Source organism: Arctopsyche grandis, chromosome 9 (genome assembly GCF_051622035.1).
Source record: "Arctopsyche grandis isolate Sample6627 chromosome 9, ASM5162203v2, whole genome shotgun sequence".
NCBI lineage: Eukaryota > Metazoa > Arthropoda > Insecta > Trichoptera > Hydropsychidae > Arctopsyche > Arctopsyche grandis.
The window spans coordinates 19,708,919-19,781,007 of record NC_135363.1 but is presented as its reverse complement, the minus strand read 5'-3'; the positions used below and the strand labels follow the sequence as shown (position 1 = coordinate 19,781,007).

The following is a 72,089-nucleotide window of genomic DNA, read 5'->3' as shown; positions in this document are numbered from 1 at the left end:
AATCTACGGCGATCTCTTTTCGAAAACGATCCACCGGGAAATTCTCGAATTTCTCGTTATATATTTCGTCCCGAGGGCTATATAAATACATACAATGTACGACACGTATAGGTTATTTATTACGATGTCAGCATACATACATACATATTTAGATTGGTGAACAAAGTGACATATGTATGCATATACGTACATGTATATATATGTATGTATTATGTGTGTACGAATTTGTACCGGTGTACCGCAGAATTATTCATACATCGCGGAATTAATTAATAAATTCACATGTATAATTGATTCGGAGGGACTACATATTTCTCTGTCTCTCTCGCGGCCTACATTTGTACATACACATATAATATTACATTCGCTTTGAATTACACACGTGTGTGTGTGTAACCATCTGTAAAAATGCGAAATGTGGCCGGGCGAGTGGAGCGTGTTGAAATTTTAACGCGTCATCCCGGGAGTGTGTGTCGCGGCCGCGCCGTATATAACACGAAAGTACCGTCCGGGGACGCGCGATTCTTTCGACTTTTACTACAATGGAGGGGTGTGAGGGGGTGGACGGTAGGGTAGGTCAAAAGTGCCCTCTCTTTTAGAATTTAAATTGCTTATAATGTGGGGAATATCTCGTCGCGCGCTAACGCGTGCGCGTTGTCCCCGGACCGTTAGCAAACGAGGACCGCTTGCGAAATTACTCAATTTAAAGAGTTGTTTATGTTATCATATGCACTGGAGTGCTCGTGGTGACTGTCGAGAAAGTGGAGGTAATTAAAACGAAAAATGTGGTTAAATTCGGTGGTGTGGGAGATGTTGCATGCATTATACATATGTCCGTATAAGTACATAAGTGATGCAACGAGTGTTAAAGCCTGTTGTGGCAGTATTTTGTCTGAGCGTTTTACCTTTAGGAATCAATGCTGAATTTTATGCAGTGCTTTTACATTTTCTATTGATCTAATGATTAGGTCACTGTGTAAAAAATTCAGAAATGTACAAGTATTTATTTTTTTCAGAATTAATATTAAGCCATAGTGACTTTTAATACTATGGTCGGACATATGAATATAAAATACAATATTAAAACAAATGAAAATAGTAAAAATAATATGAGATGGAGAGCAAGTCGCCATTGATTGCTCTCTAATTGAGAATTGATACTGGTTTAAAAATAAAAGTTTTTGATTAATTTTTTTAGCTTTGCACATATAATCCAGCTCTCCTCGGGGTCATATTCGAATAATAATAAAATCTGCTCATCGGTTGTCGAATAAATTTGAATTGCAACGAAAGTTAAATTACGAATTATCATTTGGGTGATTTCTTGTGGAGAATCGTTTCTCTTATCGAGCGTTTTAAGATTTGAAAAAAAAATTAACAAAGTTTCCTCTTAAAGATGTACATATGTACATACATTGTACGTGATAAATATTGGGTCTGTTTATCGTTTCCGAAGCATTTTTTTTTATAACAATGCGACCGTTTTTCCATTAAATACATATATTCTGATATGTGTATGTATGTATCAACATCATTATCATCATCTTCAGTCACTTGCCATCCACTGATGGATAAGGGCCTCTTCAATACTCTACCACTCTTCTCTGTTTTGTTCAACTCTCATCCATCGCACCTTGCACATTTTTTCATCTTTCAACATTACATCTTTCTTTCTTTCACCCTTTTATATTTTCGCGGGTACCATTCTAGCACTTTCTTTGTCCACCGCTCGTCCATTCTTCTAGCTGTGATGTGACCCGCTCATTGCCGTTTAAATTTCTTCCCTTTCTTCTTCTTTGAATGCATCGGACTTTGTGCAGAATTTTGGTCTTCAATGTCCAAGTTTCACAACCATACATCATCACTGGCAAAACACATTGGTCGAAAGTCTTTTTTTTCAGGTAAAGTGGCTTTTTTGATATAAAAACGGCAACTCATTCGTACAAATGCACTCCATCCTAATTTCATACGTCTCTTCATTTCTTCTTCTCTACCCGGACATGTTTATGATTTGTTCTGATTATAAATAATAACTGACTATATCTACTGTTGATATACATACATACATACGTATATTGTACAATACTTACATATACATATATGAATGTACATACATTTAGGTCAGTATGTCTGAAATATTGATGTGAATTTATAAAATGAAAAAATAGCCGCGGTGTGAAAAAATGCTTCGGGATTTCCAGAAGATTTATGATGCAACTTGCAGCTTAATATTGTGGACGGACGGAAACGAACCTGTATTCTGTGGACCATTAGAAGTGATTGTGTACATTATAAAAAAAATAGTCATACAGAATATCGAGTAAAATTTTAATGTGTTGAATTTTAGTATCTGCCGTTGTATGTCGACAAGGTAATTTAAGTTAAATTGTAGATGACTTTTTTTGTTTCGCTTGTTATTTTGGCAATTACATTGATTAGAGTCCTTGCTCATTTGCTAACGGCTATTAAAGAATCGTCGGATGATCCAGAATTCTAATTAATTATACATAATTGAAAGAGAAATTGCGTTATTTTTTTTGTTATTAAAAAATAATTTCTATAATTATTCGTAGGTAAAAGATTTTTTCCGCCGCCAGTACCAACAATTTTATATATCCCACTGTAAAGGTACCATTTACTTGATTTCGTACGTACAATTAGAGTATTTTTTTTGCGCCAGAGACACGTTTTTATTCCGAACATACGATACGGACAACTGCCCCAAGGCGCTTCGAATTTAATTAATACACATATTTATATGAGATGACTGCGAGTGTTTTCGAATTGGTTTTTTATTATTACCATTGATGTGTACAATGTTATATTTTAATTAATATTATAAATTGCCAAATTTTGGGCAAAAAGAATTTTAATTAATTGTCACTGAAATATTTATATATGAATTGAGTAATTTATTTAATTGGTGGTATATAAATGCACGAATTGATTAATATAGTATAATCGTACATATATGTATGTATGTATGTATGCATGTGTATCTGGGTTGTGCGTGATTTCATCTGAATAAATTCAGTAGTAGAGTGTCAGGACTAAGGTCAGAAGTGTATTTACATTTCATCCCGAGCTGATAAGGAGGTCCTGATGAAAATGACTGCTGATTAAGGTCAAGTGTGATGTTGAGCAGACGAGGCTGTGGTCTACTCCGGAGGTGATTTGATCCTCTTCCCGTCCTCCGTTCCGCGGAGCATCACCCCGGGTCCCCTTGTGAATGAATAATAAAGCTCCACTAAGAGTCACTATGAGCCTCGGCGTTGAGGGCTCACGCTCTCAATAATGTAATCTGAGGAGGAGGTGAACCGTCGACGCCCGAGCTCACGCGTTTTAATTAAACTCGAGTGATTCCGGCTCGATACGGCAGTTTTTCATTATAAAGCCGGCTTAGCAGATCCGTTCGTGCCGAAATGAATATTTGAAAGAGTCAAAAATCAAAAAAATAAGGTGGGGATCGCCTGCTGTGTTGAAACGCAGAATTATGAACCACCAAGCTTGGCATTTCTTTCGGAAATGAAAAAGTTAAAAAAAAAAAACAAGAGATTCGTTTCATTATTGTCACCTTATTTCCTAATTTAGCTTTGTTTTTACCAGAGAAATGTAATAATAATAGAAGGGCCCTTACGAATAAATAATTGTTGTCAATATTACGCGGTACGTCTCTATAAATACGCTACAACGCACGCAATACAATCGGATCAATTCACTTAAAAAAAAATTCCCATGTTGTTTTTGAATGCATTGTGCAATTTTTAACGATGCACTTGCCCATCTTGCGAGTAATATAAACAAACACAGAAGTTTTTATCGGACATATGTACTGTCACGTTCCAGGGAAATATTTATTTAAATTTTAATTACTACTTGGTTAACCAACCAAGTTTCTTTATTGTTATTAAAATGTTACAATTATCTTATATTATAGATATATTCGAAAACCGATAGATAATGGAACTATGATTTTTATAATAGGAGACACGTAGAACTATTTCACTATAACTTTCGTTCACTTTATTCTGCTGCTGTGCTGATCGTTAATTGTGGACGCGTTCTCGGAGTATTTATGATGACGACTGTCACTCTCTCGGAGTCGATGGCGATGACTGTCCGTCACTGCGGAGTCGATGTTGATGACTGCTCTCTCGGAGTCGATGGTGAAGACTGACTGTCACTGCGGAGTCGATGTTGATGACTGACTAATGCGATCGAATCGCGATCTATATAAATGATTTGTTATCTTATGGGCTGGGCACATTCGTATGTTATCTGAATATCCTATTACAGGAATTTTTATCGTTTTGTTATTCACGTATATGAGCGTGTGAAAAGTACATTTGATATTGTGGGAACTAGAGTGATAAGCTGGGTACATAACAGTACATACGTCGAGCACCAAGCATCAAATACGACTGATGCTAAAATTATTTAGGATTGTCTGTGGACAATCGTCACTTAACATAAAAATATGATGCCTAAAGCCACTTCTATTAATATAACATTTCTCAGGTTTTTACATACACCATTGAAATTAGCAGTAGTTCCGTTTACTACGAAACTTCATACAAATTTTAGTAGATTTTTTGCATTACTTTGACGCAATGCTGTACGTTGCCAGGCCCACTTTTATTATTGTCACTTTTTTTTTTCATAGCTATCGTCAATATAAATATGTATGCAATGTGCTTCCCCATGACTGATGAGAAGAGGGGGGAGGATAAAAATTTCCGGGGCCAGTGCTATTAAAAGGGTCCCAATATCGGAGAAAATTATAAAAAGAATATATAAAAAATAAATATTTAAAAACTAGCCGCAAATAATAAATGTACTCTCACCGAGTATCGCACATAAAAATCTATTCAATTCAAAAAAGGTTTTTTTAATAAAAATTAAATGTTATTTAAAAATTTTTGCCTGCAGCGACATTTAAAGCTATTTAAATAATGTTGATTTTAACATTTAAAAATTTGTACAATAAGAGTATACAAAAAAAAAACATTTTGTTTGTACCATATGCTTTTTCTTACATTATTATTTGGCAAGTTGAAAACAGGGATTTTTTCTAGAAATTCTTAAATAAGTCATAAAAAATGTCTTGAATTATTATTCTTTTCCCAGGGTTCGGGTTCGCTCTCGACTGCCCTGTGTACCTTCAAAAATAGTGTCAAAATAATTAAAATTCAATTGAGCGGATTATTAATCGTTTACATTTATCTGTAGGATTGAATTATCTATTGAAAACTAGCTTTATCTCAATGTACTAGCGTCACTAGTTATGGCTCTAATGTATGATCTCAATGATGTTGTATATTGGGTGTGAATATTTATTTTCTATTATATGTACATATGTATATATTTAAAATATTTGCAGGATCTAGCAAAACGCTTCCGTTGTGTACATATACATATTATATAACATTTATGGGAATTATGCAAACGAACTGACGTTAAGATTTATATGTATAAAGATAGATCTTCGTTTGACGTATCACAATAAAAATGTATTTGCATATGCATATATTCCAAAAACCAAATGATCGCAATCAGATCAGAGAGCGGAGTAATAATTAGGAATAGAGAAGAAATCATAGACAGAGTTTACACGTTCTATGCAAAACTATACGAGAACGACAACGGCCAATTCCCCGCTCTGGAATCGACACACGGCCAAAGGGTTCCTGCAGTATTGCCTAGCGAAGTAGAGGCCGCGCTAAAAACTGCAAAGAACGGTAAATCCCCAGGGGAAGATAATATTCCCATTGACTTACTAAAATGTGGCGGCCCCCCCCTAATTAATATCTTAGCTAGGCTTTTCAGCAAATGCATCCAGAACCAAGCTATACCAGAAGGATGGAATAACGCAACTATCATTTTAATACACAAAAAAGGCGACAAAAGCGATATCAAGAACTACCGACCCATTAGTCTACTTTCAGCGGTCTACAAGCTCTTCACGAAGGTTATTACAGAAAGGCTGAAGAATATCCTCGACGAGAACCAACCTGTAGAGCAGGCAGGGTTTAGGGCAAATTTCAGCACAATGGACCACCTCCAAGTAGTTGGCGAACTAATCGAGCGCGCCAACGAATATCAACGGCCATTGTGCCTAGGTTTCGTCGATTATGAGAAAGCCTTCGATACAGTTAGTCATAATGCAGTACTTAACGCTCTAAAAACACAGGGAGTGCCGGAACCCTATGTGGGACTGTTAGCTGCAATATATAAGAATGCCACAGCTTCGGTTAAAATTTTTTCAGGTACAGATAGATTTAGCATAGGAAAAGGAGTAAGACAAGGAGATACAATCTCGCCCAAGTTATTCAATGCGGTGCTTGAGGGAGTTTTCAGGAAATTGGATTGGGATACAGCCGGAGTAAGCATCAATGGTCGCTTTTTGAGTCACCTTCGGTTCGCAGACGATATAGTTTTAGTAGCTCGTGATTCAGCTGACCTACTTATCAGACTAACACAGCTGGACAGGGAAAGTAGAAAAGTAGGATTAAAAATTAACGTAGATAAGACTAAACTAATGTTCAATAGTTATTGCATGCCTGATAGCATCCCCTTAGATGATAAACCAGTAGAAGTAGTAAATAATTATTTATATTTAGGTCAAATAATTGACATGTCTGGTAGTAAAAATGAAGAGATAAAGAGACGTATGAAATTAGGGTGGAGTGCATTTGGACGGATGAATGCTGTTTTTAAATCAAAAATGCCACTCTGCCTGAAGAAAAGGATCTTTGATCAATGCGTTTTGCCAGTGATGACGTATGGATGTGAAACTTGGACACTGAACGCCAAGATGCAAAATAAAATCCAATGCACTCAAAGAAGTATGGAACGCTGTATGCTTGGCATAACGAGGAAAGACAGGAAGCGGAACACGTGGGTGAGAAATATGACAAGGGTAGTGGACATAGTGGATAGAGTGAAGAGATTGAAATGGCAATGGGCGGGTCACGTAGCTAGGAGGATGGACGAAAGGTGGACAAAAGAAGTGCTTGAATGGTACCCGAGAGAAGGCAAAAGAGTAAAAGGAAGACCGCAAGGAAGATGGGTGAACGAAATTAGGAAAATGTGCGGAATGAGATGGATGAGTGTTGCGCAAAACAGAGACGAGTGGAAGCGTGTTGGAGAGGCCTTCATCCAGCAGTGGATGGCGAATGGCTGTAAATGATGATGATGATATTATAAGCGCGTAATAAAATGTGTGTGTGTTGTATCGTATAAATTTTCCTATATAGCATTGCCAAATTTCGATACTATGTCCGATTGTTGTACAACCCGCTCGTAATTCATGCATATATACAGTGGGTTGAAATTGTTGGACGTATTCGTCGCTACTGTTTCGTCAGACATATGAATTATTCCTCTTGCAGGACGAAACTTCCCAAAAAAAAAAAGATTTTCCACTCATCGAGTGCAATCGTCGGGAAAACTTTTCACTTGAACATTATACATACATATGTATGTATAGTATTAGATATACTAATATCTTAGCTACGTACGGAATGATTTATTTGTTATAAATTTTCATTTGTTCAATGTGTTTTACTTATATTATTTTTATTTCATTATTCATTTGATAGCGTATGTAGATTCGTTCTATTTACTATTTAATTTTTAATTTATACCATGAAAGCGTAACAGGTAACCCCAATGCGCTTTCCTGGCCTAGAAACATTGTATATTTGTTACAAGTATTATTAGTATAATATAATATCATTTTATAATATAATGTTTTTACTATACATTAATTAATCATGCAAACTCGTCTAACAGATTGTTACAAAGCGACTAGTGTGGTAAAAATATTAAGAATAGATTTAAAAAAAAATATATATTAAAAGAATGGAAACAGATTATACATAACAATTAACATACATACACAGAGGTATATATGGTCTGATTTGTAAATTTGTAGCATTTTTAAGCAATTACGCGAAATTCACTAAATACATACCAATTAACATCCACATATATGTACATTTATGGTCAAATTTGTACATTTGCAGTACTTTATAAAATTCAGAGTTTGAGAATTGATAATATTATTAAAATAGAAAATGAACAGTAGATCAGTAGCTATTAAAATAGATATAAGATTTATTGTGAAAATAATTTAGTAATAATAAAAAGCATTTAAAAATACAAAAAAAAATCGGGGAAATTTGGGAAAACTCGAGAGTTGCGAGAAAATCGGTAAGGGGCCATTTTGTTGGAATCGTTTCAATGAAAATCATATAAATTGGCAAACTCTGATAGGAAACGTTCGACCTGGAGTCACCAATCCAAGGTCTAACCAGCAGAAACCAGTGGGATTTGAGCCCGTGTCCACTCTGTTCTAAGCATTATATGCTTACCACTAGTCTATTCTGCTGGTTTTTATTTAGATATTTTTGACATAGTAAGTAGGATGATTTTTGGCAATTTGATGGAGGAATCGTTTCACCAATGAAATCAGATAAATTGGCACACTCTGATAGGGAAACGATTGACTTGGAGACAAATATTCAAGTCAATTACTAAAATACTTCCGAATAAACTCTTTTAATTGAGGTCAACCCAGGGCTTAACCCGGAAACCTTTCGGAGTCACCAATCCAATCCAAGGTCTGGCCAGTAGAAACTAGTGAGAGATGAACCCGTGACCACTTTGTTCAAAACATTATATACTAACCACTAGTCTATTCTGCTGCTCAATGTATTGTATATTGGTATCGTATAAATTGGAAGTGGGTTGTATTGTTGGACATTAAATATTTGCCTGTATATTTTTCAATTGAGAAGCGTTGCTTCTCCTAATGAAACGTTGAAAATCTGTAGATATCGCCGGGAAAACAAACAAAATTCCGCTTTATTTATTCACGTCATTCGCTGTCGGGGAAATTTCAGCAAAAAGGGAGAGCATGCATTCCTGGCGTTTCCCGCTCCCATTCAAATTACACGTGAATGATGGATCGATACCGTCGGTTTATCTGGCCGTCCGTCCGTCCGTCTGGACGTTCGTTTCACAAGAAGACGCCGCGGCCACTTTTGTGAGTATTAAATAAGATCCTTCAAGGACCTACGTCAGGGATGATTGATACGGTAAACCTTTTTCCTGCGAGTGGGCCGCTATCAGATCAACCGGCCGGTTTGTAACAAATGCGTGCTATGTGTGAACGTATGTAAGTATGTATGTATGTATATATTGTGTGTGTATGTGTGTATTTTGTAAAATGAGAAAGGTTTAGAACTTCTGAGATGGGGGTGGATTGTTTGTTCTTTATACATAATGCAGAGTTTAACGATACCGTTCAAATTCGGAAAGTGTATCTATTTACCTACTAACAGCACAGAGGTGTCTATATAAGTAACGCATATACATACATATGTATGTATGTATGTTCATATATACATATACATATACTGATTTCATTAATTTATATATGTATGTATATATTTATATTTACATTTTTGAATATATCGGGATTTGACTATAGGTTTATTTATGATGCAGGGAATAAATTGGTGTATTTAATTTTTATTGATTGACGAATTGACGAAACTTTGTTGATTGTAAACATCAATGATTCGGTTTATTTTTATTTTAAGTGTTGTTTTTAGGGACTGTTTAAATTTGCAATTTACATATCAAATGTACATAAACAAGAATATAGCGAAATACACACACATATACATCGTGTATTTCGCTATATTTAATCTTTTTTCTGTACGCTTACATGTATGTATGACGAGAAAAACCTTAATGCGAGGTTCTTTTGCATTATGTATGATGGGATGATACAGGAAATTATTTTTTTTCACATCGGAGATTTTCATTTATCTTTTAGAGAAAGTTTGATGAAATTTGGACTAGTAAATTTGGCGTACTCGTTCAAATTCAAATTGCTAATGTATTGAATACATTTTATAGAGATTTCGTTCATATTAGGAAGATGTTTATTACTTTTAAATCATTATGTAGAAGAATTTTATATATACCTAATATTGTAATGAATTGATATATCCTTGTATGATTCATTTTGTGTTGTGATAATTTTTATTGAAACGCATAACTATATGCAACTAAGTACGAATGAATGCGAACATAAAATAATAAAATGTACATTCCGCGCGGTTATTAATTAAAATTAAATTGGCAAAATTTTAATACGGCAATATACATGTATTAGGTATATTATACACAATAATTAATTTGAACGTGCCATATTTGATTATCGTTGCAAATTTTATGAAGGTTTTTAAAATCGGGCAATTAATGTCAACATCAGTTGCACGATTTGTACTGAAAAAACGGCCCCGAGCGCAGTAAAAATAATAAAAATTATACGATTCACAACATGATATTTTTATTATATATTACTTAAATAATGGCGTAATTTTCGCACGACTTTTCCTCTTATTTCGAACGGCCTAGTCCCGGTCGAGCTTGGATTTTTCTTTGAATAAATCACGGTTCTTTTGTACGGGTGCCATATTAGCGAGTGTCCCTGATCCCGATCGTTTCAATGGGTCGTTCCGAGCAACAGGTGACCCTCATGCGACGGGTCACAACCCCTCTATGACCATAAATAGCCTCGCGTGTCCAGAGCTTCATCCATCAATCGCTAACCCTTGCACGCCCTCCCCCCCCCGCCGATGTGGGTGTGTATCTGCTTGCATTGTAATCTATTTACCTTGCTGACCCGCGGTAAAGGGCTCGAGGTTATTATGCGGAGTGGCTTGGCCCTTTCGGCCACAAAAGGTATCGCGTGGAGGAGCTTCTTCAGGTGAACTGGGTCATCGGTGCTTACCTTAACAGGGATCGTGTGTTGTGGGAATCCGCTGCGTGAATTTTCATGTCTGAAGAAGCCTTCGGTGTGAATGGATAGAAGATGGGGGGGGCACTTCACCTTTTGAAATGCAGCTGAGATGTCGAAATCCCCCTCGTATCTATTATTTATTGATATTTAGCGGCAGATTACGGCAGCGAAGCCCTTGTGGGTCCTCGAGAGAGTTATACGGAAAGCGTGTTTTGAAGGTACATATGTATGTATGTACGTACATATGTGGACGATGATGTTAATGATTTGTGAGCAAATATATGCATGAATTGAGCGAAAGTAGCTTATTTTTTATGTAAAGCTAAGTTAAGTTGCGTAAATTACAGAATAGAGCCATGAGGAGTATCTTAGATCTAAATAGATATACTAGTATAACATCAATGTTAAAGGATTTAAATTGAATGAATGTTAGTGATACTTTGAAAATTAGATAAGAAAATGTTACTGATGAAATATAAGTAAGTAAAGAAATATAAGCAATACTGATACATTTCTGGTAGCTGTAATGCTGTATGAATGTGGAAATAGCTATTTTTATTTCTTGTGCGTGTACGTGAATATTTGTATGTATATGCATGCATGTGTATATGTATATATTAATATATTATTATTTGTATGATTGAATATAATTAGCTAATTAGCTACATCTTACATAAATAAATAATTAAATTGAGCTTCTGAAATACTTGTTATACTTAAGAAGCTTTTGTTTCTTGAATACTTGAATACTGGTGGTATACTTCGACGTTTATTTCTCGGCAATGAAATATTTCTACTGAGCGGTCTATTGTTATTTGAAAATAATTCATAGAGATTAAGACTGTCTAAGACTACCTCGTTCTTACCATGCGATCTGTGGAAAACAGAGACGAATGGAAGCGTGTTTAAGACGCCACCCAGCAGTGGATGGTGAATGGGTACAATTCAACCCAATTATGCTACATACATATTTATTTATTTATTTATAATAATAATAACAATAAAATGACCAGTGTGACCTGACAGGTTGCCCCTAAGTGTCACACCAGTTTTACAAAACAAAAGAAAGGAAAATAACAAAATAAAAACAATAAAAATTTCAATCATTCATCTCATTCAAATAGTCTCGTGTTGAGTCTCAAGAAACTAACCAGCTCATCAACATGACAATTGAACAGGTCCAAATGCCCATCAATCACATTAAGGAACCGGATAGCCTTTGCAAGAGACGAGTTATTGAAAGCAGAAGTTTTCGCAGGAATAGGTTGGACAAGTAAATGATGACGCAAAGCTCTACCGCATTCAGGCGCCGAAAATTTAAATTCCAATAAAATCGAAGGGTTGTCGATTCTTCCCTTTAATACTCCAAAGAAATATTTGGAAATGGCAATAATTCTTCTCAAAGATAGTGATTCAAAGCCTAGCATACCTTGTAAAAAGGCAGTGGGAAATAAATAGGGGTAATATTTATATTTCTTCCTATAAAGGCATCTAAGAAATCTTTTTTGAACTCTTTCTATCAAGAGAGAGAATTTAATTTCAATGGGACTCCAAATTACAGACCCAAACTCCAATATGCTCCGGACAAGCGAACAATAAAGTAACACCATTATACTTGGATCTTGGAAGTAGTGAGAATTACATATACATATGTTTTATGATGTATTCCAATTGAATTTTGAGTTAATGTATAATAATATAGGAGGAAAGTATAGAATATAATTTATATATCTATATTAAAGTTTCGCAACTGATAATAGCAAGTGCTATAATATGGATTATAGCGAATACCAGCAGGTACACAATAAACACACACACGATAATAATAATTAATTAGTACGTCAAATGGAACATATGGGAGAATTGCATATAAAAATCGCAATCGCGCAATAAAGCGTACGTTTCAGACATCATCACCCAACATTCTTTCTTCAATCATCGCGAGTGAGTGTATCTTTAATTTTTTTATTGCGTTCATCCCCGAGTAACGACTCGACATACTCCCTCTCACTCGCGGTTGACGGCTTTACATCTCTCGCATTAAAATTTATACCGCACTTTAATTTTACGATATGCATTTTCGTCGCATTATATACTCTTTTTTTTTTTCCACCGCCCACACATCACACTGGGGCACGTATTGTACCACCGAGACGCATAAATACGTTCGCGGCTATGTGTGTATAGTGCGGGTGTACATAGTAACGCGAAATGGAGAAGAAGCGGGGTGAAAATGAAAAAAAAAACGTAAATTATTCTCCTTTTCCTTTGCGACGACTCTAACGCGAGGGGAGAAGGGGTTGTGGGTCTCTTCGATTTCCTTTTCCGCGTTTCTGATTAATACGGGTCGAACGTACCCTTTCGTACTCGTATATACAGAAAACGATCGAAGCAGGGCTTCATTTCAAGGAATTTAAAAATAGCTGATGAAATCTTATTTCTTGATGAGATTCATTAAAATAATTCGTCTGTTTATTCCCTTATTTCCGTAGTCAATATATTATGTAAATATTTTTTAAACAGTTCTAAAGATTTTTTTTTTTATTTGGAAAATTCGTTTCGCTTCTTATGTAAATTCGACAGCAGGTATGAACATAATATATATAAAATATACATATATTATGATACAGTCTTGTACTTAATGTATATTTGCGCTATTCCTAAGGGATGTTATATTCGATATTTTGGAAACGTCTCAAGTAATGAATGAATCGGCTCACATTCCGTCGGACATTTCCTTTTGGATTTGATTCGATTTCAATATACATATGTATGTACATATGTACATGCATACATACCAAAAAGGTCGAGATAATTTTTTTATGGAAATGAAGATTTTTTTTATTATTTAATAAAAAGGCTCAGTTCGCGTAATTGAGATTTTTGAGATCTTTAATTTTAATTGTGATAAAGTATGTCGGGGAAAAATTGCTTACGCGGAAAACCTTCCCTTAAATACTACATTATTCATTAGAGACACCAAAATTTGTATATTAAATATTGTTAATTGAAAAAGCAATTATATTTTTACCATTTTGTCTGAATGGAATTTGATGTATTATGTAATTAAATTTGTTTTGAAAATTATTTCAAAGGAAAATTATTTTAAAGGAAAAAAACAAAAATGTAAATTAATATTTTATTATTACTTATTAAATTGTGATACAAGAATCTCACTTTTATTGCTTAAACATTATAACGAAACCAAATACTAAAGCAAATAGATCACAGCTGAACCATAATTTATTTGAAAGCCACTTCGTTTCCTTTGTTGAATATAAATATTGAATCGTTGCAGAGTTCTCCGTTGTGTAACTTAAGAATTATAGTAATTTTTAGTCGAGAATGTACGGCAAAATAGGGACTAAGGTTGTGTAGTTAATTTTGTGCAGTTAGTTAAGACGCGACAGTCAATGCATTTGCCAGGAAAAGTGCAATCGGGTGCATTATGGTCGTGCTGGGTATGCTATACCATTTTCCGATACGAAACTAAATGTACGAGGCATTGACATACTAAACTTAGTATCGTAAACTGGTCTCATAGTCCAAAGTGAACTTTTGAACCAAGTCCAACTTTACAACTGTAGATACCACAAGAAAACTAACGTTCGCACACGCGGGACTTTGCCTCTTGGAATAGATATACAAAAAATTTATATAATTTATTTTAACAAGTGAATGCATTTTATACATTTATTTGAATATTTAGTAAGTGCGGTATTAATAATATGCCAGTTTTTGCAATATTAAAATAATCCACACTGCCTGTGAACAAAAAACGAAAGAAAAATCCAATTATCTTCCACTTTCAGAGTTTTCTTCGAGCTCATGTTTTATTTTTCTGGCCACGCGGAACAAATCTCTCAGGCATACTCCAGCGGTAATTTGGATTAAAGCGCGTAATAACCTTAAAATATGAATCCGCATCAAGTTCAAATCGCAATAATTTCCCGCTAAACAAAAAGAAAACACTCGTTAAAAGTGAAAGAGGAAAAACGCGCTTGAAATTAAAGCGTCCTTAAAACGGCCAAATCGCCTCTTCATTGTTGTTTATTTGAAACCTTGTTAGAATGGAACCGTACTACATATATATGTATGTATGTATATACATATATGTACATACAGACGTATACAAACACTGGATAAAATGAAAGCTCTACTAAAATTTTGGCTTAAAATCGTAGAATACTTCAAAAGGTGATTTGAAATTTCAAATTCAATAACAATTTTTTTTGTTATTTTCATTTATTATTACGTCTGATTTAATAAATATTGGAAGAAACACAAAGGGCAAAGGAATCGAGACCTCTTTGAAAATATACGAAAAAATTTGCTATGGGTAATATGTATTTGTATGTATTTCAATATTTGTTCTTGTTAGGCTTTGTATTGTACTCATAGCCAGCTCAAGGTTTGATTCTCTGTACATACAATATTGCTTAAGTGCGATTTTTATCATTAAAATAAATAGCAATTTAATAATATTTTACATAAATATGTATTGTATAAATATGAACATTTCTATGTTCTTAATTTTTTGTCATTTATAAACCGCATATTATTGTTTTCATTACTTTTTGAAATTGTTTTGTTTTCTTTTATCGTTATTTTTTTATAATACATGATTTACTTAAATGGGTTTTTTCCTGTACAAGAAAATACATTAATGTATTCCCAAGGTGAAATCATTTCAAGGTGAAGAATTTTTTTTAACAAAAGAACAGGTACATAATGTTGTTGACAATAAAATATGAATATACACGTGTTATTCGAGATAAAAATAGCAAAAAAAAAAAAATAATAAAAAAGTAGAAAATATAAATCTCTGTTGAAAAGCGTATTTCATATCTGATGATATTTATTTGTTTCATACAACTTAGGCAATTGCTATTGTACCATATGGTCAATGCTTGCGCATTAGTAGTAATACCATAATTTTAGAACATTGGTTTAGGGGATGAATTCAGAAGAAGATGAGGCAGTCTGAAATTTTCATTGGTAAATAGAGATTTCAATGGAAATATTTCGGAATGACCTAGATAAATCTACGTAGGTGTATTAGCTTAGATTGCAAACTTTTTACGATGTGTAATAAAGTAAGTTTTAGAACATACTTGGTTCAATTTCAGAGTCCTGTGTTTTGGGGCCGCGAACAGGGGAAGAGTGTTTTCAACCAGAGATGGCAATAAGCGAGATATAATTACTGTGGCCATTTGAATAGTTGCGACGAAAGCTTAATCACATCCCAGTAAACTGGAAGTAATTTAAAGTTTTAATAGTTGGCCACAATCACCGTGGAGACGGCATTTGTTACGCATTAGGGGTAACTTTTGATGACAATAAACTAAAAGTGCTATGAGCAGTTCAAACTGGCTAGAGCGAGAGGTTTAATTCAACCGACGTGTTCAACTCGAATTGCGATGAATCAAATTTAAATAGATTAATTTCGTTCGTTGCAAGTGTCAATTACGAGTTTCCATTCTCAAATATATGTATTATATATATGTATAATACATACATATGTATATATTTTATTCGTGTGGTTTTGATGTATGTATTATACATATTTTGTATTTGTATCGTGTGCCGCACCGTCTCGCTTACTTTTGAACAGTCGACGTCTTTGTTCACTAGAAGGCATCTCAGCTATTATTTTCTTTTTCCATCCCCGGTCGTAATTCTATTTTGGAAATTCTCTAAATTCTTCGTGCATCTCAGAAGTGGTAAAGTTGACAAAAAATTTATTATAATATACGTCGAGACATAAATATCTTCTATATACGAGCGTAAGTTCCGTGAAATTCTAGGTTTGGCTCAAAAGATGCCGAAAGTCGAAAAAACAAACATGGTTATAAACACGAGCGACCCGACCCATATACGCTATAACTCATATTTAATACAATTTTGTTAATAGAATAAAAATGTCCATCGTCTTATATTCAAATTAGGAAGTAGTCAATAATTATTTATATTTAGGGTAAACAATAGACGTCCACAAATAATAGATGGATAAATGGAAGATTAAATAAAGAGACGCGTGAAATTAGGATGGCGTGCATTTGAACGAATCAGTGCCGTTTTTAAATAAAAAATGCCACTTTTCCTGAAAGAAAAGATCTTTGATCAATGTGTTATGCCAGTGATGACGTATGGATGTGAAATTTGGACAATGAACGCCAATATGCTACACAACTTCTAATGCAATCAAAGAATTATGGAACGTTGTATGTAAGACAGGTATTGGAATACATGGGTGAGAAGTATGACAAGGATATTGGATATAGCGGATAGGTGGGTGACGAGACTAGAAGAATGGATGAAAGGTGGACCAAAGAAGTGCTAGAATGGTACCGGAGAGAATAGAAAATGGTAGAAGGAAGACCGCGGGGATGGGCAGACGAAATAAGGAAAATTTGTGCGATGGATGGATGAGAGTTGCGCAAAATATAGAAGAGTGGAAGCGTGTTGGAGATGCCTTCGACTTGCACTGGATGGTGACTGGCTGTAGGTGATGACGATGGTGATTAAAATTAGAAATTGTCTTGTTTTTTCGGAATCATCTTCTTCAGAATCGCATTACCATTGAAGGATATCAATACTTAAATATTCTTTATCACTGTTTTGCCCGTTGAAATTCAACGGATGGTAATGAGTAATAATATATGATATAAACCAGTAATGCATAATATATGATATATGATTACTGGTTTATATTATATGTACATAATATATGATATAAACCAGTAAATATAAAAAAACCCGGAAAATAAAATTGTATATTATATAAAAATTCGTTATTTATCGCTCAATTTTCTAACTATTGAATTAGCGCTCAAAATCTACACTAGTTTCTGAAATATGAATTCCAATAAACCGGACAAATGTACGTATACCTATGTACATATGAGAAGGTGAAATCATTAGTCAATAGGTCATGCTCATGAGACAATGCTTGAAATTATGCTATGTATGTACATATGATAAGTACATATTTACTCATAAACGTGATACTTTGAAATAAATATTATACAGTTATCAATCGGTCACAAAGTGAAAGTGAATGAAAAACTAATTAGAGTGAAGATTGCATTTTAAGTGATGAGTTTTTTGAAAAAAAAATTCTTCTTAATATGTACATAGGTATAGAAATATAAAATATTTTGGAATCCTTGCCACATAATGGCACAACAATAGCAAGCGTTACCGAATTTCAAACGACAAACTGGTACTACGTATCTAAAAATGAAGGTCGTTCTCATATTAAATGCCGAGCACGCACATTCGCGTTCGTAACGACTTTCGTGAAACTCGAATGCGGACAAGACATTCAATACTGGGCAATATAAAATGAATCAACCCGAACTTTAAGCGCATTTCCCGCCGTCGCTTTTTCACCACCCCACCCCCTCTTTCCCCACCGGAAAAGGGCTTCCGGACCACGGCAGCGGAATATTAACGAGTCAATCTGCAATTCGCCGTGACAACAACAACAGTGTATGGGCGCCTTTCGCGAGGGTACCATATTAAATTTTATCGCCTCGAGAACCTTTAATGATTGAGCGCCATCGAAGATCTATTTGACTTTGAATGATGGGTCTTGCGTCTTCTTTTTTCGGTGTTTTTCAGTGTGTGTGTGTGTGTCGGCGGCTGGGTTTTGAGAGTGTACAAAGGCAGGCCGCCGGGACAAAGGAGGTGGCCGATTCGGGTCCAGGAGACCCACATAAATAAAGACCTTATTTCCAGCGAAACTATTCACGACTGTTTATCTTGCGGAGCATCCACTCCGCATGGGGCGTGCCCGCCGCCCTAGAGCAGGTGCCTTGGCTCGTAATATATACAGACTGCTACGAAATGATTAGCCGGCGAATTCTGTGATGTATAGTTGATGTCAAATGTGCTGGACAGGATTTAATAAGCGGAAACGAGCGAGGCTCCCACCTCCAGCGAAAGCTGGTGTTTGGAACGATATAGGATTATTTTCATATATATTTTTTTAATAATTGACAAGTTGTAATCTTAAACAATGTTATATATATGTATTATTTTTATTCTTGGATTCTTTTGAAAGGGTCTCTTGGACTGTATTCGTTGGGGGGGGGGGGGGGTGGCCTCATGTTCAGGGCTTTAAAGGTCAAATTTCTTGACCTTTAAAGCGGGCTTAGACTAGTTGGAATATATTCCAAATAACCTGATACCAACTACCGTTATAGTTGAAGTCTGTTTTAAGTTGTAATATATTTTGATTAGTTGGAATATATTCCGTTTAACCCACGTAAGTTGATTCATAAAGCGAATTGTGTATATTCCAATTAGTCAAAATATATTACAACTGAAAATACAATTCAACTATGTATAACTTGGTAGGAGGTAAGAGGGAGAAGTTTGGATTTCGTGAAAACGTCATTTGACTGGTAAATTGAGTTGGAAAATCATATTTTTGTTTTGAACACAATCTTAGTATTATTGGTATATCAGTAGCAGTAATCATTACCTTTATTCGTAATATCTAGCATATATCAACGCATTATTCAATTCTAAAGCATTTGTAAAAACATCAGAATTGTTATATTACAATGGGCGCACATTGTTGAAAGTGTATTTGCGCTTGTATCAATATCAATATGATACGAATATGAGTTATTATGTTGAAGGTTGTGAATAATATATAAAATATTTAAAAGACAAAGATATGTCAAATAGTATAAAATAGAGTTTTTTCGAAATGCTTAAATAAAAATTATGGTAACACCGGCTGTGATATTTGAACTAATCATGATTTGTTAATAATTCAACTATTGCTGAAAAATTGGCTAAATTAGGATTTGTAATTGTGATTTGTAACTTCTAAATTAGGAATGTAAATACTTAATCATTTTATGAATATTTTATATTTGCCATGTAAGTAGTTAGCTTTTCTTGGAAAGAGATTTTTTCCAAGAGATTGAAATGGAAAGTGCTGACAATGAGTGGGTGAGATGGATTTTTTTTTGGTACTAGGTTTTTGAATTTGTATAAATAATAAATATATTAGGTACATAGGTTTAAAAAAATATATTTCTTTATACAAAATATATTTAGCTTTTTTATATGTATATGTACATATGTATGTATGTGTAAATATATGTACATATATATACAAAATGTCATCATTTGGAGTATTCAATTAGATTTTTTATAGATTTTTTTTCCTAAATGAATAAATGGCAAAAGTAATGTGTAGTAGTTTATTCAAGGTTCAAATATTCAATTAGATGTAATGTATGTACCTATAGGGAAATATGTACATATGTACATACATACATAGTTGCAATATAAATACCAATAGTATGATGAAATTTAAGTCAACAATGTGAAATTAAATACATACTTTACAAAATTATACCTGTTTTTATTAAATAAATATGATTTTGAAAATTAATATGCTTCGGAATTCTTGTTTAAAATTTCGTTTTTTCTATACCGAAAATAATAATAAATAATTTAATATGATCTTGTTATATTATAATATATCTCAAACGGGCGGTATAATCAAAGCATGTAAATATTTCGATATGTGGGTAGTGGGTATAACTACCTTTGGAGCGATAATATTACATATTTTGCATATTTATTTAAGGCTCTTTTGATGTGGCCGAGAGCCCGCGTATCATTATGGCGTCAATATATCAAACCTCAATTATGTTGTCTTCGTAACGATCGACTGTCATAAATCATAAGAATCAATTGGAGGAAGAGCCAGCTATGTAATTTTGAGGTTGGAAAAAAAATTTAAAACACACAACAACCAACCCTTTGATCGAGAGCGCGAGCACACCCATATCCTGAATAAGGAGACTTTCCGCACGGCGAAACTTCGTCGGTGGTCTCTCATGGTCGAATTCCCGGAATCGTTTACCTGCCAAGAATGTCGAGGAGCCTTGATCGAGATCACTCAATTGTTGAAAACACTCGAATATTTGAATTTCTCAGGCGGAGCGATTGATCGGAATCCGGCGTCCGAAGTTGGTGAGAATAAATATTGGTTTTTCGCGAAGGCGGATTGAGTTTTGTTTGAGAATTGTCTTAAATACGACATCGTTAAAGCCTCACGATGACGACGGAGAACTTATTATGTTGTAGATAAGTTTGTGTACAACTTTGTACGCGCTTTCGCTAGCAAAACAATGAACCAAAACACAAGTTTATATGTATCGTACACAAGTGGTACTTTTGTGTACATATGTATATTGTTACCAATTTTGAATATTAGAATGTTATTTAAAGAATTACGTTTCTTAAAGATGATAAAACGCCATTTCTTATTAATATATTATATAAACGAAACATGATTGTGCAAATTTTAGCTCTCAATAGGCAAACTATGTAGATGAATTTATCCGTATGGATTGTTTGACTAGAAAATGTATAGTAAATTGAGCTAAATTTATAAGATAATTGTCGATTACGTGCGAACTGAAGATTCTATAAGTCAATTTAATTACACAGGGACTATTAATGTACACATAAAGCCCTTTTCATTTACTTTGACAGCAGGTAATATTTGGATTTCAATTATATTTATGTATAGCATATACTAATATTTAAATATGCCTATTAGTTAGAATATCTTGAATGACTGATAAAAATAGTGTATTGAGAGAATATGCTTATTGTCAAGTTAATTGAATTGAGGTGTTATACACACATCATCATCAGCATCATCTACAGCCATGCGCCATCCATTTATTATTTATGTTAATTTGGGTTTGTTTATTATTTTTTATTTTATTTTCATCGTATTGTATACTTTTTACCGGGTTTATATTAGTTTTTTTTTTTTTTTTAGTCATAGTGGCGACTTGGAGCTACTTTGTAATGTCACTATGGCGAAATTGTAATAAATAAATAAACACATATGTATAAACAATACGACGTAGGAATTTTAAGTATGATCTTTATATTATCTAAATAAATTACTACACTTAGAATAAAATACGTAAAATAATTCTTTATTGATTCGTAAAGTTTGAATGAACGTAAAATTGTCTAAATTAAATCGTCTGCAGTGTTTATATTGAGATTTTTTTAATGTAGCTATAAAAGCACTTTTATGTAGGCATCAATCAGTTCCTAGTTGTTACGAAATTCAGTTAAAGCCACGTCACGGTGGAAAAATTTGATACCTCTGACTATTCCGGAAATATTAGTGCGGTGGAAGTTTAGAGCGCTGATAAGGCGTTTTTGAATACAGTTTAATTGTCGCAAATCCGTCATGCCGTAAAATCCGAATCTCGTTTATTGCTCTGAAGAAGGCTCGAGGACAGGGTGGGAGCTTTTGTAATTAGGGAGAGGAACGTTAGTCATGGGGTGGTGGGAAGGGGCTGGTTTAGAGTCGGTGCCAACCGAGTCAAAGTTTGGACAATAAACGAGTTGCGCGTTTTGTTTACTCGGCGCGACAGCAACTTTTGAAAGCTCAAAAATACCCGAGGAGAGGCCTCTCGGCTCGCACTCTACCTCTAGGACAGCAGTTAATGCGGTGAAGTCGAGGACCAAACTTGAAGGCTTTCAAGTGTTGGGTTGCGGAGTAACTTGAAATTTACCCAGAAGACCAAGCGAACCATTAAAAAGCTCAGCCAGATTAAATTCAACCATTTTTTTTCTCTTTTTGAATGAAAATTGTTGGATATGAGATTTATCGCCTTAAATCTTATCGATTCCTTATTTTTATTTTATTTTTATTTTTATTTTTTATTTAATTTACACCAAGAAGGCCTAACAGGTAAACCCAATGCGCCTTCCTGGCAAAGACAATTATATAAACATATATGTACACCATCCATATATACACAAATACTTACACGTATACACAAAAACACATACATACATACATAAATATAAAAATACACATATATACATATACATACATACACACCTACACATATATATATATTCACATATACATACATATACATATGCACATACACATACATTACATACATCCATAAACATACAAACATTATACATGCATATACACATAAACACATAAATACACATAAATAAAGATAAATTACTCATATATATAAAAATAAAAAAATAGCATACAAATAAATAAAGATAAAACCAACATACATACACATTATGCTAAATAATAAAATTACAAAATGAAAACAACATGTGTAAATATGTATGTAGCTAGAAGTCATTTAAAATATGCTGCCTGACAGAACTGTATGATGAAGTAAAAACATCAAGGCTCCCAGAAAGCAGGTTAAATAGTCGAATGGCTCTTATAAAATGAAAACACTAATGAAATTATTAAATATTGCAAAATACAGTCAAATTACGAATTTATATTTAATTCTACTAAATTTCAGGTAAACCTTTAACTTTTTTTGCCAAGTGATTTTGTCTTCAAAATTGACTTGTTGGCATAATTTTCTCATATATACATACATATGTACATATGTACCAGTAGCATGCCGTAATCAGAGTTAGTACGAGGCACTAAGTTAGTCTACTTATGTAAATAAAAAAAAATATGTTTCAACAATTCAACGACAATAAATTAAAATAGCTGTCCATATTCATATTATGCACTCGGAATAGCAAAGTTCAAAAACTGGAATCCACTACCTTTTCTGTGGATTGTTATTGTATAGTCCTCCGCGTCATTCGCTTGCACGGATTCGCCATCAGAATTCTTTTCCTTTCACGGTAGTGGCGAATTTTTATTGTATAGGCGTTCTTTCAAAGACAATACATTTTTTAGTTTATTAATTTCTTCAAGAATTTATGGAAATTTCAATAAGAATATTCTGATTTGTGTGTATAAAACGTTGTTTTGAAATACATATTTTTAAAATTAAAATAACACATATTATCACATAAAGTTTACAAGAGTACAAATATGGCAAGAGACCCGGCTCGCGAAACGACTCCTTCAGAACATATCATATCTTGCATTCTCAATTGATTGTTCAACAAATCATTCAGAAGATTAAGTTTTGAGGACCAACGAGATATTATTAAGTAATATAGGCAGGCTACTTAGGATATTTCTGTTAGAACAAAATTGAAAAATTATACACATCACTTCATGACAGATTATTATAATCTAAAATTCATTTTTGTCCATTCCTAGTACCTTATTTTAAAGTCACGGCACTCCACTGGTACGAACAATGGCTTGTTTTTATTTAAATAGGGAATATTTACACAACAAATTGTTCATTTTCTTGACATTAATCGTTCTGCCACGCTCTGCATGAATTAGAGTGGTCCTTATTTTTTGATATATTTTTATTGTTTCAATAAATTTAATATATGTCTATAAGTTTCTCGGAGAAAACTTCATAGTCCATGTACATATACATAAATTTTAAAATATCCCTATATATGTATTGTATATATATTACTAGTTGTTTTACCCGGCTTCGGTCAGTATTTGTAATATAAACAGCTTAAACATGGCGAATCTAATAGTAAATATTAATTTGTTTTTTATTGAATTTATTTTAATCGAAAAAGGAAATAATACTCAACTATATCGAATCGTCCTTATAGAAACTTTGATTTGTTTTTCGATTACCAACAAACTTTACATACATACATACAAAGTCTCTTTCAAAATGATATATTAGATGAATAGGGATATTTTAAAATATCATTCCAAAATAAATTGTTTTATGTAGTGAGTGGAGGAATCAAATTATTCCTCCGCGATGTGGTTTTATTTTAATTTCGTAAAACTTATATGTAGGAGGTGCTTTTATGGCGACACTAAATAAAATTTTCTTAGTGTGATCTCACCAGCAAAACTGAAGACGGCTTAATTAAGTTACATAGTTTAGTTTTACGGTCTGTGGAATTTTACGATATCAAATTTTAATGTTCATATAACAAGAGTTCGAACGAACGGCGGATATATGTATGTATGTATTCTACGATTTTTATTTCCAGTCTAGTAATATTCCTTTTACATGAAGTTCGTGCTTAAAATTTCATCTCAAATGTGACCGATCCGCATTCTACTTTTTAAGCTGACTTCTAAAGTTCACTTCATTTTAATGAAATGAAAACTTCAACCTATCGGAATAATAACGAATAGAACAAAAAAAAAAAAGAATCAAAGTCTTGTGAGTGACTTTGAGCAATTAAAACTTTACAGCCTCAAAAGAACAAAGACGAAATTTAATATTAATTTGAGTATTAGACGATAAAAAAAATATAAAGCCTTGACAAGTGACTTTTGTGTATGTATCCTGCATAGTTATGTGTAAATACTCGGGGTCGATAAATCACATTTTTCGGTGTACGCGCGGCTTTGGGAAGCCAGGTGCGTCAAACCCGTGTTTGCGATCCGCGTGTCATAATAAAGCGCAAAAGCGAAACTATTCCCTGATTTATGAACCCCGATAATTCGCATAGGCCGGCGGAGAGCGGTCAAACAAACCCACATGATTTATGAACGCCTACAACGAATGATCATCGGTCGGGGATCGTCAACCGGATGCGCGATCGCTATCGGAAAATTCAATCGCGATTGCGTCAAAATATTCGCATAGATCAACCGAAGCTAAGGACCATTTACAAATTTAAATAATATCGCGTAAAAATAAAATGATTCATTTTTCCACATATACAATTCAGAATTTTTGATTAATTTATATGGTAGTTGAGTAAAAGTATACAATTTTACAACATTGCTACCACATATTTCATTTAAAGATTATGTAAATAAGTTTTTTTTTAGGTGACTCAAATTTTGATAGCCTATTATATTGTTAAAAATTGATTATTTGAATCTTTATCCGTATATGTATGTGCATACAACCAGCTTAAAATATATAGTAGCCAGCAGTACGGCTCGGTGGTTGCGTTTATGTTTAGTACCGAGAGATTATTGGGTTCGATCCCGTGCTAATTTTTAATACTGCTGGGCAGACTTAAATATTTGTGAATCCAAGTTGATCGTTTCTTATCAGAGTTTGCAAATTTATCTGATTTCATTGTTGAAACGGTTCCTCCATCGAATTGGCAAAAACCATCCTACCTGCTATGACACAAATATCTGAATTTGATTTATGTAAAAAAAGTAAAAAATTGTGTGCAAGTCTAAATCCATTAATGTCTCTATGGATAATTAATTAATTCATTAATTGTTAGTTTCGTGGTCTTCAGCCTTTCGAAATACAGTGATTTATGTAATAAAAATGCTGCAATATTTGTAATTAATTGTCTAGGAAGGCGCATTGGGGTCTTCCTGGTATATATTTATGTAAAATAAAATAAATATAATAAAATAAAATACATACATATGAATCTACCTTTTTGCTGCTTCCTTCAGTAGTTTTAGTTTATCCGATAAAATAAAATATTAGATGATCTTGAATGTTTATATTTGAGCGGCGTATAAAATATTGGGAGTAAGAAAAAAAAGTTAAGGTGATTTATATGAGATGAAAAGATAAGTGTAGGTTTTTTTTTAACAAATATCGTGAAGAATATGCTGAATTTAGATCTAATCGGTATTGCTCGAGTGGGTGATAGTTGTAAAAATTCAATTTAAAGAACTCTGATCTATTTTAAAATCAGTGTATATATATGTAGAGTAGATAGTACATATGTAGGTATATACAATTTTAAATTAATAATATAGTAGAAATATAATAATAAATTATATGGAGCCTTATAAAATTAAGACATGCTAATATGGCAAATAAAAGTGAATTATTTAATCTTAAATGTAATTCAATTTAAATATTTACAAGCACTGGTATGTCAGTCGATTCCGAGTGAATGTGTGCGCTTTCAAGCGTCAAAAATCTGTACGCCTCGATTCGATCAGAAATCAACATGGCATTATGGTAATTTTCCAGGAAAACTCGAGACGTATCTGTATACATACGTACATATGTACATATATTAGGATATATGTATGTACGTATTATAAATTACCAAACGGCAATGGATCGTAATTCAATTGAGGTCGGAATATGTGTGGATCGGTTTCGCGTACACCCTACGACCGCAATTGTATCGCGAGAAAAACTTTTCAGGGGAATTTTCCGCACCACCTGAGGTTTCATTGTTCAAATTTTCCTATTTTTCCTCTCGTTCTCTCGATTTGATCAGTATTCCCCACCGAGGCGGATGCGCGCTTCTTTCGTTTTGTACGTATTTTTGTTTGACCGACAATACGTTTTGTGTCTTGTAAGCGCTTTTCCTTTGTACGAATGCGGAAGTAAGAAATGCAAAATATGATAGACGAACTAAAAGTCGACGAATCTTCTATAGGAAATTGTATATATGTTTGCTTTTATTTAATTCTAAGTGTGTAAATATTGGTGGACGAAATCCTTTACAAAATGTAACTAAAATATGCCTATTTTATTGTATTGATTTTTACCTAGATAGAATATACGACTACGTAGATAGTTCGGGTTTAAAATTTATTATATGCCTTAAAAAATATGTGACATTTCTCTCTTTTTGAAAAATCTTAATCCACTTATGTATCATATGTTCCTAACGTCTCGGCGATATATTAGAAAAATCATTAGTTTTCTAATATATATCGCCGAGATATATCACACTTCATTTTTCAAATGAAGTGTGAAAAAATTTGTTACGATCAAAACGTGTCTCATTTTATTTGTAATAAATTTACATTAATGAAACAGCAGTATAAGAACGTATTTTTAATGTAAAAAAAATATTTTAAAAGCAAAATCCATACATATGTAAAATGTATGAGTAGATCGCCTAAAGCTTTTAGCAATGCATTTCGTACTTTGTGTTTATTTTTTCTGTTAAAAATACTGCCTCCTCTCATCTTCCATACTTGATTACCTATGTAAGTATAGTCAACACTTCTATAACGCTGTAGATCGGCTCAGCCAAAAAAAAGGTAAGAAAGGAAAAAAAAAATGTAAGAAAACACGTTATCTTGTATCACGTTTTTTTTACATTTTCATTTTTTTCTTTTCTTTTCATTTTTTCCACTTAGTTACGGATCCGATCTACCGCATTATGTACATACATATGTATAAGGAGGTTGACTGTACTACAAAATAAAACTGGCGATGAAAGAAACACATTTGAGTAACGTCTGGAAATTCAATTGATCACAAAACAAAAACTGAAAGCATCACGGTGAGACGATTTTCAGACAAAAATGATTCATTTGATGTTTTTTAACACAGAACATTCTTATACTAGATGTATTTAAATGACGCCGTGTGCGCGTAAATGTTCACGCATCGCACAAAAGTCTACATCTAGCAAATTGAGGACCATTGTTGAGGACGTGCACGATTTTGTCAGTCTTCGTCCACAGGATTCCTTTTCCACGTCTCTCATATTAATAATATTCCTTTGATACATGTATATAAAGGCACCGGCATACAATGGAAACATGCGAACGGGCTGTGAGAGGGTTTATTGTTGCCTTCGCGACAGCATCTCGCACACACATGGGAAATAAATACTAGAGCGTATCGTTTACTCACAAATGAACACTATTCCTTTCGGCAAATTGGCCTTTTTCAACGTGTATTTCTTTAGCTCTTAAGAAGACTCGCGAAGCCAGGTATTTACAAGTGTAATCAGCTTAAATTATAAGCCATCCTTATTATACATACATATACATACATATGTCGTAGCATTAATCAAAAGACGTATCGATGTTTTGGGGAAATTTGTATGAAATCTATTTATGTGCTATTACTATGTGCATATGCATATTAATATATTATTTATTTATTTATTTATTTTAAACAGACCATTGTGGCATAACAGGAATTCCTAAAGCGCCACAATGGTCAAAAAATATAACACAAAAAAGAAAAAAAACAAAATAACAATTAAACATAAACATAAATACATCCATACATACATAAAAAATAGCATTTATAATAACAGATAAAGTAAAAATATCAAATAAAATATAGCATAAGGAATGCCTTGCACCTACAGCCAGTTTCAATAAATATGTAAGAAACAACTACAAATACAAAACATCCCTGTAAGGCCCAAATGGAAGAGAGTTAATCAAAATTTCACTCATAAATCACAATCAATCATGAAAACAATGATGAGCGCAGACTACCAGATAAATGGGTTAGAGTAATTTCCGACAATTTACGCTCACTAAGGTGGAAAATATCACATTCAGTCTCGGCAGCAACGATTTCATTAAGAAGTCGGATAGCTCTTGGAATAGGAGCCATTCGAAAAAGGACTGTGCGGGCAGGAGGTACAGCCAGCAAATGATGATGTCTACCACGCACATAGTGAATAGGGACATAAAGCCCCAACTGCTCCAGCAACAACGGGCATGACGTATTACCACGTAAGAGCAGGAGAACGAAACGAATTAATGAGAAGTTTCTCCGAAGTTCTAGGGAATTATACCCAAGCATGCCCAAAAGGAAAGGAGTGGGGTAGAGATATGGGTAATACCCATATTCTTTCCTATATAGGAAACGAAGAAATGCTTTTTGCACTTTCTCAATCATCAGAGAGTAATTTGCTTCATGCGGATTCCACACAATCGCATTATACTCTAGCTTACTTCTCACAAGCGAATTGAAAAGCAAGCGAGAAGACAAAGGATTGGAGAATAATCTTGCATATCTCAAAACAAATCCAAGTCGACGAAAGGAAACGTCAGCGACTTTTTTGATATGGTTGTGAAAGGTGAGCTGAGGATCAAAAGTGATACCCAAATCGACAATAGATTCCACACGCTTCAACAAGACGGATCTAATGGAATATCCGTGACAATAGAGTGAATGTGCACGTCCATAGCTCATAATTGCACATTTGTTTAAATTAAGTTCAAGGCCTAAACTAGAACTGAACTCCAAGACAGCGTTAATATCAGCTTGAAGGAGAGAGGCTTGCCTCTCATCCTTGACAGCAAAAAATAATTTAACGTCGTCAGCAAACAAGAGACATGATGCATTACATAAAACTCTAGGGAGGTTATTAATAAGAATTGTAAATAGTAATGGGCCTAAAGTGGACCCCTGAGTAACACCAGATCGAGTAAAAAATGAAGGAGATTCATAACGACCATATCTAACAAATTGCTTCCTATCACTAAGATAAGAAGCAAAGAGTTTAAGAAGACGCGTTGAAAAACCCACTTCAGCTAACCTGATCAAAAGAGCGTCATTATTGACTTGATCAAAGGCTTTACGAAAGTCAAAGTAGGCTACATCAACTTGCTGACCAACGTCAACTTTAGACATGATCAAATGTGTGAAGCAGGCGAGATTAGTGGTAGTGGAACGACAGGGTGTAAAACCATGTTGCTCATCACACAATAATCTTTTAAACTGCGCAAGAATCAAACGGTGAAGGATGATGTCAAAAATTTTGGGAGTCAAAAATTAATAAAGCTCTTTATGTACATACATACTCGTATGTCCACTTTTCTTCATTTTGAGAAATATTTCGCAAAACATTCAGTATAACAATAGATATTTAAATATACTGATGGTCTGTAATTCGTTAAATACCAACGTATATGTAGGTGTTTTTCTAATAACTCTGATGGATTTTTCGCGTATTAAAAATATACCAATAAAATTTTTTTTTAGTTTGCCATAGGGCCTGGAATGAAATTTTCCCAGGGTCCGAGATTCCTCTCGGCGGCCCTGGTTATATGTACATACTTAACTTTACTTTTCCTGTACTTGTTACTACATATGTACATACACACATATACTTAATAAAACTTCTCTGCAATAATATTGTTTTCACTTTTTAAAAATGTATTACTAAGAAAAATTTAATTCATAAGACGCTCAGTGAATTTATTTTATTTTCTTCATTGATTTCATGATCATAGTTTGGATACACTCTAGATTTAGACAACATTATTTGCTTGGAAAGCTATCTTTTAGAAGCCACGTAGCATGCCTTTTTGTTTTTCTACCCTTATTCACTTCAACGATTTATGATTTTAACTTTATTATTTACGTACTTCCTGAATTAAGGCCTCTCCAACACGTTTCCATTCTTCCTTAACTGGACTAAATTAATTTATTTTACGTCACACATTATTCTTACTTTGTTAGCTTAGCGAATTTTTGACGAAGCATACAGCTTAATTCTACATGTTCACAGGTAACATTCTAATACCTCTTCGTCAATCTTCTATTCCAAATTTAAACCACACAATCCGTTCACTGCCATCTCCACTCTCTCCAATTCTTCTTACACATATTGCGTTATACTTCTTACTCGTCTCGTTATACTGAGCATAGTATGCTTAAGTGAACTGTAATTGGATTTCGTGATGTAAAATTTGAAAGCTACTTCGAATAGTTCATTAAGCTATTGTAACGTGAGAAAATAAAAAAGTATCCACTAGTGCATCAGACGGTGGACGGTAGACGGTTCCATCTAGTGGGTGAACAATAGAGACCCCCGGATTAAGCTAACGGGACTCAGTAAGTGCCCTAACAAAGAGTTCGCTGGAGTGATTGTCCTTTTAAGGAGGTACACATAGTAGATCGATTATTTTGGAGTGAACGGTGATCTCGTGTGGACCTCCTGAATCGTTGAATTAATGCTGTGAAGCGATTTTGGCCTTTCATTTGGATCCTGAACCCACCCGACCGCAACATTATCATATTTTTATTTTTATTTTATTTTATTTTACAAATATACCAGGAAGGCTTAACAGGTAAACCCCAAATGCGCCTTCCTGGTCCACACAATTATTACATAGATACATGTAAATCTAAATGTGAGCAATATGGCAAAACCTAAGATATAACAATAACTAAAGGTTCGCAACAGAAAATTGGGAAGGAAACGCCAATTTTACAGGAATCGTTTCAATGAAAATCAGAAAAATTGGCAAATTCTGATAAGAAACGATCGACCTAGACAAATCAAGGTCTGGCCAACAGCGAGACTTCGACAGCGGGGAATCGAACTTGTAACATCAAGTACGAAATAATTCAACATTCACCACTAGACCACGCTACTGGTTAATATATTGTGTTATTTGATTGAAAAATTATTTGATTATTAGAAACTTCGCATCCTTGTGTGTCTCGCTCACACGTACACAATTAAAACCAAGAAAGAAAGAGAGAAAGACCGCTACCTGTTTCGTATATATCGCATGTTGTAAGGATACATCGATGTCTAAAAATAGATTATTGAAAAAAATAAAGCGTCGGAAAACAATCGTCAAAACTTATTTAGTGTATATATGTAGGTATCTCTTTCGCACGCACGCATGTAAAAGCAAGACAGAAAGAGAGAGCACGAGTCCACAACTGCTTCTTAAAAATGTATATAAAGTATTATAAAAATTACGAGCGTTCGGCGAAGTAAGCATGTAAAAAAAAAATATAATATTTTTTTTTTTCAAAATAATTACAAATGTTAGCATTTTTCGCTTGGACATTGAAAAACCTCGTAGCAGCTAAAGGATTAATTTCATTACAAAACCACCAATTGAAATGTCAAAATACTAGTTGAAAATAAATGGTAAAGGAAAATACAATTGTAAGACAGGTAATTTGTTTTGGTGGGTTTAGTAGACAGTAGATTTGTTTTGTTTGGAGTTGTATTATATGTAGTATGTGTATATGAGCGCATATGTATGTATGTATGTATGTATAGGTACTAGCATATTAACATGCATAGGTACAATCGAGGCCGATTTCAGAATTGAAAAAATACGAGCATGTCACATGAGAGTATCAGTCGAAAGCCTTCGGGGCACGTACATCCATATATGAAATTCAAATATTGTGCGTTTCATGTACGAAATTAGTTCTGGGAGCTTTTCGCGTGCCTCTGCGACACGAGCCGGTCTTGTTTACCCGGGCTTTCGGCGAGCTTTTACGAATTGAAGACTCCGCTCGGGAGCTTACGACAAGATTAAGTATGAAAGACTGTTATGAGACCCGGACCGCAACTGGGCTTACTTACAGCCAATAAAAATGTTTGAGCACGAACCAGTTTGTGGCCGTTCGACTCTATTTGTTCGCCAAAGCGACGCACGCCCGGGAAAATGCACTGAATTTTCCGCCCGAATAAACATAAATACATTCAAATATGCGCCACCCGTAATAGACTCCCCTTTTTCGGGGGCTCGGTCGGAAAAAAACTATTATTTCAACCGGGGGTGGGCTTCGTCGTGACTTCGTCGTACGCCCACTACATGGCGAATAACTCGCTATTTTTTATCTCGTTTGAAATGTAAACAATTTCTCGAGGATAATCTGCTGAGTGGCCTCCGAGGATTCCTGCGACCCTCCAACCTCCCATCACTTCGGCGTAGGGGTTTAGGGTATAGCAATCGTATCCTCTTCAGCTCCGATTGTCTTCATATTGATTGTGTGTTTCCTCGCGGGCCCAATATGTAGTTTTGGTGAAGGGATTCGAAGCACGTTTTCGGATTAGATTCCGATTTTTATTACCGAATATACCAGTGCAGATATCCACAAATTTGCACCTCAGATTGTGAGCCGTAAAAACGGACCAAGTCCGAACAAACAGGTACGCTCAAATATTCGTATAATAAATTTTGATTCATTATAAGCATTTACATACATACAGAATATCGATATTTTTATTTTATTTTTACATAGATATTATATAATATATACTAGGAAAGCCTAACAGGTGATAACAAATCCGCCTTCATAGACAATTAATTACAAACATTGCAGCATTTTTATTATAAAAATCGCTGTATTTCGGGAGGATGAAGAACATGAAATTAACAATTAATTAATTGATTTATTAATCCATAGAGACATATATGGATTAAGACTTGTCCATACATTTTTACATATTGTACATAAATCAAATTCATATATTTGTGTCATAGCGGGTAGGATACTTTTTGACAATTTGATGGAGGAACCGTTTCAACAATGAAATCAGATGAATTGGTAAACTTTGATAGGAAACGATTGACTTGGAATCACAAATATCTAAGTCTCACCAGCAGTATTAAAGATTAGCACGGGTTCGAACCCGATAACCTTTCGGTGCTAAACATAAACGCAACCACCGATCCATACTGCTGGCTAATAGATTTTGATTTCCTAGATATGCAGATTTTGAAATTATTTAGACTGTATAAATATATGTAAATACATATGTACTTTAAATTTTTTTATGTCATTCAGTCTCCATGGAATCGATATTTCATTTATAATTTTAATAAAAATATTAGTACAATATGTACATGCATATACATATATTCGTATAATTCATCTCTATTACGGATAATATATATATTATATCAAATTAATACATATTAGTTAATAAATTTCCTTCTTTCACATTATTCTCAATATCTAAGGTACATACATATGTATGTAAATTCATTTCCTGGAATTTATTAGTGTTCCTTTTATTAGCAAACATAATTATCTGTTTTTGTCCCAGCAGTCTCTATACAATTTTATTTGAATGAAGAGGAAAGCCATTTATCACGTGTCCATTCTAGCAAACTTTTATTTTTGTCGAAGAACATCAATAAATTTATGGAAGGTTTTGTATTTATTTATCGTTACGGTTTTTGTTGCATTTTTATTGCAAAGTTTTTAGTGAATGTTTGTTGAACGGAATTGATGCGTTTCCTTCAATGTACGTCATGCTATATTCGTGTGAATTTATCGTCAGCTTTCCAATATCTCAAATACATATATGTATATTATAGTCAAATTTAACCACCTACGCTATGAAGTTAAATATGTATAGAATAGTTTTATTCGTATAATAGAAGTTTTTACGGAGCTTATCTGTGTATGTAAATACATATATTGAAACATATTTGAATCTAGCGAGATAGATATAAATTTAAAGGCATTTGCAAAATTGAATATAAAATTAGATGCTTTTTTGTAAGGAATAAAATCACTTTATAGACAGAAACGATATATATCTACTCTACATAAATATATTATTTTATACATATAATAAATGTACATATGTACATACCAGCGCATACATACGAATTTTCACGGTCTCTTGAAGTTCCAGCTTTGCGGAGTTTCATTGTAATAAATAAATAAATAAATTGTATTTGAGTTTCATATCACATATGTATGTACTATAATAAGTATATTTATGTTTTTATGTACCTAGTACATATTCAAATCGAACCTTTGCTTGTTTACAACATATACTAAATAACGGTTTTGTGCAAATATACATTAATATTTTGTATTCTTAATTTTAATTTTAAATCATGCAATCCCCATGAGGTCCTCACTGCACATGTTAAGCTAAATATTCCTGTTTTCCAACGAGTTTATGTATATTTATTTTCAATGAATGATATATTATGCAATAACAAAGGCTAGGCTTTGCATTTTTGATAGTCAAAAGCTCAATTTTTTCAAAGAGTGTGTCATTCGACTTCGTTTGTTTTCGCGTCGCGCTTCGTAAATCGTAAAATTCGATTGAGTTTGATTATTAATGGCGGGTGGCAAAACTGCCGACGAGAGGGAGGTTGTTTGACACATATCAGGGGTGTCGACGAAAGGGTGGTTACATAAATTGGACACCCCTGATTGCAATCTTGTGCAACACAAATTGGGTAGTATGGCCGTGCATGCCCATACAAACAATGCATTTACGTATCGGTGCGTCGTTGTGGCGGTTCGTCGGTTCAGTTCCCAAAATTTTAATTATTACTATAAATCGACCGAATAATTTATACTTTGGTTGCATAGGTGGACCTAGGGTGACCATGTGAGTGTGCGAGGAAGTATAAAGTCATTTCGAATAGGAAAATGTAAATATGTATGTTAAAATCTGCATATGCAATATTATATTTAGAAATTTTCATCACTTATCAATAAAAAGACGAATGAAATTTAGATGGATTTCAGTTAAATGAATCAATGTTGATTTTAAATTAAAAATACCGTTTTCCATGACGAAATAAGCTTTATTTTATTTTTTTTTATTTTTATTTTATTTTATTTTATTTTATTAATTGAAAAATCAACAGACAGGATGTACAGAGATAGTTATAAAAAACACAAAAAGTAAATAAATAATATATGTAACACCCGAGTCCAATAATAGATTTTTACAAAAATGAAAAAGATAAATATAAGGAAAACAAATTAAAAAGTAAAGAATAAAGGCATGACAAAATATGTAGTACATTGCATAATTAAACTATAGTATTAAAATATTTGGAAAAGGTTATAAGATAGAATATAAGAAGAAATTGAAATTTACAAATATAAAAAACAAATGAAAAAGGTAAATACAAAATAAACAAATGAAAAGGAAAGGAATGAAAGCTATAATATGATTAAATAGCACATTACATAACTAAACTAAAGTATAAAAATAATGGAAATATTGGAAAAATAGAATAGAAGAAAAAATGAATCAATCGGTCAAGATTCTCTTGATGTTAGACCTGAATTGATGTAGGGAAATACCAAACAGATCAACCTCATTCAGCTCTCCGTTAAACATACGATAAACGCGCTGCAGATAAAAATATTTTTGGGAATTAGTATTGAAAGGATCAAGTGAAAAGAGTGCAACGCGTCTAGGGTATCGAACTGGGATTCTGAAATTAACCTTATTCAGTAAATCAGAACAATCAAGGAAACCATTTATGAGCTTAAAGAAGAATATAGCATCAGAATGTCGTCGCCTGACAGAAAGATTGTTAAAAGAAAGGATTTTTAAAATGTCGGAAACAGTAGAATGGGTATAGGTAGGAAAAAGGTAGCGTAAGGATTTAATAAATTTAAGTTGAACTTTCTCAATACAATTAATATGGGATAAATAAAAAGGTGACCAGATAATTGAGGCAAATTCAAGGTGAGACCTTACAAAGGAAAAATAAAGTAATTTTAGTACATAAGGATCATTAAAGGGTTTTGTTGAGCGGAGTAGGAATCCAAGAGATTTAAATGCTTTGTTGGTAATAAAAGAAATATGTTCAGAGAAATCTAGTTTATTATTGAGTATTACACCAAGATCCTTAATAGAAGATGACGTGTTAAGGATTGAATGATTTAATTGATATTGATTAGTAATAATTGACTTATTTCTAGTGAAATTTAAAATAGAGCATTTTTCTAGATTAATAAAAAGATCATTATTGAAACAATATATAGAGAATCTATCTAGATCTTCTTGTATCTTATGACAATCGTCTATGGTGTATATAGGTTTGTAAATTTTTAAATCATCAGCGTAAAGAAGTATAAAGGAATGTTTGAAGATGTATGAGATATCATTAATATAGAGTAAAAAGAATAAGGGACCTAAATGCGACCCTTGTGGGACACCGGAAGGAATATGTCTAAGTGATGATCTAAAACCATTGAGAATTATGATTTGGTGACGATTTAGTATATACGAAGAGATCCAACGAAATAAATTTCCTCGGATTCCGAGGGACCAAAGTTTAATGAGTAAAAGGTTGTGATTGATTTTATCAAAAGCTTTAGAGAAATCCGTATAAACGACGTCTATTTGGATTCGTTTGTCCATATAAGATGTGAGAGTACTAGTGAAATTAAGCAGGTTAGTCTCTACCGATCTCCCCTTAAAAAAACCATGTTGTTCAGGTATAATGTAGTTTTTGAAATTGGAGAAAAGGAAATTATAGATAATTTTTTCAAAGATTTTACTAATGACAGATAGTTTAGATATAGGACGGTAATTCTCAATAAGATTCTTATCACCTTTTTTAAAAATAGGGGTGATGTAAGATAATTTCCAATAGTCAGGAAATTTACCGTTCGACATAGAAAGATTGAAAAGGATTGTTATGGGAAGAGATAATGGGACAGCACATTTAACAAGGAAAAAAGAAGGCAAACCATCACAACCCGCACCAAGATTAACATTGAGAGAGTTGATGTGACTGAGTACAGTAGATAAGTCAAAATGAAAAGTAGATAAGTTACAAGAAGAAGTATCTGTATTAGAGATAGAAAGGTTAATGGTAGAATCACGATTGAAAGTGGAGTCAAAATAGTCAGCAAAAATGGTACAGATTTCAGAACCATGTGAAGCCGACTTATTTCCATAATACATTACGGAAGGATATGAAGAGGAGGTATTTTTTTTTGAATTTATATATGACCAAAATGATTTAGGATTAGTTTTAATATTATTTTGAATAAGAGAAATATAATTTCTAAAGCAGATTAAAGAATATTTTTTAATTCGAGCTCTTAATAGTGAAAAACTTTGATAATCTAAGGGATTTGAATAAATTTTAAATTTTTTATGGAATTTGTTTTTTTCTTTTATTATTTTAATAAGAGACGATGTAAACCAAGGGGGATATTTGGTACGTTTAGATTTAAGAGTAAAAGGGACGTGGCATTCAATAATATTTTGTAAGGTATCGTAAAATTTTTTACAAGCTAAATCAATATTTAAATTGGACAAAAGTGAATTCCAATTGATATCGCTTAAAATTGGAATAATTGTAGCATAGTCAGCTTTTCTAAAGAGGAAAGTTTTATTATAATTATAATTCAAGGGTGAAGATTTGTTGTAAATTATTGAGATGCAAAAGGATAAATGATGAGAATCTTCATGGATTAGCGTAGAGTCAGCACGAGAAATATATAAGGGGAAACTACTAATAGCTAGGTCAAGAATACGATTATTAGTATTTGACAAATAATTGTATTGATAAAGTTTATTATAAGATAAGAATTGAGTAAAGGAAAGGGAAGAAAAATTAATACAATTGGAAGGAAATAGATGCAGATTTGAGTCGTATTTTGTCCAATCAATAGCTTTCGATCAATGGGTTTCACCAGCAATGCAAAGCGTTGGTGATGATAAAAAAATGTAGCCGAATAGCTTGTGCTTCATTTCTAACCACTGAAAGGTTCCAGGTTCGAACCCTGATTTGACCTCGATTGAAAATAATTTATATCGTGTATTTTTGTACTACTGTAGCCAGACTTGGATATTTGTGACTCCAAGTCGATCGTTTCCTATCAGAGTTTGCCAATTTATTTGATTTCATTATTGAAATAGTTCCTCATAAAATTGTCAAAACCATCCTAGCCACTATGTAACCAATATTTGAATATGATTTCAAATTTATAATCTATGTATACATTCATATACGTACAAGTTTAATACTATAGTAATGGAAAAATATAAATCAAATACATTATACTCATAAAAGTATTATGTTTGTTCATTATAATAAGAAGAGACAGAAAACGAAATAGATGAGCGGGTTGGATGTGTGTATGTTGACATATTGGAGCTAATGAAGAGAATGAAATGGAATTTAGTGAGTCATATTGTAAAAGACTAGACGAAATGTTGATATATAATGCTCAAAAAAGCAAACAGGGTGAGTGGATGAAGTTTAGAAAATTTGTGGATGAGTATTGTTCAAAACAGAAATGAATAGATGCATGTTGGAAAGGTGCCATTATCCACATAGCAGTGGATGGAGAATAGCTACAAATTATGCGTGAATTTTATTCACTTTTCATGTAATGAGATGATAATTTATCCCTGAAACAATGCATTCATAGCTTAAATATGGATTTTAGTTCCTCCGTTTTATTTCATGTATGTGTATGCAGGTTAGTAACAAGATTGACACATCTCTTTTTTACTACAGGGAAAATTATTTGCTTCGAAATGAACCAAGGACGCTTTGGAAATAAAAAGGACACGTTCCAGCGGATCCATTGGATCCGTTTGGTCATCCTATATAGACGGGTGGGTCCTTACTCTCTCGTAAAGCATCCGGCGTGGTAATTAGATTTTGCGGCCAGCGAAGATATGTATGTAGGTGGGGATGGGCCGGATGGCAGCGTAATCACGGGCCGCATTGTGGCGCTATGCGGCCACCGGTGATCTTTATGGCCGATCTGTCTCGTCGGACGATAAATACCCGTGAGCTTTGGGGGGGTTTCTGCCTGAAGATTGATGGTTCTGGCAACAAAGGCGCTTTCCCTCAGTTCGATTGGCCACCGCTGCTAGAATTGTCCGTCTGTGTGCAGTTAACGTCTGTCAATGTCCGACGTTACGCCCTACATTGCCAATATCAAGAGGAATTTTATCGGAATTGTTACCTCTTCGGGGTGGACTGAATGGCCAATGACGCGAGCTTTGAAGAATTATGAGCATTTGAAAAAGTTTCGATAGTCTTAGATGTAATGTGGAATTCCTTCTCGTTTATTTTTTTGGCGTAAAACCAGAGCCACCCGGCAACGTTCATATGTGCGAATTGTGAAAATCACACGGCAGCCGAATTTCTCGAGGCGGCCGTCCACGAACCAAAAAATATCCTCGGGATATTATCATTATTTTGTATTTTGTACTGAGAAACGATTTTCGAATGCAAACCCATACAACAAGGGTGTGACCGTGATCAAGAAAAGTGACCGTGTTCGGTGCAATCAATTTTCTTTACGACGTACAACTCTTAGGGCCGGGCCGCACCGTGCGACTTGATTGAGGGTGACCAGACCAATGCATGCAGGTAGATAGGACATGCTACACCCGTCAACTTGTTTGTCGCACACATTTCCATACATTTTTTCATGTCGCGCAACTAGTCGGCCGACAAAGTTGCACGGTGCGGTCCGGCCCTTATTCGAATTAGTTCGAAGCTTACAATATTTGAACGCCAGTCGGATGACGTTTTGTTGGCGAAAACGCACGCGCTGACCATCCCTGCCATACATATACATATAATATCAACGAAGTTAATTACTTACAAATTTATCCGAAAAGTATCACTCTTACGAACCAAAAACGACGAAATTTTATTACGTCAGTTCTCTTCGGTTTTTCTTCGAGAGTTGTCGAAAGATCGTTTAAAGAATTTTATAAAATTATAACTCGGTGTTTCAAAATTAACGATGTCTCAACGGAAGATTAAACGTATATCGGGCGCACAATATAAATTAATAAAAAAAGCTGAATTAGAAGAAAATAAAAAATATTCGGGATCGCTTTTAAATTTTATCACAACAAACAATGAGTTCGGTTCGATCACTTGTGGATCTCCATGTGATTATATAGTATCGGGAAATAATAATGAAGGAGATTGAAAATAGTGAAAGAGTTATTGAAAATGGTGAAAAAAAATTAAAAATGGGGGAGGGGGGGGGGAGGTTGCAAAAATATTTTTTGACACAGACGGCCGAGCTCCTCGAGGCGGGCCTGCGTAAAACATATAATAAATACTAGCGGTTCTACATACGTGCATACAAAATACGTGTCTCTAGTTATGTGTGGCATTATCGGATTTATCGAGATTGGATATGAAGTCTCATAAATAGAGACCGGTGGACAAGATGCTCGATGGCTAAAAAATGGTTCACTATTATCAATTTATATTGTCAGCCATTTTTTTTGCTCTCCTGCTTTCACGGACAATGAGAGGTCTATTTTTATTTTATGGCGGGAAGCTGACCACCGCTCTTTACTCATAAATGATCATAATAATAACTATTGTTAATTCATGTCCATTAAACTTTTGATCTGTTGCAAAAGTAAAATTTATATAAAAGGATGGATAAGATAGTTAATACAATGCACTGATTAAATTTGTACTGTTTAATTTGCAAAATATTTTAAAACCAAATAAAATTCTCTTCGCAGAATATATGTACATACATATACATATTGCATGTTTGTACAATAAAATAATCTTTATCATTTAAATCGTTCAATATGTATCATAATGTAATTTGAGGAAAGTGGTGAAAAGGAAATTCAGTATTCAGTATTGATATATGTACATATGTATGTATGCATGTGCATATGTTATTGAGTGAAAACGCCATAAACTCACTTTAGCAGTTTGAAGCAGTTGCATTCAAAATGAGCACAATTCAAGCAATCTCTCAAGTTCAATCATAAACAGAATTTTTCAGTTTAGGTTTACATATATGTACATATGCACTCAATCAATATATTATATGTTGGTAGAATAAATTCAAATTTGCATTTGCTCTAAGCGATAACTCATTGGTTAGAGCGTACGAGCTGACACCGAAAGCTACTAGATTGTGATATGTATTATAAGTGCGTTTATATATAGTTGCTTGAACTGCATATTTGAGCCGGTTAACCTACGTGTTCGTGGTCGCAGTTCGTAACGCGAAAGGATTAGCGAGCGCCTTCCTGTTATTATAGCCTCAACTGTTAGTTCTGTCGTAGGCGCTTATTATTGTTGCTTTTCCGCTCTGTGTTTTCCCGCGTACAAGCCCCGGTGTGGAGGCTTTTCCGGACGGCGTTAGTTCGATCACGTCCCCTCTGTTTGTGTTTTTCCGGGCAGTGGCTACGTGTTCCGGAAAACGCCGCTAATTTCGCTCGTCCAATTTTCACAATATTCGCGTTGGTCGCTTTTCAATTTTTATGCGAAAGGTCCGTTTGTTTGTCCCATGCAAAGTTGACATACGCATAAAGGGCTCGTAAATAATTTCCCGACGAGGCATCGAAACGGGTTCATCTCCTACACAACTTATTTATTCAAAATGCGCAAACAAAACGAAAACATTTTCCCCGGCCGGCTCGAGTGGAATGGGGATAGGAAAATATCGCCCATAATATATTATATACGTACGTAAGCGATCCACTCAAAACAAATTTAACAACAATATAAACAACGATACATTTTTCTATGAATATTAACATATCAAGTTTTATTTTCGATACATCGTCGTTCGGTGATTTTGTACAAACACTTAAACATGGAGTAGGCATAGTGTATAGATAAATAAATACAAATAACAACCGTATGATGATTTTTCCATTGTTTAATACGTCATCACTGATAAATAATATATTTACAGTGTAGGGGACTGTTAGATATGTTGCATATCAGTAGAGAGGAGGTGGGCTTAAGTCCTGGCCAAATTCGCTGCTGGTGAGATCTTGTGGTTATTAAAACACAAATCCACTATCTCATGTTAGAATTATTGTGACGGATCCAATAAATTGGTATCTTTCTCTTCAGTTTCTCGCAAATTCGAGCTATTAGCATCTCGAATTTGTTGGATCTTATAAAAATATACTACCCACATTATGTGTCAAAAAAATTGTTGATTGTACTTCTCGTACAACGTCAGTTAGACGTCTCTAGTGTATTATTCTATGTCCTGTTATGTTTGAAAAATTGTTAGTAATTTACACAAATGATCTGCATCTCGAATTTGTTGAATCTTATGAAAATATGCTACCAACATAATGTATATCTCGAAAATTTGTTGTGTTTGTTGATTGTTCATAAATATCTCTATTGTGTTCTATGAACTGTTATGTTAGAAAAATTGTTAGTATTATACAAAAATAATCTAACCATAATAATAATCAAATATTTATTTGTTTAAATTATATTTACCATGGTGCCATAACAGGCCACCCCAAGGCGAAACACATGGCTAAAATTGTACACATGTACTATTTATTACATGATTACTATTTGATTTGAATTGAAATATTACATACAAATAAGGGTTGGTGGCCAATTTGGTAGGGACATTTTCAACAATGAACTCAGATAAATTGGTAAATTCTGATAGGAAACGATCGACCTGAAATCACATACATACATATATTCAAGGTCTGATTAGCTACTCTGGATCAGAATTCACACCCGTGACCCTCAGTTGTTCGCATTATACGCTAACCTCTTGAGCTGTGCTAACTTTAATATATTTGGATGTTATTATAGCTTTGTTATATGGTTGCAATAATGGGTTGATGTCGATTGTAAATAATTTATTCAGAGTATTTCTACAGTGTTGCTCGGACTTTGTGACTACAAGTCAATCGTTTCCTACCAGAGTTTTTCCATTTTATCTGATTGCACTGCCGAAACGGTTTAACATCAAATAGGCAAAAGATATCCCACCTATTTATTATTGTCACCACTTTTTGAATATATTTCAAATTTATAATTTACTAGCTGAACCCGGCATGCGTTGCAATGCCACGATAACGCATGCAATTACCGTTCCCGTTCTCATTTGTCGGAAAAACGCAGGCGGCGAACATGACTTGACTTGACTAAAAAAAACGATAGAAGGTGGCAAACACTTTTTCAATTATTCAATTGTTTGTTTATTTTACACTACCAACGTAGGTTGCGAATTGGTTTGAAATTATTTGCCATGCAATGCCACTCATTCCCATGTTTCCCGTTTCTGGTCCCGTTTTTGGGGGATTTTCTTTTTACAGAAACCATCGCGGATATGCACACAATAACTCTTTAGGTTTCATCGCAATTGGTTGAATGGTATAGGAACGCATACGTGACAGACAAACAGAAAAACAGACACACATTGATTTTTATAAATATACATATATGTATATGTAGATTATTTTTTTATGCACAAGTTTAATATCACAGGTTGGGGGCAACCGTCATGTCCATCATGATAATAATAAACGTTCAATTGTATATATTTTTTTAAAAAATTAGATTTTTTTCCCTCCTGAAATTGAAACGTTGTTATATTTTAGCATGAAATTGTAAGAGTTTTGTATGAAGAATATTGAACTTTTTTTTATATTTTTAGATTATTTATATTAAAAAACATGTTTTCAGTGGATAGTCATAAAATTTTATATACGGGTATGAAAGAGACTCAAAGTAAGAACCGTTGGCGTATATTAACATCGCAACTTGATGTTTCGTAATGCAACCTGGTGGCTTGTCTACGACGCTGACAGCTCGGAGTTTAAAATTGTGTTCGTTTTTTAAAGGAATTTTTTTCACTGTGTTTTTTTGTACTTAAAATTTTCATTTTTTATTACATATATACATATATATATATATATATATATACATACATACATACAAACATATGTATGTGTAAAAACAATGAATGGAACATCTTGAGCAGATTTTCATATTCACTTTTATTAAATTCAATATCTAGCAGAGGAAAATTTTAATATGTACAATAATAGCTTTGCTAGATATTTTCGGAATGAAAATCTAAATACGAAGGAGATATCCCATTAGAGGGGCGTCTTCAAAAGGCGCCATCGCGCTTTTCAGCATCGGGCCGCCGAAAAGAACTAATATAACACGTTATAATAAATTCCGACAGGCCATTTGTGCCTTATGTTCCCGTTTTCGCCGACTTGGGCACTGATCTCATCATTTTAATAGGCCGGTTATGGCGCCGTAAGGCTTTGGCCGTGCGCCACCTACACAAAAATAATTTTCTTCTGGCAATTGTGCACAATGTGCTTTCGGCTCGCGGTGGGATCAAAACTTGAAAGGGGAAGCGCAAAAACGAAACGTTAATCACTTCATAATGTCCGGACGGTGTACAGTACACGACCACCTCGACTTCAAAGAACACCCCTCGCCTTGTATAAAAAATCTGCTCGAGGAAAATTGAGCCTATTTTTCGTACCTTATACACCACCTCGTCATCTGCGTAGCCGAAGAGAAAATTTCACCTGCGAGGTCGTTTAGAAACGAATTTTTAATCAGCGCAGCGGTGAGATTGCTTTAATTTTGTTTAACGGTTTTGTTAATTCTTCAGAGAAATATTTGAGCAGCGTCAGAACGTAATTTCCAATTTCAAACCTTTTCAAGTCGTAATGAATTATGTAGATCTGCTTTCCTTATCATTAACCTGTTCAATTGACCCAAAAACGTATATTCTACATTTTTAAAACAACAAATAGTTATGATTCTTACTATTTTATTGAAATACTGTCTCTATTTCTTACATAAATCTAACTAAATATAAATTTGGAATAACTCTTTTAAGTCAAATTCATACTAGACATTGATAGTTTGATTTTTAAAAATTATTGGAAACTTCAAAGATATGTTATTGTATGTCAATCTTTATAAATAAAATTTATCTAGGAGTGTTCATTTAAAACCAGCAACATATGTAACTCAGTGGTTAGCGTTATAATGCTATCAACTTAAGGGTCATATGTTCAATTCCTGACTTATTGTTTCTGACCAGACCAGATATATACATATATGTAACTCCAGGTCAATCGTTTCCTATCAGAATTTGTCAATTTATCTCATTTCATTGTTTCAAACTTATTGGCAACCTATCCTCATTTGTTACAATTATTAGAATACAATTTTAAATTTACAATAATAGTGTTATTAAGTACATATGTAGAAATTTGGCTATCGCCTTAACGCAAGACCTGTAATAGAAACGTTGTAAATATATATTTATTTAATTACACAAATAAGTAAAAAGACTATTCAACATTTAATAAGATATGTATATTAAAAGCATGTTCATCAAAAAGAGGAAACTACTTCACGGTGAAGGATTTAATGAATATTTTGTGTATTGAATCGTCCATTTAAGAACAGTCAGAATGTTTAATCTATTAAGGATTTTAGCACACTATTAAGTTGTAGGCTGTTTAATTGTAGATAAATCGAAATAATTATCAACTGTGAGAATATGTAAATATGGTATCAATAGCATAATTTAATAAATAAAAATAAAATATTTTTAGTCTATAATATAATTTTAATGAAAATATTATATTACATCCACTTTAAAGCTACTTGTTATTATTTTTTCTGCTACTCAATCGTATTCCAAATACGTTCTAAAGATAAATAATAAAAAAATCAAAGCATACAATTCACTATAGCATTTCATAAAAATAATTGCAACATATGTATGTATGTATACATCGGTTAAAATATTTTATCTAAACGCATGAACGACGTAGCAGCATTAATCATACTTCGTGCTTGAGAAGGAGCTCTCTCTCCACTGGGCGATCTCGACGATCGCGTAGATCCAGAATTTTTAGTAATGGGTTTTTCAGTCTTCCATACATTGGCGGCGAACAAGAGCTCCGTTTTGAAAGCCTCTCCCATTGATATCTGAAAATGAAACCGCGCATTCAGGTAAATGTGTAATTAAGCGCCGGTAAAAAAAGTCGAATATGTCTGTAAAAATTGCGGTAAATTTCCATTCTCAGTGCCAGTTTTCATTAGGTACGTCGTAGGCAGTGGCCTACCCTCCTAAGCGGCTTAATTTGGCTCTTAGTGTAGTGGAAACGATAAAGGCATTAGCGCCGAGGAGGCTCCGCCGGGGGGACAAGGGGGCGAAGCCTCAGGCCCCACCCTTAACGATGACAAGTGCGCTAAAAATGGGGCGCGAAACGTAGTCTCATACTCTCATTAAAAGTTCAAGCGGTGGACTATATATGTATGTATATTAATACCTCACTATTATACCACTAGCACGTGTGCTGTGAATTTCAACAGTTTACATTACATTAAACCGCACATTAAGGCCGTATCGAAATCGATTTAGTATGCCGGCCGAGTATTTTGGAAATTAACTTAGACTTGATTTTTTCGTGTTTGACTTGGCGGAAGTTTAAAAGCGTAAAAAGCTTTTTAACTAAGGGGCTAATTTTAATTCAATTATTTTTTAATTGAGTTATTGAATCGTTATTATAATAACGTATCACTATAAAATAACACGAACGCATATACAAAAATATAAGATAGTGGCATTTACTTTGTATCTGCGTCGATGACCTAATCGTTATTTAATTTTAAAATGATAAAAGTTGAATAAAAAAGTTTGTTTTAAAATTTTATTAAAAAATGATCAAAAGCTTTAACTCCTGGGTTTCATTTCTAAACCTATTACGTACATATGCATGTAATAAGGCAATGGACAAAATAAGAATGGGACATCTAGTTGCCGACGTTCTAGGAGGACATGGCACATGAAGAAGAAGAAGTATGTAATATATGTATATGTACATACATACATATAATGGGTAGTGGGAGTAATCGATAGTTACAAATTTTGAAAAATTATGAGTCAAACTTTATGACCTGGGTGACGACATTTATTTCTATTAAAAAATCAAACAATTTTTTTAAATTGAGTTTCAAAAAATGAAATCATAAAATATGTTAGCAAAATGTTTCCATAAAGAAAAATTTCCGAGCTAAGAATAAGTTTTTGTATTTCCAGGTTTGCCTTAAGGGACTGGGACCGACCACTTATATATATGTATGTATGTATGTATGTACATACATATGTATAAAGCAAAAAAAAAAAAACATGGTTTTATTTTTATATCATACATATTTAGTGGTTGTACATAAGTTGAAAACGTTGAATTTGAAATGCGGACGACGTAGAAACATCCATTTTAATTAAAATAACTTTGAAAATCTCTATCTTTTAATTTAATTTTTATTTTTATTAAACTAATAAAAATGTTTTGTGAATTTGTTTGTATACCGAGAGGATGAAATGTAATTTAATCAGGGAATAAATAACGATCGCCGTCTTTGTAATGAAAATCGCATTTTATGCACGCGAATATAGTGTCATAAAAAAACTTTATTAACTATATACACTTCCGAATCTTATAACACTTGCCGAGATGAAAATAAAGCGGAAAAAATACACGGTGAAAACATCCACGATATTTACTTCGACGCTCGAAATTATGGTCACGCGGAAGTTGGTGAATTAAGAAAGTTTCTTAAGCGACCCGAAAAAAGCGTAAAAATGAGATAGATAGTGTAGAAGTTTTGCCACCTCGTTTCCAGGAGTACTTTCTCAATTTCGAGTGAAATTACGCCAAAAATAAAACCGTCATTACTTGGCTATTGAATTGGGTACCTTATCTTCGACAGCCACCTGTCTCACGTTCCACAAAAACTCGCAAACTCCCAAGATCAAAGCTATGAAGCATCCGAAACCCAAGACGACGAACACACCACCGACGTTGTCGATGCCTAGCTCAGCTGCTCCATCATCACCACCTTTGTCATCTTCCTATATGAGGAAAATAAAAGGTTGATAGGCAAATAATTATAAACATAAACAGTATTAGTGCTTTATTATTCAATTTTCTCACAACATAGTGCAATGCCATGTACATATGTAAGTTATGATTTAATAAGGTGATTTAGCTATCGGAGCAAACTTGAATGTGTAATCAAAGTTCGATTCGATTTGCGTACTATAAATGCATTTAGGACAGACCGAGGAATGCAATTTATGCGATGCCAGGAATACCTACATAAATGGATCTAGGAATACGTAAATTGTAGGTGTCATTATTGGAAAATATTCTTGGGAATATAAAAGAAATTTAATGTAATAATTAATGTAATGATTATAAGCGTGATAGTATAAAATCGTGGTTAGTTAATTGTTTCATTGAATCAATTAAAATAAGTTTTTTCTCATTCATGAAATGTATAGGTCGTAAATTGATGTCAGTAAGTAATTTGGATATAAAACTATAAAACGTGCTCAAGAGTTATATTATAAAAAATGGCAATTTTAAGGGGCTTTACCCCGCTAGCTTCACCCCACATGTTAAGTAATATATATGTATATATATATAATTTAATATGCAAATATTTGAATTTAAGCATGAATAATTGCACAATAATCTCAACATGCATACATAAAATATTCGCATAAAAAGATAAACCGCTTACGTCGCATTCTCCACCACCGTTCAAATCGACCCACCATTTTTTCTTTAGTTCCATTAACTTGCCCCTCTCTTGCATTTTTAGTATAGCATCGTTTATGTAAGTACGCATAGGAGAATCTAAAATTACAGTTAGTTAAATATATGTTTAAAAAATATATTATTATAAGAGTTTGAGAGTACTCACTGACTGGCATTGCTATTCCATAACCTTTCGTGTCCAATTCTCCACCTATTTTGGTCAATTCGCAGGTTTTTCCGGTATAAAATTCAATAGAAGTAGATTCCATGAAGTAAGCGTATAGTCTTTTGCCCTTCAAAACTCTCTCAATTCCCTTTGTGTTGGAATCTACGAAAACTGAAGGACGTGTACTTTCCATTACGGAAAACATACGCGAGTATGTAGATAGATTACTGTTCTATAAAAATACATTGTATTTTATGATTATTGGTGCCAGTTCATATTCTGTAAAAGTTTAATGTATCAGAAAAGTATGTATTACCTTGAAGAAATTATATGTCGAACCACCTTGAAGAGTGCCATATTTGATTCTGTTTTGTTTGACTAGATCTTCTGCACCTTTTATCGGTTTGTCCATTTGCTCGTTCGTGAGAAAAGCTGCCAAATTGGCCGTGTAGGAAGATATCATAATCAATGTGAAAAACCACCACATACCAGCTACCATTCTGGTAGACGTTGCCCTACATTCGCGAAATAAATATATGTATGAACTTTTTAATACCAAAAATTTATAGTGCTATCGTATTATATGTATATTATGCCAAAAAAAAGTAAAAATCACTCACTTGATAATTGCTATTTTTTCATTTGTAAATAGATTAAAGTTAAATACGGAAAATTAAATACGGACTATCAAATTTGTATCTCGATAGTTATACTATATGTTTATTTTTGAGGTACACATTTTTAAAATTGATTTACTCACTGTGAAATTACTTATAAAATTTAAATTAAAATAGAATCGTGAGAATTTCATACTTTGGCAGGATGTCCGATCCCTGTTGTAGAAAGCTGCCCAGGGCTAACCACATGGAATTTAGTAGTGTTAATATATTCTCCAGTTCCTCGGGTTCAGGGTCACAAGGATGTGGGTTGGCCCATTCCTTTGGTGCCATCCTGAGGATCGGCGGTGGAAAGCCAACGAAATGTCAAGCATTTAAAAAAAAACAGTCCAGTATACATAAATAAAACGACACAATACATCGAAAAAATGAGGAAAAACGAGAATAAATAAGTTCGTTAATTAAATATACATAGATTGGTACGATTGGGTTAGCCTTTTTTCACGGATAAAAGCGTGGTAATTAATTGCGAAATAATTAACTGTGTGATAATTGTTCTATTATAAACGTACGTTTATCAATAGGTTGTTGTTTGGATAAATGTATTTCCCGACGTTAAATTGCGTCAAATGATTCAAAATTTACCGAAAAATTAAAGACAGTTAAAATATGTGTTGTATTTGTTAGTGTGTTATTTTTAAACATTTATAAAAAAAATTAATAAATACAAAATTAATATAAATTTGACATAGAAAGCAACGACAGCGATGATGCGTTATTATTTTGTAGATAAAATGTGATATGTAAAGTTAATGTATATTTAAAATAAAATTAATGCCACAGCAATATATAATACAAAATTTTTAATATATTGAAAAAATATATATACAAGCTTGCTGCGCATTTTCTTTAACGAACACACAGATGAAAAACGTTTTTAATGAATTTTTGGACAGTACGTCCCTTTGTTGCATTCCCATTGTCAATTTATTTTATTTTAAATGCAATGACAAGCTTCATATATTTGATGATTTGATACGAGTCAAAAAATTTCATATTATTTATTGCTATGCCAATCTAAATGTATCCTACGTTCTTAAATAGCTTAAAAATAAATTTCGTATTCGTAGCACAACAAGCTTGTATTCTCGACATATCCCTAGTACATGTGTGTTGTTGAATCTTTTAATTATAAAATATTGTTGTACCATTGCTGAGGCACTAATATAGTGATAAAGTTGGACGGACAGGGTCACTGCAACGAGAACAACAATATTGGGCAACACTTTTTCAACGGTTAGGTCGGGTCTGGGTTTGACCCTATCGATGGCGAAATTTACTTGGGGAGCAAGTCACAGCCGGCGGTCATTATAGACCCCAGCGATAACCAGAAACAGTTTTTCAGATTCCATATGTTCTCTAGCTCCGATGGGTCCTTTGTGCCGGGCTGTGGGTTCTGCCACTCCTTTGGCGCCATTCTGATCATCGTTACACACCACATTTGTTCTTAATTATTATAACTACAATCTACTTCATTTATAATATTCGCATATACATACGTATAATATGATAAATTTATTATGTAAATATGCCAATGAATACGGAGCTATGATATCTTAAATACGGGTGACCGTCACCGGACCGAATGTTAAAAAGTCGAAAATGTTCGTTTACCATACATACATGCGTGGTAAACGTGGCGTGCGTAATGGCGTGCGGTAAAAGGGTCTTTCCCCCCTTCGTACATCCTCACTTAATTTGCGCGAGCAGGATACAACAGGAACAAGAGGAACAGGCTTTTCCTCCCGTATTATGCGCGCGCACATTAAACAAGGCTGTATGAGAAAAAGAGAGATAATTTCACCGCATGCCACTCATATATATATTATATATACATAGTACCGTTTACCATGCACCCTTTTTTTTTTGATCTTTCGACTTAAGATCTTACGATTTTCGATCTTTGCCTTCCGATATTTGCGTTTTCGGACTTTTCACTTTCGGTCCCGTGAGGTAGACCCCTTAAATACATATGTATATGTATGTAGGTATGTAATTCTATGACTATGTATTACTATATATGTAGTATCGGATTCATTTTTGAAACAGTGATTCTCAACCTAATGCTATATGACGCTTCCGTATGGTTCATGTATAAAATTCATAAACAGGGTTATCAACAAAGTTGAGAAACATTGCTTCAAAAGTAGTCGCACTTTAGCTCGAGTTTCAAGTAAATGGTAATTGATTGAATTATAGCAGGAGATTTACCATTTAATAACTTTTGCTATTGTGAGAATATTGTTTTTTATGATTTGAGTTTTTAAATAATTTAAAATAATAATACCTGGCGAGTATGAAAAGTAAAATTGAAACTCCTAAATAAGCAGTCGCCATGTAAATCCAAACATCCAAAGAGAAAGGTTGCAAGAAAGAGAAAAGATCTGGAGGTTCTTTGGTTGCTTTAGTGAATAGAATACTGATTCCAAGTGTCATAAAAGGCATTGTGAAATCAACGGCTCTTTTCCTCTCATATGTAATCGTTAAATCACAAATGGCGAAGTCTGCTTTCTGTTGAATATATAAAAAATACAATTAAAAGATCACGAGGATATTTGATAGTAAATACTTGAAACGATACCCACTCTTTCTAAGAGCTGTCCTACGAGCCCATCCCATCGTTTGGTATCTGGATTATAAGCTCCATACTTACCATCGGGGGTTAGTTCAAACCTGAAGGATATGTTCAGCAGTTCAGCAATGCCTGCGATCAAATCCATTGAATATCCTTCGTATCTATCGTTGCCTTCAAGAACTTCACCATCTGCTGCCTCTCTATATTTTAAAAACGGTTCGCCGATCTTCGACGAGACGATGAAGGTTTTATTTCTCAATTTTTCAAAGAGGATAGTCTTCAGGTGTTCTCTAGATCTCGTGTAGGCAAAGCCGTTGTGAGTGTCCCACGATCCAATTTTGTAATATATACCCTTGTGGAGTTCTACGACGTCCAGGTTGAAACGATTCCTCTCTCCCGTTTCGTTGAACTCAACTCTTCCGGTCAAACCAGGGTAGGGTTTCTGTAACGAAATCAAACGTTCAATTTCAATGAATAGCGACAAATAATCCACGGGAGTCTGTACAACGAGGAGGTGAGAGCTATTTGCATGACGTGGAAAACACAAATAATTCCGCATACAAACATAACACAAACGTTCCGGCAAAAATAATGCCATTGAATAATTCATTTGCAGAGTGCATCTGCGACTGGTCCTACCTTTGGGAGACGAGCGCGATAAACTCGGCGATTGCTATGAATTCTAAATTTCGGACAGATGCAATGCGAAATTGCCTTCAAGCACGACGCTACGTGAATATTATATATGTATTTTTTTGTGTTTAGGGCTTTCTTCGGTGAGTCCTGTTTACACGTGGCGTTCGTGCTCGAGGGCTGAAATGCAAGCGTTGCAATTTTTTACAGTTGGTTGTTGATGAAATTAAATTGCTCTGCATGCAGCAAATGCATTGTCACCGGTTTGTTTCCCGACGCACTGCTGCAATTTATTATTATTTGGTACTGGAGGTGACGATGTAAATCGTCCAATTTCACATTGTACATATGTACATACATGAGTATAAATGCATTGGATTTTATAATACATACGTATGGTAGTATATGTATATACATTATGCCGGAGCGAAAAACACGAATTTTGGATTTTTACCAGTGGACCTAGTGGAAAACTTCAAAAAAAGTATATTGATTTTAAACAATGTCCTGTGCCTACAACCAATCCATTTATCTCGACGAAAATTTCGAAAAAGTTTGTTTTTTGAGGATAGGTTAGATTTTTTTACCATTTGAAAAAAATAAGCACTCAATATTCACCTATTGAAGTTTATTTTATGATAAGTTTTTGACTGATGAATGAGAATTCAAAGTCGCCGTTTCGCTCGAAAGTCTGGAATGGGGGGAGAGTTATTTTCAGAAAATCGTTATTTTTTACGTATTCTCGAGATTATCTTGAAAATAAATTCGTTAAGAGCTTCCCCGAGTACCTTTAAACAAAATTTAATTTAAATAAAAAAAATTCGAAAAACATTACGAATTTTAAGAAATGTCAAAATGACTTGTTTTGACACAAACCATGACATAATGCGTTAAAATAGGTTTTTTTTGTCTTCTTATATTTTATGATGTTTGTAATTTTTTCGGGATTTTTTCTGCTCAAATTAAAGATTTTTATATTCAAAATAATTACGGAAACATGAAAAATATTAAGATTTAGCGAAAAAACCGCTTCTTTGAATAAGTGTTGACTCATTCTTAGACTTAACTGTACAAGCTGCCGATAAAACGTTTTCTTTTATCGGCAGCTTGTTGAAAGTCAAAAAATTTCAACTAGCATAAGATTTAAATTATCATATTTCGGTACTACCGATAGTCCACTTTCTAATAGTAGTATCGAAGGTCGAATTTTGACCAAAAAACGGTAGTGCCAGTACATGTGAATTTCAGTAACAATAATGTTGTGTAAATAATGATTTTTCAAATAAATATATTTACATAAGATATGTCAGATATTTGAGAATATAAAAAAAAATATTTTTACCCCTTTCAAAAAATTTACTAAGCTCAATCCACCTCCCCAAAAACTAGGGTCACTACATGATATAGATTGAGGTGTCATGTCTTCAGTTTTCATCAGAGCGTGTAGGGCAATTCCAAAATGGTTTACTGCATCTACCATTAGAACAGATTCTAGCTAAAATTGAAGAAAAAAAATAATGTAACCAGCTTAGGATTTTAGTAATCAAATTTTTATAGCAAATTACCTACTTGTACTTTGGTTTCATTGTAATCAGCGTTTCTTCCTTGTCTTTGTTCACCTTGAATCCAATCATTAATCACGGCTTTGAATTCGTACCGATTCGGATCCACCATTCTGAAAGATGTAATATTGGATTCGCTGGAATTCAATTCCTCTAAATCGACTGTGTGAGCGTCTAACGATGTTAATATGTAAGTCTGAAAAGGTGCATTTCCCATCTGAGTAGATTAAAATTTGATATTCAAATATGAACTATCACTGTCTAGTTACCTGATAGTTTCCTAATAGCTTGACTTCGTGTGCCTGTCGTAAGTAATCGAGAATATTCTCAGCTTCACAATCCAGGATGATGTGAATCTCGCCCGACAGTTGAATCTTCTTCAGCAGAGGTCTGTTGTCCTTTTTCGGCTCCAACTGGTAAACGCTAATGGGCGGATCTTTCGGACCGTGTTTTTTGAATATCTCCTGTAGTCGAACGAGTCCTGAAAATTGGACACAAAATGTACAATTACACGCCGTTTCGTCCCTCGGAAGAACCCCGGGCGAGTTTCAGGAAATGAAAAGCAAGCAAACGCTTCGGTGCCTGTTTGTTTACGCGTGCGTGTTTAATATTAAAAACTTCATTTGCAAAATCTCTCAGGGCGAACAACGCAATTTGAGATTTAAGCACCGCGTAAAAGTATTTCGAACACGCGGCGATATGATATCTACGTTTCTGAAATATTGCGCAATCTTTCGAATATGTGCGGTGTAAATCCGATCGTGTTTTCATCATCAATTTGCGGAAAATGTGGTCGAATGAGTAAAGGTGCGCTAAATCCTGGAAAAGCGGACTGAAAATGAAATTCGGCCCAGTCAAGTTTTTCCACGTGTAGGTAGGTTGGCATTTTGCGGATTAATTCAGATTTGCGTTCGTTAGCATCGAGTGCACCATTCGGTTGAAAAATGGCGTGGCTCGATGTATCGATTGAATTTTTACATTTTAATGGAATCGGATTTGCGTCTATAATAAATGCGCATGCATATTAATCATACACTTGATTACCATTTTCAAAATTAAAGAACATTTTAATTAATATGTTAATATATTTAAAACGAAAAAGTAAATGCAATTAGTTTTATAAATTCCAATGTTATACACAATTAGTGAAATTGCTCATGTTTAATTTCGAGTTTAAGAAATATGCTGGAATTGTTTTGTTTATTTCCTGATATCAGCTGTGTAAGTGGTTAGTGATATATCTCGTGATATTTCACCGCGTAAAAAATCCGTCTATATGGGCTGTCTAATTAAGTAAGAACACACTCAAATGTGCGACACGGGACGCGCTCGTAAGCTACAGCTGTGATAGACGTATCTTCATATGATTATAAATTCGCACAATCTTATTACTTCTCTTACATCACTTTAAATAAAGGAATTACAGTCATCGATCACTCTCAAAGATATGTTAATGGCATAAAATATCATCGAAAACACTTGAGGGGTGAAATTTGCAAAGAAACGCGACAATAAAGATTTGGCGTTTTTTTTGCATGACCGCTCTATCTTTACCTTAAATCAGACCTTCTTTTAAATTTAGAAATCAATTTTAATTTTTATAATGAACTTTGCTATACGATTTTTAACATTAACTCATTATGGAGCCCCCCCCCCCCGAATTTTCCGAAAATCAGTCCACATATTTTCGCAAAGTATGTCTTCGACCGTATGCTTTATCCAATCAGTATTTCTAAAACTGTGGTGTTTGCTGTATTAAATTTTGTATTCAATTTTATTAAACGATATCAATCTTATAGAATATAGATCGTTGTGCTATTCATTTGAATGAAAGATTCAATTTGAGAAGTATGTATGTCACCCAAAAAGAAACCAGTCAATTTCGGTACCTGAGGATTTGAAACTATTTCTAAATAATATGGAATATTATTTCTAAATAATTTGGAAAATTGGAATATTATCGCAAAGCTTGCAAAAATGTCAAGCTTTAAACCACGAAATATGTACAGGGTGCACTTCAGATCGATGCAAATCTCTTAGAAGATTATAGTAGAAGTAATTTTGAAGCTATCTAGCCACACTTACCTTAAGTCTTTACGGTTTTCAAGAAATCTCGAAATCTCACAATTATACGCTGGTAACACAATAATTAACGGTGTTATATTATTTTTTTTGCTATTTTCTTATATCCTAGTGTGTATTTACATATGTACGTGAATATGTATCTAGGATTATCGGAAGCTTTGATAAATTACATTAAATTAACGAAAGGTGTTTCTCTCATGATGACTTGTGTTTACAAAAAAAAAATACAACATCCTTAGATGTTCGAATACTCTCTATTCGAAAGTTCTCCGGTTTTTGCCCTTTTGAATGATGAATTACAGTAGTGTAATTGTAGTCCAAATTGGTATAATTTGGACTACGGTAAATGTGGCGAGTTAGCTTCTAAATGAGCTATTTTATTACTTCCTAAATTAATTGCATCGATCTGAAAATCATCCTGTATATGAATTTGTTTATCAATATTTATAAATATATAATTGTATGATATCTATGAATGGGAGTTTGAAACTACATAAATCTTGTAATTTTCTTTTTGTATGAATTTTGGAGGATTTTAAAACACACTGTGTTGATGGTCTTTGAATTAAATTTTATTAAAAACAAAGCGCATGTGTTTAGAATAGAGAGTGAAATTGAATTAGATATTTATTTGTCAAAATGACAGTTAATAAGAAAATTATTAAGCGTCGACCAATTCATTTAAAGAGCAAAAGGCTTACACCGTTCGTGAACTGTGCATTTTCTGACGATTCTATGAAATGGGAAATTTTACAAATATGTATACATATGTATATGAATGTATATTAAACATACCGTAGTCGTCCTCATAGAGGACCGTGTAAGTTTTCCAATCATAATCCGTCACCAATGCGGCCAAAGCAGACGATAGATTCTGCTGATTTGGATAGAATTTCACAGCCATTTTCGGAAGTCTGTCCACAGGCGGTGGATTTGGAATCCAAGTATTTTGAATGTGTGGTATTTCCATGGCTTCACAGATCGATTCCACTATACCCTTAGTTTCGACAGACTGCGGTCCAAATATTGCCGCAACTCCCTCGCTCGTCATTTCGCAAGCTGAAACGAACAAAACATACAAAAATTAAACGCTACACCGAAGCAGTGTATTCAGTTTTAAAATTCACATTTAAAGCGTAAGTTATTTAACCGAACACACACCTTTTATTTCGTGGGGCTGTTGTTAAAGGGGGTCGTGCGGTGGTGGCTGATGTCCCGCCCCGTAATTGCAACATAACTTCGAAACGACCGCGAACGCCGCAATAAAAGTGAAATATGGATGACACAAATTAAAACGGCGGTAAAAACGAACCGATGACCATCTGGCCGCAACGCACGGGGAGTTTTTCCCCGGGAAAACCCCCCAATTTTCCGACGCCAGTGGGCGAATGACCCGCGCGACAATTAACCGACACCCACTCTTCAATAATAATCAATCGCAAAGGTGTTTTTAACCATTCTAACAATTTTAAATTTTACACCGAAGTTTTAATCGGCTATACACAACGCGTAATTGAATGACGTAATGTACAATGCTGTCTATTTGTACATACATATACATATACACAAGCTACATTCGTGTACGTATGCAAATATGTATACAGGATGTAAGTTTGAAGAACAATTATGCTTGTAAGTACTCTATGGTACTTCAGTTTGACTTCCACAATACAGAAATAGCATTGTGAAATATCAATTTAATGTTATTGTCGACGATTAAATTCGCGCTGTAGCTTTAGTATGGATATTGAATTATAAATGAATTCAGTTACAAATGGGGAATATTTTCTTCATTTAAAAGTATAGGTTGAATATAAAATAAAAGCTTGGTTTGAATAAGTTTTCCTCTAGTGTTTTATGTAGTTGAAAACCATTGATTTTTAACTATATGTATATAGGTTTGTAGAATTTATTTATCCTAAAAGCTATAGATGAAATTTTTTATCATACTTTTCTTTCACAATTTGAATAAAGCATTGTGAAAAATGTATTTGTAAGAGTATTTTAAGGGATAAAAATACATAAATTCATACAAGGATTTGTTGACTTTTAAATTTCAATATTCGGCATTGGACTGCAGGTATGTACATTTATATTTTTATTTTTTTAGCCGTGCAGCCATTACCGGTTGCTCCATTGCGAAACCTGTGGCTAATTTTGTACATAAATACATATTTACTGTATACAAATTTATTATAATATTAGAAATTTGAAATTATATTTAAATTATGGTGTCAAATGAAGTAAAGTGGAAAATTTTGGTAGGAACCATTTCAATAATGAAATCAGATAAATTAGCAAACTTTGAGTCACATATTATATTCAAAGTCTTGCCAGCTATACTGGACTTGGGCTCGAACCCTCAATGGTAAGCATTATAACCTTACCATTGAGTTTGTTGCTAAAAAGTTAAAATTTTGGTTAAAAGCCACTATTTAATGTCTTATATGTATTTTCTTTCACGGTAGGAACTAATATATACACACATACATACATACATATTATATGTGTAATAATTAGGGTAAAAGTAAAGTTGTGTATGTGTATACATATGTATATAGGACAGTTGGTATATTCGGAAAAGGTAAAAAATGAAATTTCTATTGCTGTGCTATTTATGAAAATATATGTATGTAGAATCAATATATTTTTATTGAAAATATAATAAACTTACCGATTTTTCCAGCTTTGAAGCTATCCTTTGGGTCAACTCTTCGTATTATGGGTTCGATTATTGTTTTGCTACCGTCATGACGGGAATATTGGTTCACCCTTTTTATAGCATACCGAAATGCTAATTCCGTCTCGTAGTTGTCTGGATGGAAAATCCCCCCTAAGGAATAAAAAAAATCGGAATTAAAATAAAATCTGCGGAATTTAAGAGCATTGTCACATTCAATCGTCGCAGATTAAAACACACGACATTTCAGGGGAGAAATACGTTCTGCGTCCGATCCAAAGGACAAACAGACCATGGTAAAAGCTGGTTTTCCCACGGCCCGTGATGTTTTGTGAGTACTTTCGAGCCGTAGCAACATTTCCCACGGGATAGATACCGCTGTATTCTGGGTGGAAATTGAAGTCGTCGAAGTTCGCGGCCGGTGCATTGTGTCGACTACTGGTTATAGTATGGGAAAACTTTACAGAAATGATTTCCCATTAAGCGAGCTCGCGCGCTCGGAAAAACCCCCTCGGGGGCATCGTAAGTTTCCCGCTCGCCATTTAGATGCGCTATCGGAAACGCCATTGATATTTTTGCATACACACACGGGGCAAGACGGTGACACTAGAAGAGAATACCGCTACTCCCATATCTTATTTAAACTTAATGCTAACTATTTTGTACCCTTTTTTAAATCAATTTTAATGTAAAACTCAGTAGCCTTTTAAATCGATATAAATTTGTTATTATCTCACACTATTATAATCTTTAGAATTATCAATTAGTTGTAACAGTGATGAGAAAGTCTACTAAATTATTATTGATAGTGCTGGTATTGATTAATTTAAGCAATTAGTGCAATAAAACTTTATAAATTAGCAATAAAATATTAAACAATCAACTGTCAGTTAATCGTTAGTTATTTTGATCGATTAATGTTATAAATTTTCGATTGATTACTTTTTGTATTAAAAAATAATATGTCCTTTCACCGCGCAAAATTACCGATCAGCGACTGTCAAAACAGTGAGCGATAAAAAAAAAGCTGCATTTGCGTTTTACTATGAAATTTGATTTTCCTCTTATATGTATATGTATAGCGATACTCGTTAAGAGATTCCAAAAATACCGAAATTTATCACCACAAGTACTATCGAAAAACTAGTTGTACCAGTATATACCGGTATTGATTTACTTTAGCAATTGTTGCAATAAAACTTAATAAATTAGCAATAAAATATTAAATAATTAACTGTTGGAATTAAAATTTCATTAAATACCAATAAAATATGAATTCCATAGTTAATTGTCGATTTTTCATTAATTATTCGAATCAAATACTTTTAGATTGATTACTTTTTCAATTAAAAAAAAATGTTTTGTGTCCTTAGCAAATAACTAATAAAATATGATTTCACTTTACTCATGTCTGAAGGTAGTGACTTTCTCGTCTTATAATTTATATATATGATAAATGTATTCAAATAATAATTGAAAAGTGAAAAAACAGGTTTCTGAAAACATGGGAATGCGGCCAGGCAATCAGTTATAAATCTCTATACTTTTGATAATATATTTTCTCAAAAATTATTATCAGAATTATATTTTTTTACTTAATCGTTATCACTAAAAACGGTTTAATAAATGGGTGTACGTATGTATGTAATTCTACGCTAAAACGCAACCTAAGAACGTATCGTAACAATACGCGATCTCATTTTTGGGATGAACCGTAATCGATGTGGCATCTTTAATGAGTCCTCAAATATTGACATTGTTTTACATCCCCTCATGTCAAATCGTGTTACGTCTTGGCTTCACTTTAAACGTAACTATACTATGTAGATTCAAATTGGTTGTTTTGTATTACGTAGCAAAGTGTTACATTACTATGCACTTACCTAAACGTACTCGTAAGTCATTCAAGTATGTATGTACAAATACGTGCATACATATGTATATATTGCTCGTCAATCTTCCATCCAAAAGTCTAGCTACATGTCTGGCAATTTTAATCTCTTTCTTCTCTTCACTGCATTTGCCATCTTAGTAATACTACTACATATGTATATGCTTCGCATTCCACTCCTCTTTTCTGTATCTCTTCTCGTTATTCTAAACATTGCATTGGATGTGCAGTGTTTGCCACTGAGTGCATTGGATGTTATACAATGTTCGCCACTGAAGGCAAAGCATATGTATCGAAAAGTAATATAAGTTGATTGATCACATTAAAATTGCATACATATGTATGTACTCGTGTAGATATACATATGTTAGTGTGTTGTAAAAATATAGTATTTTTTGGTGTTCCAATAAATTCATGCATCGTTGCACCTATGTAAAGTATTTTAGTCGAATTTTATTCCTCTACGAATGAAGAATAAGCAAATAATATAAAAAAGTATCCTTAACTTAAAAAGAAATACTTTTTCAAATAAGTTTTTCTAGACGTATGTACATACTTTGGAAAAAAACAGACAGTCGCAAATTTTTAAAATTTTTATGACAGACTTCTAGAACAAGAAAAATCAATCATTGAATTAAACAAGAAAAATCAAAAATCAATCGGAAAACCTATGAGCGCTCTATATATGGCACTATGTTTGGAAAAATCCGAAAAAAAGTCTTCCGAAATGTACATCTACATAACATACATATGTATGTATGAGCCGTTATATTTGAAAGTGGCGGAAATTCAATTTTCAGTTTCAAAAACATTATTTTTGTTGTACTTAATTCACAAATTGTTATCACTAGACTGCGGATAAGCACCGTGCTTTTTCCAGGAATCGGGGCGGTTTGGCTCACTAGTGGGCGGATCCACAGCGCGCCGTTTATTGTTCAATTGTTGTAAATGCTATTGTTCAATTGTTGGAAAAGGTTCGCTCAACCTTTTTTTTTGTACTCTAGCTTTGTAAATAGAGCCAAACAGCCCCAATTCCTGGAAAAAGCACGGTCTCTATCCGCAGTCTAGTTATCACTTCTTTTAATTCGATATGTCCAGAATCTCGGAAAAGCAGAATAAACGTATTAGAGGCCGCATCATTATATTTAATGTTTTGCAAAACATTTCTAGAAATGAAGAAAAGTGGACTTATGCCAATTTCAAATATAACGGCACATATGTATGTGTGTATGTGAACAAAAGTGCGACAGATTTTTTTTAAATTGAAGTTTCTAGTTGTTTTGGCAGAAATTATAATATAGGTATATGTATGTATATACATAGATATATGTATGTATTAAAACTTTGAAATCCCTATCCTTATTGTAGTTGGTGGAATTCGTACCAAAATCTTATTCAAGAAACACAGCCGCACTCTAGTTTTTAACGAGATTTGCAAAGGAGATATCTCTAATAGGATTTCAAAAGGTTTTCAATGATTTTATGCATGCGGAACGGTGTACGACACGCACATGAATTTTGATTATAATTAAAATACAAAATAGGTACGCGAAAGTAGAGTACCATTTCTCTCATTTGATACAAAGTTTGTAAATGTCGAGTCGGAACGATGCGATTCGGTAGGCTTAACTAGGAGATAAGGGGCGAGAAAATTTCATACGTATACACCCGGCCATTCCCCAGCTTTGGACCGGTTGAGATAGGCCCAAGCTTCGTGCGGCCTATTTCCTAGCCATCAGTTTACGGTATCATTACGCTTTATTGCCATGCCCCCTCCCCGTATTGAATACAACGGCATCCGTTTATTGCCCGTGCTGTTGTTTGATACACCGCACACGACCCACTTTATATTCCGGCTCAATCGTAAAAATCTCGAAGCATCTCATATACAATGTGTAATATGTGTTTATGTTAAATTTTTATGTTATTTTAGAATTAATGTATTAAATTACATGAAAAATACGCTCAAAAGGGAAATGTTACTTTACGACAATATGGTAGGTATATTTATACACACACATAAATATATGTATGTAAATTGTAATTATATGTAGATGAACAAGTAGTAGAAGTAGTCATTGATTAGAGCAAATAATAGACATATCCGGTTATAAATAAAGCGAAATAAAGTGACGTAAGAAATTAAGATGGACTGCGTTTTTAAATTAAAATTGCCACTTTACTGAAGTACATTTTTTTCCGATCAATGTGTTTTGTCAATGATGATGTATGGATGTGAAACTTGAACACCGATCACCAAAATGTTACACAAGATCCAATGCACTCAATGAAGAATGAAATGTTGTAGGTATGCTTGGTATAATGAGGAGAGATGGTATGACAAGGGTAGTGGATATAGTATAGATAGTGAAGACATTGAAATGGCCGAGTCAAGTAGCTAGAAGAATGGACGAAAGTTGGACAAAATTGGTGCTAGAATGGTATCTTAGATAATGTAAAAGAGAAGAGGAAGACCGCAAGGATTGTGGGTAGACGAAATTAGGAAAAAGTTGAGATGGATGAGAGTTGCCCAAAACAGAGACGAGTGGAAGCGAGTTGGAGAGACTTTCATCAGGCAGTGGATGGTGTAAGCGTATTGTACAAATTTATAAACCGACTCTGGCAAATATATATTATTTTGAAATATAAAGAAACATAAATAAAAACATTGTAAAATAAACGTGGCATAATTTGAAAGTAAAATATAAAAATAAATATAGTATCAGGTAAAATATTTCATTTATATTATACATATATACTCGTATGTATTAAAATAAATATTTGATTGTTTATATTGTATTGTACATCAAGATTAATGCACAGAAAACAATTGCTAAAATAAAAATTGCAATTATTATTATTATTATTGTTAAACAAAAATAAACACGAATATTATGGGACAATCGTTTTACAGTCAGGAAAAGGTCTACATTTAATATAGCCGATATTCAACTAAATACAGCTTTTATTAAGTTAGTATGTACCATTTAGTGATATTACAAATGTAACAAATAATTGAATTGAAAAGTTTATTATCATTTTTTATCATTTCATTTAAAATTGATGAGAAATTACCGTTTCAGAGTAATAGTTTCAACTAAGACGTTGTGAATTTTGATATTTAAATCAATATGTCTATTTAATTTCGTTTAGTTTTAAAAGGAGCGAAGATTCTTTTAATTACTTAATCACTATCGAAAGATTCCGAATGAAGATAAAAAAATAATACGGCGCTCAGCGAATTATTTAAAAACTCTTCAACGATGAAAAAATAACTTACAAAGTTGGGAAATAATATTTTAACGTATAAAAAAGGAGAATAGCTCGAGAATTGCCGTTGAAATATAAAAAGTAGAGTCTGCCGTAACATTTTCCAGAGGCGCAAAACTTTCTAAGAATCGCGAATTTATACTGAAAGTATACGGCGTAATTAAATTGAAATTTGGGCAGATTTCATTTTGAATGCGCCTCGCAAATCACTTTCCACTTCCGGCCATTTTTCACCACGCCATAATATAATATTTCAGGGGTGAATTAGCCGTCCGTTTTACGCTCCGTTTTATTTTCGCGCGACATGTATCGAAACTTTACGACGCGATCTCCAGACGAATGGGTCTCTAGTTAATTCTGCGAGAGGAGACCACCGGAACCGGAAGGGGTAGGTGAATATAAAATCCCTAAACCAGAGACATAAACATAAAATACCTGGCTCGGTGGCGTTGCAGTACGTTCGGATCATCTATCAAACATCCCCGAGGACTGTCGACACTGTGCTGGTAACGGGGTCATACGTATCGCATAATTCGAACATGAAGTCATAAAACGTCCGTATGCCGACATTATTATTATATTTCAATCCATAGGCATATATAGGATTATGTCCTATGTAGGTATATGTATTTGACTAGTGCAAAAATGAACCAGAAACTGGGTTTATTTTCGAAAAAAAATTGAAAGCTCTCTATATACAAATGTATGTATTTTCACGTTGAATTTAATATCGACACTGGTGTATATTACGTGTACTACAGTATGTAAATACAATATAATATATATTCAATATACAATATGTTACGCGAACAATACATTGGTCTCTAATACAGATTCAACGTACATGAATTTATGTATTTCCAATACGTTACATAATCATGTACTTTGTATTAGTTTTAATGTCTTTTGACTTTTAACTACTTGATCCAAATTTGGTTTCTTATCTGGAAGTTGGGTAGGATAATAAATAATATGAGTTGGATTTTTGCTTCACAATGATTTGGATTACATGATATTTTGATTAAAATTCTCGCGTCGCAAAGTGTAAGCGTTTGCAGATATACCTAGATATTCTCGATTTTAAAAAAATTAAAAAAACATTTTTTCTTTCTTTTTTGAAATTTATATTTGATATTTTCGATACTGTTGATAAATTTTGATTTAGTTACATTTTAAGTCCGTCATAAGTAAACAATCTTTGACTCCTGACATGTACAACGATATACATTTTTATTAGGCGTATTTGTGACTTCTAGAATGGATATCATTTGTCGTTTATTCGAAAAAGATATTGATAAATTTAAAAATGGATATTAATAGAAAAAGTTTATACAAAAATATTTAATTAAAATTTTACCGAAAATATTAATTAATTTTGTACAAATTTTGATTAAAAACTGTACTTTTACATGTAGCTTTTTACACATACATACATACATATGTAACAAAGTGAATTCTATATTTTTATTAACTTATAAATGTTGAACTATTAAAATATTTGAAACTCATTATCGCCGTCAAACTTTTGCCTTTTTTTACTATTTATTTCGCTGATTAACTAATTTTCATCTTTTTTTATCATTATTGAAATGTAAATTTTGTAATATACATATTTTGCCTACTGAATAAAAATATGATAATTGAAAGAAAAAATGGTTTTTCAATTTTTTTTAATAGCAGTATTGCAGAAATACGTTGAAAGCACTGAAGCAACCACGGAGCTATACTATGTACATACATATATGTAGGTTTAATATTGATTTATTATCAAAATTAGATTAGCCTATTATTTGCGAAGGAATTTTGATTACTTTGAGTACCAATACTATGTAAGTCAAGAACTTAAATTTAATAATAGATGGATCTTATTTGATATGATATGTTTATAATATCAAATTATATTTGATAATATAAATATATGATACGTGAGAAGAAAATCGAATTTCGTGTTAGGTTATCGACTTGGCAAGACCAACTTAAGGTTGTTAGTTATCGAGGCAAAGTTTTACGGAATTTTACTCCCTCACTGCATCCCTTATTAATTCATGGAGTGGAAATCCGGATTCTGGAACAGACGTTTGCAATGGGCAAGGATGCATACAATTTCGGTGTTTACGTTTATATATAAACGTATCGTTTTATGTAACACGTATGTATATTCATATGTACATTTGTGTTTTTAAATATTTTTTCTGATGCATTTTAGTTCCCTTTAGCACTATTGGGGGCAATCTTTCTTTTGTGTAGCAAATAAAAGCCGCTGGTTACAATGGATAGAATCTGAAAGCACATTTTCCGGTCGCATGGAAAGCGATGCACTCACAATGCCACTCGGATTTGCAATCACCACTTGGTATACGTATGTACATATGTACTTCTACGATTATATAATGGTAAAATTAATATTTTCATTTTTGAATTCTGAAGTTACCATATGCATATGAATACTTACGGAAACGTCATATTGTGACGAATTTGAATAGACGATAGAAATATTGCGCCGATTTTCCCTCACACTCGTCCAAAACAAATATGAACGTGCCGAAAACAAGTAGTGCTGTATAGTATGAATAGAAGTAATGATTTCCGTGCAGTACTGTACCGAGCTGTTGACGTGTAGCGTTGGATAATATAAACGGATATTTATTCTTTGGCGAATTTCTAACCAAAGAAAATTTATTTATAGAGTGACAGTTTTGTAATTTCGTTGATGTTTAACTTATAAAGTTTACGGAATCGTTTGATTGACACATAACAAATTACCAATACATTTTCCTTATTTGTTATCTATAGAATGTATATAAGAAAAGCTAGTGAAAATAAGTGTATTGATTTTTGTATTAATGACAAAAATTAATTACCCAAGCTCATGTATCACTTTTTTTTCCATCAATTGCAATAAACGTATGCAATTTCACCAAAAAAGTAGATAGTCAATGATTATTATTTGTATTGTATAATTTGTCATCAGCTACAATTACATACATGTGTAAATATGTATGTTAGTTTTATTTAATGGAGAGTTTTCACTCAATATAGCATGGTTCAACCTGTATTAATTATGCTAATGTTAGTTTCAATATGTTAATTTTTAATGTATTGCATGTAATGATAATAAATTGTACGTTATTTAAATTGTTTACAAAAATAGTAAAATACCTCATTTCGTACTACAGAGTATACAAGCGAATAAATTGCACCGTCAATTAATTATTTTTAATGCAAGCTTTTCATTTTTAATTACGACATAATTAGTGTCATTGCAGAAGTGCAAACGACGAATGCAGTAGTTTATTTCTTCAGTGTTTAGAGATGCGCAATCCGAATGCTTGTTGGAACACTGCGCCGAGTATAATAATAATGTTATTTTTTATACGCCTAATAAAATTTTAGTTGTTTTGGCTCGCTTGACGTTCTTTGTTCTCTCGTGCGTTTGGCCGATCCCATGGCGATCTTTGCGTCCGAGCGCCGCAGCCGAGGAAAAGTCAACAATTTTCCGCAGCTGTGAAAAGCTCGGACCGGAAGTTTGCGCGAGACTAAAGGTGAATCTGTGTACCGTAACGATACGACGCGTCCCCGCGGTCGCACATTTTTCTTTCACGGTGATATTTTTATTTAAACGCAACATATATGTACACGGATTCTGATATTTTCGTTGTATTTATATGTGAAGTAAAAATCAAACACCGTCAAATTGGATAAACAACGTTGTTTGAGCACACATATTTAGATTTAAAGCTAAACGCACTTCACTATTTACTTAAACATTATTTGGAAATCAAAATAAAATCAATTGATTTATTTTTGATAAAATGAATTGATTTCTCATACAATTTTGACTTTATCTATGTACCTAGTAGCAAATAGATGATGTTTAACGATTTTGCAAAAATTCGAACTCGAAAAAATGTGTGTGTGTGTGTGTGTGTGTGTCTGTGTCTGTTTATTTCAGAGATTTTTTGAATACCGTTTGCCCTATCGAACTTTTTCAAATTTTTAAGTTGACCGGAATTGGTACCTCTCCTTATAGATGTCTTTTTTTAAGTTTTTGAATTCAATTCTATTCTAAAGCGCTAACTGAATCGGACTAAAATTTTTTAAAATGAAATAGAAATTATAAATTTTATAATCTAATATTTTTACCTGAACCGGAAGTATTACTTTTACTCTGGAGAATCGAGGTTTTTATGTTTTTCTCAGAAAACCTTTTAGTTTATTGAATTGAAATTTCATATCTAGAAGTTTAAGCTTAATACCCAGTTATGGATAAAATTTGGTAAGCATTCGTCAACCAGAAGTGGCAGTCTACTCTTGTTAAATTTTTCTTCCACTATTTGTTTCAACCCCTTTAACACGTATGATCTTCACGAAAAAAATTCAAGTGTTATTCTAGTATCAATGTGATCACTAAATTTTATAAACTGGAAGTGGGATTTTTTCCTCTTAGAAAGGTAAAAAAGGTGGGGGACACTATTCTGTCCACACCCCCGAACGAATCAAGCTGAAAATTTATATTTGTATTCTTTATGTAATCACTTAGAGCTGATAAGGCTTTGGTCAGAATTCGTAAGCCGGAAGAAGTATTTTTTTAAAACAATATTTCATTATTTTATTTTGACCTTTTAAATTATTTTAATCTTCTTGATATTTTTTGTGTATACCTAATACCGATAGTGATTATAAGTAATAAAAAAAATTTGAACAAAATCCGACTATATGTATATTTCGAATATATTTTCATAATTTTTTTTTATGTTTCACACTACGTGTAAATGTACATATATATTTATAATGTAGATTTTATTTTAAATTTCCGAAACGTGTACACTGAAACTTTGTATCGGATTAAAATATGAACTATAATAATACCGTCTATGTATGTGATATATGATATACTTACATAGTACAGGGGTATCAGTCAAAGTCGCAGTCTTAACGGTTTTACTGTGTCGTTCATAATTGCTTTTCATTTGAAACTGAGTTACCTTCAACCCCCAGCCCCCATCAGTTGGTTCACATCCCCTAAATGGGTTTTCGCTGTTTTCTATTTAACTTTCGCCCTGAAGACGACTTAGCTTTGTGCTGAATCGAGCTTTCTCTCAACGCATATTCGACCTGCCTACGAAACTCTCTTCACACACCGCTTAAACTTTTCGCGCAATACAATACAGATTATTATTTCAAATGCAATTTTCCTTTAATGAAAAAGATAATGTGTCTTCTACATGTATGTAATATCTTATTCCCGGAATTCTGCTCAGAGTTGTGCGGCCAAGATCCAGCTATTTATAGGCGAAGAGCGTTTGTGCCCGACCAAACAAACTCAGATGCAAACACGTGTGTGTTTAGACAGCTAGGTGCATATTCGTGTCATACGCAGCAGTTGCAGATTATTGCAATGTATGTTTCGTACGACAAAAGGAGTTATTGTGTTATATGTATGTATATGTATGTTATATATGCGAATCACATGTGTTATATATGTATGTTACAGTTGGAGTGTATCTTTCAGCTGTAATATATTTTGACTATTTGACTGGAATATATTCTGTCTAACCCACGTAAGTTGATATTGAAAATACAGTTTAACTATAAGTTGGTACCAGGTAAGATGGAAAGGTTAGGTTTTCGTGAAAACGTCACTCGAATAGTAAATTGAGTTGGACTGTCACATTTTTGTTTGATACACATTTTTAGAGTTATCGTAATTCGGTACTCATGAATTTTAATCAATTCGTAATTTATAGCAAATTTAACGATTTTTTAATTCTAAAGAATTCGCAAAAACATAAAACCTGTCAAAATTTTACTGTTATATTACAACTGGCGCAAATTGTTGAAAGTGTATTTGCGCTTGTAGATACATACATATATAATTTACTAGGTGAATTGTATTCTAACATGAAAGACCTAAAACGCCAGTTGGATTATATTACAACTGAAAACACACTTTGACTGTAACATATACATATACATTCGTATGTAGGTGTGTGACGAACGAGTGATATTTCCATAGGTTCATAGTTTGGCACATTTGTGCATAAAATTGCAATTTTTAAATAAAATAGTATATTCTATTGTAACATACTACAAACTGTTTTAGTGAACGAGTACCATTATATTCCACAATGAGGTGTTGTAGTGTTTTTAGCGTTCACAAGTCTGATATTTTTAGATAGAGTATTTTTTTTGATATATGTATGAATCACTTAATAGGCGGTTGAATTTTTGGTGAATAATTCTGTTCTGTAATGATGTTCCAAGAAATTTTGCGTAGAAAAATTGAAATATATAGAGATTGGAACATTACTGATTTTAAATCCAAATTAAAATTGTTTACATACATACATATGTCGTACAAATTATGTTATGTACATATGTAAGAGGAGTAACGTCAATGCATATGTATGATTTAAGACAACCCACAATACTACACATAGTTTCGAAATAAAAATAGTTAATTATTAGATGTTGGTATAATACTTAAGGGTATATAAAATGAATTGATTCAAATAAATATAACAATTTTGTATGCATTCCAGAATATTATTTATGATTGCAATTCTTATTCGGTTTCAAATATTATTGAAGTTTAAATAACGTTTTTATTATTCTAATATTTATATTGATATCTTAATATTTATTATACCATGAGACTCAATTTAAAAATTCGTATTTAAGTTGTCACTCACCGACTTGTATTTTATTTTCGCACTCGGCTTCGAACACGAGCAAGAAGAAACACGCAAAGAATGCAGTGCAGAGACGTGCCGATAACATTACTTTAATGAACTTCATATTAAATCACAAAATTTATGTCTATTATTATCACAGAAGTATTGGTTATTGTTATGAGAGATTTTCACAATGGTTCTTGTCGCTTAGATTTTTTCGACAACAAATGCGCGTAAATATATTCGTGCGACCGACTTTCGTCACATATTCGCGTTTTTTGTTCAGATGTTGTCTGTTCCGAATGATTTTTGGAACTGACCGACCATGTGTCGCGTCGTTCGTTCTATAAGAGAGTTCTCTCGTTGATTCTATAAATATTCTCGACTCGATTTACGTTCGGAGATTGCCTCACCGGAGCTGCCATGGGAACTAGCGGGAAATTCGAAATTGATCGACTAATTAATTTGCAACGCGAAGTCTTCGAAGGGTCAAAAGTATGTCACCTGCCGACCTCGGCTAATTTGAATTCCACTTTTGATTCCCTATCTATGCATCGTCTCTGAGTAATATTAATAATCTAAACA

At 33.4% G+C, this 72,089-nt stretch overlaps 1 protein-coding gene across 4 annotated transcripts; it reads right to left on the bottom strand.

Moving 5' to 3' along the window:
• Positions 1–46,289: 46,289 nt before the first annotated feature.
• LOC143917438 (glutamate receptor ionotropic, kainate 2-like) lies at positions 46,290–71,869 on the bottom strand. 4 transcript variants are annotated; one of them, XM_077438989.1, is made up of 14 exons: positions 71,523–71,869; positions 59,664–59,822; positions 57,785–58,048; positions 55,174–55,385; positions 54,912–55,121; positions 54,685–54,837; positions 52,720–53,151; positions 52,422–52,645; positions 51,415–51,552; positions 49,774–49,972; positions 49,458–49,689; positions 49,275–49,390; positions 48,445–48,600; positions 46,290–46,670 (listed from the first exon to the last, which is right to left on the bottom strand). In XM_077438989.1, the coding sequence occupies exons 1-14, from the start codon at positions 71,626–71,628 to the stop codon at positions 46,479–46,481; spliced, it is 2,793 nt and encodes a 930-aa protein (XP_077295115.1). In that variant the 5' UTR covers positions 71,629–71,869; the 3' UTR covers positions 46,290–46,478. The 4 variants fall into 4 exon arrangements, with proteins under 4 accessions (XP_077295115.1, XP_077295114.1, XP_077295117.1 ...); XM_077438988.1 differs by lacking the exon at positions 51,415–51,552 and adding an exon at positions 50,271–50,408; XM_077438991.1 differs by having other exon boundaries at positions 54,912–55,100.
• Positions 71,870–72,089: the final 220 nt, after the last annotated feature.

Excerpts from the sequence above, each read along its gene's own strand:
- LOC143917438 (XM_077438989.1), bottom strand. The coding sequence starts at position 71,628 with ATGAAGTTCATTAAAGTAATGTTATCGGCACGTCTCTGCACTGCATTC. Across the intron at positions 52,646-52,719 it reads TAGGACAGCTCTTAGAAAGA|AAAGCAGACTTCGCCATTTG; the intron begins GTGGGTATCGTT and ends TATATTCAACAG. Across the intron at positions 51,553-52,421 it reads TTACTTTTCATACTCGCCAG|AATGGCGCCAAAGGAGTGGC; the intron begins GTATTATTATTT and ends AACGATGATCAG.